The sequence below is a fragment of the Erythrolamprus reginae genome, chromosome 1 (genome assembly GCF_031021105.1).
Source record: "Erythrolamprus reginae isolate rEryReg1 chromosome 1, rEryReg1.hap1, whole genome shotgun sequence".
In the NCBI taxonomy this organism is placed as follows: Eukaryota; Metazoa; Chordata; class Lepidosauria; order Squamata; family Dipsadidae; genus Erythrolamprus; species Erythrolamprus reginae.
In genome coordinates, this window is record NC_091950.1 from 359,575,231 (window position 1) to 359,647,319 (window position 72,089).

Here is a 72,089-nt window from a genome sequence, read left to right on the forward strand (position 1 = left end):
ACAAACAAACAAACAAATAAATAAATAAATAAATAAATGTCTAGTCTAGTGAAAAGAAGACAAAAGGAGACATGATAGCAGTGTTCCAATATTTGAAGGGCTGTCACAAAGCACCTGAAGGCAAGACAATACGCAACAGATGGAAACTAATCAAAGAGAGACACAATCTCGAATTTAGAAATTTCCTAACAAAACAGTCAACCAGTGGAACAGCTTGTGTTCAGAAGTTGTGAGTGTTCCATCACTGGAGGCTTTTAATAAGAGACTGGACAGCCATCTGTCTGAAATGGTATATGGCAGTGATGGCGAACCTTTTTTTCCTTGATTGCTGAAAGAGCATGTGTGTGTGTGTTATTGCACATGCACAAGTGTCCACACCCAAAACTCAATGCCTGGGGAGGGCGAAAACAGCTTTCCCTGTCCCCTGGAGGCTCTCTGGAGGCCGAAAATGGTCTGTTTCCCAACTTCTGGTGGGCCCAATAGGCTCATGTTTTGCTCTCCCCAGGCTCAGTGTGCCATCTGTGGCATCCGTGCTATATGTTCGCCATCACTGGTATATGGTCTACTGCTTTCACAGGGGCTTTTACTAGAAGACTTCAAATGTCCCTTCCAACTGTGATATTTTATATTCTGTATTCTAACTGAGTGTCATCCTTGTTGCTTCCTGTTTGTAAACTATCATGCATGTAAGAGTATGGGTAAAAGCAGTGATGGGCTTCTACGGGAACGGTCAGGAACGCAGTGCCGGTAGCAAAATTTGGAGCTCCACCCCAGGGCACCCAATTTGCACTGAAAGATGTTGAAACAAAATGCATAAGCCACGCCCACAGTGTGGTAGTAAAAAGGTTAGTAGCCCGTCACTGGGTAAAGGCTTCTTTACCCTTGCAGACACGAGCATTGAGTTTATATTGTGGCTCTGTGTTCCCTGTGCTCTGTAGGGAATCCTGAAATCTACATCGACCGGGGGGGGGGGGTTAAATCTGGTTCCGTTGGAAGTGGACCAGAACCACCCTGGATCAGTGGGGAGGAAGTGGGACACCATCAGTTACCTGGGAGGGGTGGCAACCCTCACCCAGGAAGCCGACATAAAGCCCTTGACCTATGGCACTGGAAAATGGCTTCAAAAAGCTGTCCAAGCCGCGGCAGCCACAAGCAGTCTGTTTGACTTGTAAAAGAACATGTATACAATAGGTTGTGACTGACTGGTGACTACTTACATCAATGCAGAATAATGCAATTTCTGTAAATGTGCATTTAAGCACACCTGTAAGCCTGCCATTTTTTCTATGCATTAAAGCCTTCAAACAGCAGGTGATGGGCTTATTTGTTTTAACAGTTGTTTTGTCTTCTTACAGCCTCTTACAATCCCCCCCACACACATTGGCTTTTGCACAATGGATTTGAAAGCAACCAACAATCTATAGTAGAGGCCAAATTTCTAGATAATAAAAGCTAGATGCTTATTTCTTGTTCATGATATGCCCCAGATGTCAAAATAATTTAGCTTGGCCTTGGTTATTAGGTTACATGACTTGGAACAAGGAATTGCTTGGTTAATCTACATTTATCTTTTTCATAAACTTTGATGTTTTCAGGAGACTGTTGGCTTTTGGCAGGTGTTGCAAGTTTCACCTTAAATGAAGGCATTTTAGAGTGGGTTGTTCCCAATGACCAGAATTTCCAGAAGGACTATGCTGGGATATTTCATTTCAAGGTACCACTTCTGTTTTAAGCTATATACATCTGGTGATATTATTAATTTAAAAGGGGTGAAACGGAAAGTAGGAGAAAGTTTGAATAAATCTAATAACGTCACAGAAAAGGCAGAATACTGCCCATCAGATACCTCAAGAACCGCCTTCTACCGCATGAATCCCAGTGGCCAATAAGGTTCCACAGAGTTGGCCTTCTCCGGGTCACATCGACCAAACAATGTCCCTCCTTGTCTTTTGTAAATACTCAAGACCCACCTATATCGCCAGGCATGGGGGAACTGAGACACCTCCCCATGGCTTTTATATTTTATGTTTTTGGTATGTATGTGTTGCATGATCTTTTAATTGTTGGGTTTTATATATTGTTCTCTTTTAATATTAGATTTGTTGCAATGTTATATTGTCTTTGATTATTGTTGTGAGCCACCCCAAGTCTTCGGAGAGGAGCGGCATACAAATCTAATAAATTATTATTAATTATTATTATTACTATCTTTGTGTTGGTATAGTTTTTATTTTATCTCATTGACAAAAGTTGCCTTTTCTGTGGAAATATTATTGTATGCAAAAAGATGGTAAAATAATGAAATAGCTAGAGTAGAAGATTGGATTATAAGATTAATCTAATTTGAAGCATTGGCAAAGCCGACTGCTCTGTTGAAATACCCCCACCAACAGTTTTGAAAGTGTGGAAAACTTGTGTGGGTATTTTACTGAAAGAAAAAAAAAATCCGGATCTGGGAATTAAAATAAGTATTTGATAGAAAGGAGAGCTGAAGGGGATAACAGTTTTCCTTTTCTTTCCTCTGTTAATCCTATATTGCAACTCCTTCAGTGACTTCACATTGCAAATCTAGCAGGTATCTACACAGAAAGATAAAGTTAGGTAAAAAGATGGCTCATTAATTCCCATGAACTCTTCTTGAAGAGGTCTTGTCACTGTATGGATCTTTTTCTTCTCTTTGTGGCCAGTTTTGGCAGTATGGAGAATGGTTGGGTGTTATTGTTTATGACCTGCTTTCCACCAAAAATGAACAACTAGTCTTCTTGTACTCAAAAGAACGCAATGGGTTTTGGAGTGCTTTATTGGAGAAAGCCTAGGCCAAGTAAGTTGCAGCTAATTCTGAGACCATTCCTATTAATAGCTCTCGGGATTCAATTATTAATTATAGTTTGCTTGTGAATTGTATCTACTGCTACCAATGAATCCGCAGTAAGGATAATTCAATGTTTTCTGCACAGTGAACACTCTTGAGTGGCACTTTGAAGAATAATACATTTATTATGGCATATATTTTCAGGGAATACAGTCTAGATGAGGGGAAAATTAATTCAGTTCTTGTTGAGATAAGAATTACCAAATTAATATGCAAAGGGGTTATTCCACCTTCTCAGAAATTTCTGATGCAGCTCTCTGTGTACAGATATGCATGTGTTAAGGGAAGTACGCATAAAGTGAATTTATTAGTGGGAGGAATATAAAATAGCAATGTAGTAAGGGCTTTCACATTACTTTGGAGTTCACTAAAAAAAGGGAAATAGCTAATATCAAAACATTATTGTACTGAGCCCTTATATAATCTCCCCTAATAGTCTCACAGATATGAGTGCATATTTTGTTTCTTTCCTCAGACTGGATTGGACTAGTTTGAAATGGATTCAGAAAATTAAATTTTAATTTAAAATTAAGTTTATTAAATACAGTTACAACATTAATCATGCTATAGCATAGGATCCATACTTCCTACTGTAGAACCATTCTCAAAAATGCAAGTTTGAGACTGGCTGGCAGTTGTTTAGAATGGCAGTAACCAAAGGGGTTTTTAAAAATTGCAAATATGTCCTTGCCTATTTCTCTCACGCTCTTTCTCCCTTCTTTCCTTCCTCCCTCTCTTTCAATTTACAGTGAACACATAATTCATCCTGCCCTTCTTTAACTAATATGGATGTCCTTCCTACTAATTTTTTCACCTTCTTAAGGAGCATTGAAATGTTTGCTCTGTTTGCTGTCACAAAATAAACTCTAGAAAGGGAGTTGACATGTGTTGGCCAGGTCAGCCCAATTTTTCTTCTACCCGCACTCTAATTGTCAACTTTATTGTTCTTAGCTCCTGAGAAATGAAAAGGACCTGACCTGTACGTATTTAAGACAATCGCCCCAGCTAACTGGCTTATCTCTCAGTTTTCTAACTGTTTTCAAATGATTACCAACTCTAATTTTCATAATATTGAAGATTCCTTTAACTTAATCAGGAACAGAGATGTTATATACCGAGTTGGAAGGGATCTTGGAGGTCTCCTAGAGCAGTGATGGCTAATCTTTTTATCGTCGTGTGTCGAAAGCCTGTGCACGCCTGCGACCATAATGCAATGCATGTGTGACACCACCACCTCGCGCAAGGGGTGAATTCAAAATTTTCCCCTGGTTCTGGGTGGGCATGGCTTGGTGTTCATGTGAGCACAACTTGCAGCAGAGGCTTCCCTCCCCTTCCCTCTCTTCCTCTTGCGACCCACTGGCTGGCTATGGCAGGGCCGGGAGGGTGCGCACGAGAGGAGGGGGGGAAGCCTCCTCCACTCATTCCTCTGCCAGCCCAGATTTCCAAAAGGAAAAAAGAAAAATGGGTAATGAAAAACCCCAAAGAGAGCACAGAGGGCTGCAGGACTTTCTATACAAGTGAGAAGAGAAACAGAGACAAGGAGTGAGGGAGAGAGAGAGAGAGAAGGAGGGAGGAAGGAATGGAGGGAGACTGGCTTATGGGTGAGCATCTTGGCGAGGAATAAATTGAGCTGAATCTGTCTTCCTTCACTCTCTCTCTTGCTGTCTGACGGGCGGGAAACAGCAGGCAGCTACTTCTGGGTTTGCTTTCCAGAGAGAGAGAGAGACTGTGTGTGGGGAGTGCTGTCAGGAGCAAGTGGGGCAGGGAATGGACTCCAGGAGAAGGAGGGGATCCATTCTCCCCCATTGTGATGTGCGCTTTCACTGTGTTCTAATTGTCAGGAAATCTCTCCTTATTTATAGATTCGTTATCTCTTATTTTTTTGTCCAGGTGCTTGGGAGAAAAGGTTGGCCCTCTCTTCCTTGTGGCAGCCCCTTAGATGCTGGAAAACCCCTAGTCTTTTTCATTAAATTTGAAATTCCAGCAACTGTTCTGCATGTTTTTTTACCTCCATTCCTTTAATCATCTTTGTTGCTCTTCTCTGCACTCTTTCTAGAATCTCAACATCATTTTATATAGATGTGTATATGTATGTGTAAAATATGACTTCAGTAACTGAGTTGTCGAAGCGTGGAATTCATTACCGGACTCCATAGTGTCATCCCCAAACCCACAACACTTTACCCTTAGATTATCCATGGTTGACCTATCCAGATTCCTAAGAGGTCAGTAAGGGGCGAGTACAAGTGCACTAGAGTGCCTTCCGTCCCCTGTCCTATTGCTCTCCTATATCTCCTATACCTTTCTTCTATTCCTATATCTCTTCTTCTATTCTTTCATTGATATGTTCTATTACTATACCTTCTTTTCTATTCTTTCTTAGATATATTTTACTATGAGTATCTCCTCTATAACCTTCATCATGTATTTTACTATGTGTATATAGATATATATCCACTAAAACCCTCATTGTGTACTGGACAAAATAAATAAATAAAATATGTAGATACACACACACATACACACAATCCACAAAACTACTTTCTAATCTGATTTCTTTTAGATTCCAGTGTATTCATATAATTATAGAACCATGAAGTTTAAAGCAGCCATTTAGGCTACAGACTACAAATTTGTTGCTCAGTTCAGGATTGCAAAGTATGTTTGTTAGAAGCATTCATACTCACAGATACCTTCCATTCTGATTTACTAATTTGTACTCATGAGGTGAAATAAGAATTTATGTAGCTCTGTTATTGGCATGAAACTATGACATCCTGAGCTGCACTAAATGAAGATACGTTGGTGTGAATGTTAACATCCTCCCAAAGGACAAATCGACAGAAGCTTTGAGAAAATTTCTAGTAGGTTAAAAAACAGAATGGTTAAATAGCAGAAATAGTAAAAATCTCCATCCTGTTTCTGCACCCTTTCTCTTTGATAGTTGTAGACAGTAATCTATTAAAATATTAAATGAATATAATTACACACACACATACATACACACATACACATAACTATTACTACTTTATAATCTGATATGCTCCACTTGAATATTGGAGCATACTGGACAGGATTTCTCAATAAAAGATGGATCATAAATGATCATGCAATTCTACTTATCAACCAATTTGTCTGAGTTTATTATAGAATTGGAAACAGTAATTTTTGGAAAAATGTTAAATCATTGGTTTTACTAAAGGGATTTAATTGTTCATATACTGTACTTGTTTAATTTATATTGTTGTTCCTTTTTTCTTATTTCTTCAGTGTAGATTGAATGGTTCTTATGAGGCTTTGATTGGTGGAACTTTGACAGAAACCTTTGAGGATTATACTGATGGGATATGTGAATTGTCTAATCTTAATTCACTTCCCCATAAATTGTATCAAATAATCCAAAACGTTTTGCAAGCTGGTTCTTTGATGGGCTGCTTCATTGTAAGATGGTTACTTTTCTTTTCTTTTTATGTCCTTGTTTGTGTTCGTGTTAAGACAGCTTTATGCAGTCCATTACAGCTTGATTTTGAGAATGTAATGAGTAAATTGATTTGATGTCCAGTATCCTACTTGATGTCAAAGCAGTGCAAAAAATGTGACTTCTGTGCTGTTGTGCCACGAATTTCACCTTATAATTGGTGATACTATTAACAAAATATGTGCTTTCTCCACAGTGCGGCAGGATGCTGGTAGTTGCAATTAGATGAAACATTAATATAGCAAGTATTTATGCCAGATAAATTAGAGAGTTTATATGGACTTGAGTGAACTTTGGATCAGATTAATAGGAATACAATTGTTCTCTGTAAGAGGAAACCACGTGCACCTCCACAGATGAAAAAAATTGCTATTTTGAACCATATTGATTCCTCAGTAGCTATTTATTGTAGTCTGGCATTGCTGTCCTTTGTTTACTCACTGTAGACAATTCGGAAGACGTTGCCATCTTGTGGGAGTCATTTATTGAGTGTGTGACCTAATGCAGATATTTTAAATCTGACAAGTTTACTGTATTTTCACAAACATACTTTGAAAACCTGGGGAAATTGATACATGCGTAGGAGTTTCAATACACAAAGCGCATTTCCCCTGATGTTTTCTGGCATAAATTGCTGCTTTTGGAAATGCTTTCTTTTATAAGAAATTGCTAGCTATGTGTAACTGTGTATGTGTCTGTATAACAAAAAAAATAAGAGGAAGTTACCTCTGTTACTATTTATTTTAGTCCTGCTCTAAAACATCACTGTGTGATGGAATCCTTTGGAGCAGAGTTTGAATAATACAAGAACATGAAAGGCAGGGAACATTCTCCCTTTTCCACCAGTACAGGAAGAGAGTCCAACTCCTTGCTGTGATGTTAGAGTTTTAGCTGAAGATTCTGGCTGGTGGATTGCTTGAATCTACATTTTCTGCTAATACTGTATTATGAAACTGTTTAAAATAACAAAAACATAAGTTACGACTACCAGCAACATTACAGCAAATCCACCTTTTACAATCATCTAGGCAATTCATGCATTTTTCGCCTTGTGAAACTAAACTCTTTCCAAATCCAAATGTCTTCCCTCTTCAATATAAGTTGTTGTGCTACTTTTTAGATATGCCCCATTTTAGTTCAAGGAATCACATCCTTTAGAAGTAGTCTTTGGTTTACATCTATTAGTTGAGCGATCATTTAAATTTATGTCTGGAGGACAGAAGGAAAAGGGGGGACATGATCGAAACATTTAAATACGTTAAAGGGTTAAATAAGGTTCAGGAGGGAAGTGTTTTTAATAGGAAAGTGAACACAAGAACAAGGGGACACAATCTGAAGTTAGTTGGGGGAAAGATCAAAGGCAACATGAGAAAATATTATTTTACTGAAAGATTAGTAGATCCTTGGAACAAACTTCCAGCAGACGTGGTTGGTAAATCCACAGTAACTGAATTTAAACATGCCTGGGATAAACATATATCCATTGTAAGATAAAATACAGGAAATAGTATAAGGGCAGACTAGATAGACCATGAGGTCTTTTTCTGCCGTCAGTCTTCTATGTTTCTATGTTTCTATGATGGCATTAAAAAAAATGGCCTAACAAAAGGTCTTCAATGTTGCAGCCATCATTTATTTATTTATTTAATTGATTGATTGATTGATTAATTAATTAATTACTTAATTAATTTGTATGCCGCCCCTCTCCGTAGACTCATAGAACATCATAGTGTTCCCATAGTCAAAATTTGGAAACTTAGTGATTGGCCCACATTTACAACAGTTCAGGGAAGGAGTTTTCCAGAGAGTGGGTTACCACAGAGTCCAGAGATACCAATCCCCGAATCACAGACTGATATCAGTTAGGAACCGGATTGCACTGCTGGGGAACAACAGGTGAGTGAGTGAAGTTTCATCTGTATTTTCATTTGCTCCCCAGTGTTAGCATCATTACCTCTGCTCTATCTCAGGACATTGGGCATCAGATTCTCATAGGCGCATAAGCCCTCCTATAATATGCATGCAAAACATCTAGGTCAGTGATGGTGAACCTATGGCACGGGTCCCACAGGTGGCACACGGAGCCATATCTGCTGGCATATGAGCCATTGCCCTAGCTCAGCTCCAGCGTGCATGTGCGTGCTGGCCAGATGATTTTTGGTTCACACAGAGGCTCTGGGAGGGCGTTTTGGCTTCCAGAGAGCCTCTGGGGGATGAGGGAGGGCGTATTTACCCTCTCCCAGCTCCAGGGAAACGTTTGGAGCCTGGGGAGAGTGAAACACGAGTCTACTGGGCCCATCAGAAGTTGGGAAACAGGCCATTTTTGGCCTCCAGAGGGCCTCCAGGGGATGGGGCTGTTTTTATCCTCCCCAGGCATTGAATTATGGGTGTGGGCACTTGCGCATATGTGATAGCACATGCACATGTTCTTTTGGCACCACTGATCTAGGTTGTGCACTACTTTTTTATTAATGCTTGTCATTCTGTACAAAATATTACAAAATCATGTATTTATTATTATTATTATTATTATTATTATTATTACTATAGATAGACTTCTCATTAGTTCTCATGCGTCTTCATACTTGGGATACCATATGAATCTTACAATTGACTTGTGCTAGAGGTTAAATTGATATATAAAATGTGCATTGACCAAGAAAGGATTTAAATGTATGCTTCTCTACTTCAGTTCTGTATCAACTATGGTTACACACTGCACTAACATAATGTGAGTTCTTTAGTTTTGGGCATACTTGCAAATTGTACGTAGACCATTATTTTAAGAAACAGAGTGCTATGTGAATACAACAAATTATTGTGTAAATTCAGTCATTAAGCTACTCAGCTGTCAGATACAAAGGTAAACAAAGCTATGCATCTTCCTGTAGGGAAGATATTAATGTAATTTTGTGGAACGTTGTGCTGAAAGTAAGGGCAAAAATAATACAGTATACTATGTATCTGGTATTCTTTCTGGCCTTTTCCTATAACTGCTCAAAAATTATATTTGAACAGTCAATCAAGTGACATCCAATAAAGAAAAATGTTGTATTAGTAAATGAGCAGGACTATTTATTAACTATTTATTATACGAGGCATCTCGTACTATATCTAATAATAGCAAGAAACTCATTGCTAGAAGCAGAGACAGATGATAAAACAAATCTTTTAAAGAAGATTTTTCTCAAGCTCAAATAAACACAGGGCCAAATTAGACATGACATTAAGGATATATTTGCATTTAATATGCTTGCAAAAAAATCAAATTAGCAGCTGCTGGGATAATTACTGGAATTACATCAGGCAGGCAGGGAGAGCTTAACCCTTTCTTTCATGTGGCTGCTTTGACAAAAGTTGCTAATCTAAAACTTTTTTGTGTTCAAGAAATCAGTCAAGTTTGCCTTTTTAAAGATTTGTAACACACTAAATGTAAAAGGGTTGGTTCACAGTATAAAGACTGGCTTACAGACCATAGAAATACTTCTTACTCAGTAGAGGGACAGAATGATGGGTATTCCTGGTTGGTGACTATTTTTAGGGCACTGTTATTTTTCCAAGGACTATATTTTCTTGTATTATTATATTTCTGTTTTTAATCCTGATTTTCTTACACGGTGTCAGAGTTTTTTCAGTGATTGAGGCAGCTAAAAATAAATACATGAATAAACAAACAAACATGTGGAGATTGAGTTTCAGAACTATGTGAGTGGCTGTCTATGCAATCAGTTCTATGGAATAAAAGAAGTATTTCCAATAAGCCAAATCTGATTGATGGATTTTTCACTGTATGTGATTGGGCGATTGCATCCTGCTAAATAAATAGAACCTGAATACAAAGTTGTAGTAGGTATATTAAGATATGTGATTCTCCAGAAATAAGCACAGAGAATGAACCCCAATTTGAAGTGGGAATTTTCCTTATAAAATAAGATGTTTTTCCTTATTAAAACAAAAGATGTTGAGACTCTAGCAAGAACGTAGAGGCTAAAACATGACAAACAGTTATAGGAACTGGGTATGTAGAGGGGTGACATGAAACAGTCTTCCTATATTTGAGGGGCTATCACGGAGAAGAGGGAGTAGACCTTGTTCTGCCGGCATGTTTCAACCACCTGTAATTACAGGGTAATTAGTCCAGGAGGACACACAGCACATGATAAAAGGAAAACCCAAACGTTTTTATAAACAGAAAAACAGAAACAGCTCCCTTTGTAAATGTCAAAGGGATTTTCTGGTACACACAAGGCACAGGTTAAATGCAGTCCAATTGCTCACCCAATAACTGGGAAATTGAGTCCAATTCTAAAGTCCAGAGAGTCCACACACAATCTTGAACAGCACAAAAACCACGATCTTGACGAAACAATGAATCAGATAAACTGCCATGAGGCTAAAACACCAGGTTGCAGTTTTATCTGTAGCACTAATTACAGCAGCCCCACCCAACCACAGGTAGTCTCATTTTCTCTTGTAATAATCCTTCAGTTGTTGTCTCCTCTGCATCACTCTACGCATGCGTGGATGTGTCATTAATTCTTGTTCAGAATCCAAGGATGAGACAGATGATTGATCTCCTCCTGGTCTGTCTGCCAAACTCCCCTCTTCCCTGTCACTCACACTTCCTTGGTCAGAGGAGGCTTCGTCGGCAGATTCCATCAGGAGCAAAACAGGCCTGCGGCATGTGGATGTTTCCCCCACATCCACCTCCACATTCCTTGGGGCAGGAGATGGACTAGAGCTAACCGCAACAAGACCTGTTCTCCAAAATATGTGAAAAGGCAGGACAAGAAGTAATGGATGGAAACCTATCAAACAGAGATCCAATCCAAATCTAAGAAGTAATATTTTGATAGTGAGAATAATTAATCAATGGAACAGCTCGCCTCCAGAAGTTGTGTGGGGTCCAACACTGGGGGTTTTAAAGATGAAATTGGGCCATTGGGCTGAACTTGTATATGGTTTCCTGCTTGAGCAAGGGTCCCCTCCGACTCTGTTATTCTGTTATTGTGGTATAAATGAACAGTGAGGGTTAGAAAATGATCAGTGGCCAATTTATTATTTAGATTTGAATAGCTTTTTGTATACAATGCTATTTGAATTTTGTATTTTATGATAGATTCACTTTCAATTTTTCTTCCACAAAATGCTTGTCCCTTTAAGTCCGGCCAAACCCCAAAATGTTTATTTATCCAAAGATGAACTAGCATCCTTCATTCCACCCAGATTTTCTTTGTGATTTCATGGTGACAAACACAGCTATATAGTTCTAGAAGGAAACTCTAGGAAGTAAACTTTAATAACTTAAAACTAAGGTGGAGGCCTTAGTTTTCTCCTTATTGTTGGAAGAGGATTGACAAGGAATAATAAAAGCATTCTTACAGTAAGTGAATAGAGGAGGGATGAAATAATTATGCTTATAAAAGGAATTTCATTTTTACAATTACTAGCGACATTTTTTGGATGAGAAGTGCTATAAGGAGATGGGCTATGCTTCAGAAAGACTGGAAGAATGCGGCCGCGAGAGCCATCGTGGGGCTTCCTAGATTCGCCCACGTTTCTGCAGCACTCTGCGGCCTGCACTGGCTGCCGATCGGTTTCCAGTCACAATTCAAAGTGTTGGTAATGACCTTTAAATCCCTACATGGCATTGGGCGAGAATACATCCGGAACCGCCTTCTACCGCACGAATCCCAGCGGCCGATAAGGTCCCACAGAGTTGGCCTTCTCCGGGTCTCGTCGACCAAACAATGTCGTTTGGCGGGCCTCAGGGGAAAAGCCTTTTCTGTGGCAGCCCAGGCCCTCTGGAATCAACTCCCCCCAGAGATTAGAACGGCCCCCACCCTCCTTGTCTTTCGCAAATTACTCAAGACCCACCTTTGTCGCCAGGCATGGGGGAGTTAGGATATTCCTTCCCCTAGGCCATTACAAGTTATGTATGGTATGTTTGTGTGTATGTTTGGTTTTTATAATAAGGGTTTTTAGTTGTTTTATTAAATTGGATTGTTACATGTTGTTTTTTATCATTGTTGTTAGCCGGCCCGAGTCTGCAGAGAGGGGCGGCATACAAATCCAATAAGTAAGTAAGTAAGTAAGTAAGTAAGTAAGTAAGTAAGTAAGTAAGTAAGTAAGTAAGTAAGTAAGTAAGTAAATAAATAAGATTAAGTTCTCTGTTGAAGCTGGAAGTGGGGGAAATATTTTGGACTCAGGAAGATTGTGTGAACCATTTGGAAGGGTGCTTTACAAAATAATGGAAGAGTCTCCCCCAACTCTCTGAAGCCTAGGATTAGTCTTAGCAATGATACATCTGAAAAGGCTGTAATTGAGATCACAATTGTGTGTATGTTGAATATGAATCAGTAATATGAAGCTGCCAAAAAGACAAAAGTAATTTAAAATGGCATTAGCCAAAGAACAGTTTTTAAATCATGACAATTAAAAGTTCTACTCTACTCTGCAGATTAATCCCACTTCAATAAATGTAGTCAGTTTGGATTACCATATTTTTTTTAAAAAAGGATTGAGATAAAATATGAATTTACAAAAAGGCAATAAAAATAATAAAGGCATATTTTAGACGAGGCTCAGGAATCGTGCAGAAGATTTCACTTGATATCCTAAATGGCTGCTTCCAATCATGGATTATTGGTCTCTCTTCAAAGCATTTGCAAAAAGAAGACTACATTTCCTGAAAAGAAAAATATGTTAAATATGTTCACATTTTTAACCCGATAGACAAGCCTAGGAACAAGAAAATAGTGATTAATTATTTTAGCATTCTCATATCAGTCAGCAACATCAGACATGCGAAATGAAAAGGAAAGGAAAGGCCCTTCTGCATTCTACCAGATGTGTGATTGATCTCTGATTCATGAGGTTATCACAAAGAATTAAATATCATCATGCTTTTAATTAAATATCTCTGTTCTGATCACATATGCTTTCCTCATCATTCCTTTCACCCATTTCCTCCCTTGATGACTGTATGACTGTAACTTGTTGCTTATATCCTAAGATTTTTATTAATATTGCTTCTTCATTGCTTATTTGACCCCTATGACAATCATTAAGTGTTGTACCACATGATTCTTGACAAATGTATATTTTATTTTATGTACGCTGAGAGCATATGCACCAAGACAAATTCCTTGTGTGTCCAATCACACTTGGCCAATAAAAATTCTATTCTATTCTATTCTATTATGAGTGTTTCTGGGCCACTTGAACATATCCAGAAAAACATAACATTCTAAATACCTTATTTGTATATTCAATGTTGCTAGGTTGACTTTCTGCCCATTAGAACTAATCTCTATTAAGAAAGGATTACTTTAGGGGATGTGCTTTAAAGCACTAATACACATCCCCAATTCATATCTTACTATGTGCTCTCCTTGTTTCATTACAGTGCCCTGGAATGGAAGTACAGTATATTAATCCTAAGCAAAGGAATACTCTGCATAGGCAAGCAAATGACGGAGAATTTTGGTGAGAAATACCTGTTTTTAGCAGTCAATAGATGAGCATGCTTTAAAATATATGTAATGATGAGAAGAAATGGAACTAAAATGGTGTTAAATATTCCATCTACATTGGCATCTTCCATTTTAAAATTGCTATTACAGTAATAAACATGGGAAAGCCTGATAGTTATCAAGCCTACAGTGAAAGGAAGATACAATTCTTTTCTGCCACACTACATTGCTGATTAAAGTCATACTCCATGTAATGGCTTTTATTAGCTTCAGGAGAAAATGCACAATGATATCAAGAGATATATCAAGTTAATAACTGTCCTAGTAGTGGAATATGGGAAAAAATTAACAGTCTCCCTCATGTATCACTATCCAGACAAAAAAAGGGAGCTCTCCACTCATGCTTGGTAGTGAACAACTTTAAAATGAAACATCCTGTTCTTCTTGTTGAGAGCCCCCAATTAAATCCAAAAAGAGAAATTCAAACATATACATTTGTAAAGGAACTAAAGTTGTTTTATCGAAAGGAAAATACTTCCAAACACACTGTTAGTCAGTTAAAGTGCTCTCCCACAAGTCAACAGCCTTGAACACTGTGAGGAACACAAAACAAAAACAGAGCAGAGAAAAGTCAGCTGTGAAGATGTCACAGCTACCCCCCTTTCAGAGTCCTTGAGTCAAAACTTAACTGAGTTCGTCCAAGAGTCCGGGAAAAACTTTGAAACAGGTCAAAAGAGTCCTTGTGAAATCCTGATGTAAAACGCAGTTCTCACTATCATCAAACGGATAAACTTCCACGCCCAGAGGCAGCAACCCTGGCTATTTAACAGCAGCCCCATTAGCCTAATTACCCTGGCCAAAGGTGATCTCCCTTATTTCCTGTAATATTTACGCAGTTGTTCTTTCCTTGACATCACCCTGCATCTGCGCACATCTATGAATGTCCTACCTTCAGAATCTAATGATGATAACTAAGATGATTCACTAACGGGGCAATTATCTAATGGGCTGCCTGTCCTCACCTCCTCCGTCGACCCCACTTCACTTTCAGAATCCTCCCTAGAGGCTTCACTGTCAGAAGCAGCCGGCAGCAAAAAGGGCTTCTGACAATGGGAGGATTTGCTCACATCAACCCCCACAGTCCTTGGAGCAGGAACTGGCCCAGAGCCAACCACAACACATCCAATAATGAGTAGTACCTTTTGGAACACATTAAATTATAGGTGTTTCCAAGTTTCGACAGGCAGCAGAGCAATGAGAAAGTTCTGTGCCAGTTACTTTTCATAGCTGGCAGGCTGCTTTCACCAGAGCAGGCCATAAATTCTACGGGCCTGCCAGTCAGTGTAATATACACCATTTCAGCTCCATTCAGTTATGCTTCTTGATTACTGCTTCACTGTGGCGAATAGTTAGTCCATGTGCTCTTTAGCAATACTATGAAGAGAAAGGTGGATTTGAACAATCCATGCTCAGAGAAGCCCAACAATTTGGAGTCTAAAAAATCACATGGGAAGCAGATTCCAGTTGTGGAAGCTGATATATGTTGGTGAAGAGGCTGATATACTGTATATTGGTGCTAAGGATAGTCAGATGACCAGATTTATGCAGAGGGATAATTGGGAATCCATGTGGTGAGCATGATGCCTACAGGTTTCCAAGCTTTATTTCTCTTCTATCTGCTGTTTATGTATAGTCATAAGAATTGTCAGAGTAGCAATATTTTAGACCAGCAACTTCCAGAGCCTCGATGTCTTGCAGTACTGCAAGTTACTTCTGCTGATGCTTGGCTGCCAACAGTTGGCAAATCAAATCTCAATAGGCTCAAGGTTGACTCAGCCTTTCATCCTTCCAAGGTCGGTAAAATGACCCAGATTGTTGGGAGCAATATGCTTATTCTCTGTAAACCACTTAGAGAGGGCTGTAAAGCACTTTGAAGCGGTATATAAGTCTAAATGCTATTGCTACTATTGCTATATCTTAAATCCCATCAATCACTGTATTAAATAACATATGACTCACTACAACAGAAAGAAAAGTCCATATGTTCTGGGAAAAATGCATACGTTATTATATTTATTATTTACAGGAAGACTTATTAAAACTTAACATTTCAGTAACTTTCCTGTGTTATCTAGACCAAGGTCCCCAAACTGCTAGTCCATGATTTGGTATCGGGCTGCAGCCGAGTTGGAACTAGATTAGTTTAGATTAGATTAGATTTATTGGATTTATATGCCGCCCTTCTCCGTAGACTCGGGGCGGCTCACAACAATGGTAAAAAACAATACATAGTAACAAATCTAATATTTAGCAATCTAAATTACAGTTTTAGGTTAAAAAATCCAAAAGAAACCCCAATATATAAAAAACAAGCACACAGTCGAATCACACATAGAAACTACATGGGCAAGGGGGAGATGTTTCAATTCCCCCATGCCTGATGGCAGAGGTGGGTTTTAAGGAGTTTCCGAAAGGCAAGGAGGGTGGGGGCAGTCCTAATCTCTGGGGGGAGCTGGTGGTGCTTGTGCCAGCTACTTACAGAGAACCATTCCCCCTCCACCACCACTCAGCCACCTCCACTGTCAGTGGGGACCCCTGATCTCACTACTTCTGAATCCCAATTTGGTATATAAATCACCAGTTGAGGACCGCAGTTTTAAAGTCACAATGCCTTCTCTTATGCTTTTCTCGTGGCAGGAAGTATTTCTCAGATTATAAAAAGCAGTTTACACCTCTTGAGATCTGCAACTTGTCTCCGGATCCTCTAATCTGCAATCAAGCATGTAAATAGGGCATGAAAGTATTCCATGAACCTGGCAAAGTGGTTCTACAGCTGGTGGCTCCCCACATTATCCAGGTATACAATAACCAATTTTGTATTACAGAAATCAATGTGGATTGTATTGTGATCTCTGTAGGGAGATCACTATGGTAATTTAAATGAATGAGGTTTTGCTTTGATAGATGTACCATAGTACAAGGGATAAGAACATTGGTTTCAAGGAAAGCTAATTCTCTACTTTTGCCTTGGAAAATCCCCATCCATAAATAGCTATTACAGAGTTACTGCTTTCCTGAAATGAATGCAAGTTGTTTTTATTCCAGGGGGAAATTGTTGGTTTTTCTGACCCAGCTTTATAACTTTGCCAAGTTATAATTCTTTGTGGTCCAGTTAAGAGCAGATAGTTTGACATGCAAAGGGGAAGAGGCAGACAATATGGTTGCTGAGGTTCGCAAGAAATAGGGTTACAAATAGAAACATAGAAACATAGAAGACTGACGGCAGAAAAAGACCTCATGGTCCATCTAGTCTGCCCTTATACTATTTCCTGTATTTTATCTTACAATGGATATATGTTTATCCCAGGCATGTTTAAATTCAGTTACTGTGGATTTACCAACCACGTCTGCTGGAAGTTTGTTCCAAGGATCTACTACTCTTTCAGTAAAATAATATTTTCTCATGTTGCCTTTGATCTTTCCCCCAACCAACTTCAGATTGTGTCCCCTTGTTCTTGTGTTCACTTTCCTATTAAAAACACTTCCCTCCTGAACCTTATTTAACCCTTTAACATATTTAAATGTTTCGATCATGTCCCCCCTTTTCCTTCTGTCCTCCAGACTATACAGATTGAGTTCATTAAGTCTTTCCTGATACATTTTATGCTTAAGACCTTCCACCATTCTTGTAGCCCGTCTTTGGACCAGTGCAATTTTGTCAATATCTTTTTGTAGGTGAGGTCTCCAGAACTGAACACAGTACTCCAAATGTGGTCTCACCAGCGCTCTATATAAGGGGATCACAATCTCCCTCTTCCTGCTTGTTATACCTCTAGCTATGCAGCCAAGCATCCTACTTGCTTTTCCTACCGCCCGACCACACTGCTCACCCATTTTGAGACTGTCAGAAATCACTACCCCTAAATCCTTCTCTTCTGAAGTTTTTGCTAACACAGAACTGCCAATGCAATACTCAGATTGAGGATTCCTTTTCCCCAAGTGCATTATTTTACATTTGGAAACATTAAACTGCAGTTTCCATTACTTTGACCATTTATCTAATAAAGCTAAATCATTTACCATATTACAGACCCCTCCAGGAATATCAACCCTATTGCACACTTTAGAGTCATCGGCAAATAGGCAAACCTTCCCTACCAAACCTTCCCCTATGTCACTCATAAACATATTAAAAAGAATAGGACCCAGAACAGACCCTTGGGCACACCGCTTGTAACCTGTCTCTGCTCAGAATACTTGCCATTAACAATAACTCTCTGATGTCTATGCTTCAGCCAGCTTGAAATCCACTGAACTATCCAGGGATTAAGTCCAATCTTCACTAATTTATCTATCAGCTCTTTATGTGGAACTGTGTCAAAGGCTTTGCTGAAGTCCAGATAGGCAATATCCATGGCACCACCTTGATCCAACACCTTTGTGACGTAGTCAAAGAAATCAATGAGATTAGTCTGACATGATTTGCCTTCAGTAAAGCCATGCTGATTTGGGTCCAATAAGTTACTGTTTTTTAGGTGCTGATTTATCCTCTTTTTGAGTAGAGTCTCCATCATTTTAACTATAACTGATGTCAAGCTAACTGGCCTGTAGTTACTAGCTTCTTCTCTACTGCCCTTCTTGTGGATAGGCACAACACTGGCCATTCTCCAATCCTCAGAAACATCTCCTGTTAACAGGGATTGGTTAAACAAATCAGTCAGGGGGGTAGCAATGACAGATCTGAGTTCTTTAAGAACTCTGGGGTGGATGCCATCTGGACCCATTGCCTTATTTATCTTTAATCATTCAAGTTCTTCTAAGACATCGGCTTCTAAGATCACTAGAGCTGAATCCATACAGCTGGAAGCAATGCTATATCCCCCTATAGTATTATTTAAATAGACTGATGACTCTATTTTCTTTGAGTCCCACAAGCAAGGGGGAGAGTGTGAATTGTTGCTAAGCAAATAAGGGTCTTCAACATCTCTGAAATTTACTGGATTTGGCTGAGCTGATGAGCTGCCCAACGTTCTCTGATCATTATGAGAATAAAGGAGTGTGCAAAGGTTAAGTCAGTAATTCCTTTAACTTGGAACTACATGTGGTGACACAGAGAATAATGTACTGAATCCTGCTGCCTAAATCTTTAGAAGGTTTATATATCTGCCCAGTACTTTATTGGCTTGAAAAAAACAGCCTGCAGTCATGGTTCATGCAGCTTTTGTGTCATTGAAAAGAAAAATCTTTGGGGCGGTATGGTAATAAACAATGGTAGCAATAGCACTTATTTATTTATTTATTTAATTTGACTTCTATGCCACCCAATCCCAAAGGACTCAAGGCTGCTCACAACTTAGGCTTATATACCGCTTTATAGTGCTTTACAGCCCTCTCTAAGCTGTTTACAGAGTCAGCATATTGCTCCCAATAATTTGGCTCCTCATTTTACCCACCTTGGAAGGATGGAAGCAGTAATGGGCTCCTACGGGAACGGTCAGGAACGCAAAATTTGGAGCTCCACCCCAGAACACCCAATTTGCACTGAAAGATGTTGAAACAAAATGCATAAGCCACACCCATAGTGTGGTAGTAAATTTTTTGGTAGCCCATCACTGGATGGAAGGCTGAGTCAATCTGAGCTTGGTGGAATTTGAAGTGCCAAATTGCAGGCAGCCGGCAGTCAGCAGAAATAACCTGCGGTATTCCACTCTAACCATTACACCACTGAGCCTCATGATGTACAATAACTACCAAGAGCTCATATTGCAACCTAAATTTTGGCAGTGATTATTAGCTAATATAAAAGATTCACAAAATATATGTATCCTGACTCACTCTTGATTACGCAGGGATTTTATCCAGCCCGGCTTTTAGGAACCTCCATACGGTTCGTGTGTACTATTTTTATTGCTTTCCATATTTGTTCTCATCTAGCAAAGTGTTTTAAGTTTTATTTTTATGCCAGGCATTCAGTTTTTGATATAATTATAATTGCAGTCAAAAATTACCAATCCATAATATGTAACATCATAGCTGCATATTTCAACCATCTAGCAAAACAGTTTCATTTTTATTTATCTAATGCTAAATTAATCTCTAAATCATTTGCTGTTTGGGACTCTAGCTCAAATATATAATTAAAATGAATTGCAACATGGTGTGTTAATTAAACATTTAAAATGATTTAAAATGGATTATAAAAATATGATGTCAGTTGTAAAGAACCAATCCTTGGTTAAGTCTGCTACTATAAATAAATAATTTTAGAAAGCTTTATGGCTTTCATCATGGTATAATGATCAAATCTTTCAACCTCAAATATTTGTATATTTGCTAGAGTTTGTAAACTATTCAATGTAATTTTATTTATTTTATTTATTCATTTTGTCAACCATGTATTAGATAATATATATAAGCAGGGGTGGGCAGCAGGCAGGACGGAGTGGAACGCAGTTCCACCAATGAAAATGAAGATGTGTGCGCAGCTCCAGCTGATCGGCAGTTGTCACTTCCTGGATTACTGGTCTCAGCTCACCTCATATTTTTTTCTCTGCTGCTGCTTCTGCATCAGCGCTCCTTGCTTTTTCCCTCTTTCCTCCTTCCTGGCCTCGGCCAAGCTTCCCCCTCTCCTGCCCGACTCCCCTCCAGCCTCCCGCAGCCCCCTCCCACCTGAGGTGGAAGCGGAGCTGGCAGCATTTATGCTTCTGGCAACACCCATTCGCCTAGCTGCCCAGTTTGAGGCGGGGGGGGGCGACCCAGGAAGGAGAGGATGGGAAACGCAAAGCAAATTTTCACCCCCAGCGAGCGACACTGGAAAGGTTGTGAGTCGAGGACTTAACAGCTCACTTGAATGATGATGATTGTTCAAGCCACTCCCACCTGGTCACATGGCCGGCAAGCCACTCCTACCCAGTCATATGACCATTAAGCCACACCCACAAAATAAGCCACACCCAAAGTGTGGCAGTAGAAATTTTGGCTGCCCATTACTGTATAAACATAATTGGAATACATGAAATGAATAAAAATAAAAGCGAACATTAGGACAAGGACAGTAGGCATGCTAATGTGCTTATGCATGCCCCTTTACAGACACTTTGTGGTATGTTATTAATTAAGACATTAAGACACAATACATTAAGACATTATGGCATTTGGAAAAGAGAAATCAATGGTAGAAAAACATGTCCAAAAATTTAATAATGATGTTTCCATCTACAGGCAATAATTTTTTTTGACACATTGGCTGTGTTTATATAATATATTGGGCTGACATGGAGTTATCTAATTTATGGTTTGTTAAGTGAACCAGCTGGCATGATTATGGTCCATTGTGTAGTGCAAACCCAGATAACTGGATTAATTTATTAAGCCATGTTTGTATACGGTCACTTAGATACAACAGCAAGTCAGAGGCTTTGCTAAAGCCCAAAGTAACTTTCTCACTGCATTATTGAGAGAATGAGCCAGCACTGGCCCTAGCTTCTAGGCAACAAATTGGGGGGTTAGATGTTTTGCCTTCTCCTTCAACCTTCCACCATCCACCAAGTCCTAGATGATTTCCTTTTTGATTGGATCCAGTAAAGAAGGCATCAGCGGCAATGGGTGGCCAGGCATATCATTTTCACTGGGATGTGTTGTGGTTCCGTCTGAGGCCCCTCCGGGAACGGCTGACCTTCTGTCGGTTTCCAGCTCAGAGGGAGAGGCTGAGGAACAGGAGGTGCAGACAGACGAGGAGGAATCCCAGGCTGAAGAAGAGGGAGGACAGCCAGAGTCCCACCAGGGGGAGCTCTCCTCAGCAAGCAGCCTGGATTCCTTAGAGGAAAGTGCACAAGCCATAATTGATCTGCGACAACGGAGAGCTAATCAGAGACGGAGTCAATTGGCTAAATACTTTCAGCATTAAAGTGGCAGCAGCTGGGTTTGGGTGTGGTGCTCTTGGGAAAGGCTAAAAGGCAGACCCACCCTTCCTGGCTTGTGGAGTTTTATCTTTGAGAGTCGTGGGACCTGACTGTGAACTTTGGCGTCTTGGAATCCTGGTTTGTGCCTTTGCCTATTGAAACCTTGGAGGGGTGTGCCAGCAAGAAGCTTGCTGTATTGTCTGGACATCAGGACCCTGCTGTACTGTATTATATCCTGTCTGTTGGGAAGAACAGGTTTTCCTCTGTGCTTATTTTTTCCAGTTATAAACTACTTTTGGCTTTTACCAGAGTGTCTGGCTGTTTTTTCCAGTTGGTGTTGAGGTCTGGGGGAACCCAGACAGAACAGTATAAAACTCCACCAACCACCAGACACCTTGTGCTCATTTTGGAGGGGTGGTTTGGTTGTTTTTTTTCTTGCCCTCTGCTGCTGGTTCCTTGTTGGACATCTTTTGCTTGTTGGCTTCCTGTTTTTGCCTGCCACCATGGATGTTTCTGCAGCTGACATGCAGGCTGTCTTTGCAGAGTTGCGAGGGGACATTGCTCAGTTGACCCAGACAGTCCTGTTATTACAACGCCAAGTGGAGGTTTTGTCCCAGGCGGCCCCACCCCAGGCGGCACCTGTGGTACCTCCTTCAGCACCTTTGCCCAGAAGGAAATGTTTTGTGGCGATGCCGGAAAAGTTCTGGGGGGACCGGCGGCTGTTTTCTGCGTTCCAGAGCCAGGTGCAGCATTTTATCAACGCTCAGATGATGCACTTCCCAGGGGATGACCACAAGGTGGCGTTTCTGTGTAGTTTGTTGGCTGGCCCTGCAGCGTCGTGGGTGGCACCTTACCTGGCCCGGGATGACCCACTACTCCAGAACTACAACGCTTTCTGTGACCTGCTGCGTCACCAATTTGCGGACCCGGTGCAGGAGCAGACGGCCACGCGGGCGCTGAAGCAATTACGCCAGGGTTCGCGCCCCCTGGCAGACTATATGGCTGACTTTCGGTCTCTGGCCGGGCAAGTCCAGTGGAATGAGGCTGCCCTGATCGAGGCCTTTCAGGATGGACTATCAGACACGATGTTGGACGAACTGGTGCATGAGGTGATGCCCGGCACGTTGGACGCTTTGGAGCGGCATTGCTTGGCAATAGAGGCCAGGCTGTTGGCCAGGGAAGTCCGTCGAGCGGGACGGTCCAACCCCCGTGCGTCAGGCGTCCTGCCGACACCTGTTCCGCGGCGGGGGTTGTCGACCGTAAGCACCCCGGCTCCGGTCCCTGCGCCCCGACGTTTTTCACCAGCGCTGCCTCCACGCCTGATGGATCGTGTTGCTGCCGGGGAGCCGATGGACGTGAGTTACGCCCGACCCCGACAGACCCCGGAGGAACGAGGGCGTCGGCGGGCAGCTGGGTTGTGCTTCTATTGTGGGGCCCCGGGACATTTTGCTGTCGTTTGTCCCCACAAGAGGCGGAGCACGGTGGCTGCCGTCGTTCCCGTACCCTACAGTTCTCCCGTGCTTCCCATGGCGTCCCCTGTGCAGTTACAGGAGACAACCCCTTGTGTCCCCGTCCCTGCCTTGAACTCTCCGATGGCGGGGCCTTCGTCTGGATGTCCTCCGTCGCCGGAACGATCGGGAAACGAGGGGGGCCCGGCTTGGTGGCAACACTAGGTCGGGCGGGGATCCCACTTTCTTCTGACTCCACGACTCCCGAATTCGGACCGTTTCGACACCTGACGCTTGCGGTGACTCTGCATATCGCGCAACGGACTCGGACTTATCCCGCGTTGGCCCTCGTGGATTCGGGGGCGACAACGAACTTCTTGGACGAAGCCTTTGCCCAACGTCATTCCTTGCCCCTTTGTCCTGTTACCCCGCCATTAACTGTGGAGACTATCGATGGGCGGGTTTTGCTGGCTGGTCCCATCCGTTTCCAGACCCTGCCGGTGCGGATGTGCATCGGAACTCATGAGGAGGCCCTACAGTTTTATGTTACCAAGGGGCTTCATTTTCCCCTCGTGTTGGGGTTGTCATGGCTGCGTGCACATGACCCGCATGTGGTGTGGTCCCAAAACCTGGTCACATTCTCCAGTTTGCAGTGCGTGGACCATCACCGACATGTGTGCGCAGCCCACGGCCCAGTAGTTCCCGCGATCCAATTACCCCGTTGCCTCGAGGAATTCGCCGATGTGTTCAACGAGAAGGAGGCGGATCGGCTACCACCGCATCGGACGTATGACTGTGCCATCGACCTGCTCCCTGACGCCAAGCTCCCGGCTGGTCGTTTGTACTCCATGTCCGAGCCGGAGCTTGTGGCCCTCAAGGAGTTTGTGGAGAAGAATTTGGCCAAGGGATTTATTCGGCCATCCAAGTCCCCTTTGTCTGCCCCTGTTTTGTTCGTGAAAAAGAAAACGGGCGATCTTCGCCTCTGCTGGGACTATCGCCGCCTTAACGCCATCACGGTGCGGAATAGGTACCCCTTGCCCTTGATCCCTGAACTCATGGACCGGTTGCGGACGGCAACGGTATTCACCAAAATCGATTTGCGCAGTGCATACAATTTGGTCCGGATGCGGGCCGGGGATGAGTGGAAGACAGCGTTTGGCACGCGTTACGGCCACTTTGAATATACAGTGATGCCATTTGGCCTCACCAACGCCCCGGCCGTGTTTCAACATCTGATGAACGACGTGTTCCGGGACATGTTGGACCATTTTGTGGTGATTTACCTTGATGACATTTTAGTGTATTCCCCGAACCATGCCTTGCATTTGAACCATTTGCGCCGGGTCCTGCTCCGGTTGCGGGAGCAGCATTTGTATGCCAAGCTGGAGAAGTGCCAATTCTTCCAGACTACCGTCGAATTCCTTGGGCACATTTTGTCTCCAGGTGGCATTTCCATGGACCCGGGCAAAGTGGCCGCACTTCAGTCTTGGCAACCTCCACGACGGGTGAAAGACGTACAACGTCTTTTGGGGTTTGCGAACTACTATCGGGCTTTTGTTCCGGGGTATGCCACGTTAACCACGCCCTTGACTCGGTTGTTACAAAAACAAGTCCCGTTTGGTTGGGGGGAGGCGGAACAGCGGGCTTTTGATGCCCTGAAAGCGGCGTTCATGGCGGAACCGCTTCTGCGCCATCCTGATCCCGCTCGGCCGTTTGTGTTAGAAACAGACGCTTCAGATGTAGCGGTTGGCGCAGTGCTCCTCCAAGCCCATCGTCCCGGTGACATGTTGTTTCCGTGTGCCTACTTCTCCCGGAAATTGTCTCCCTCGGAAAGGAATTATACTATTTGGGAGAAGGAACTCTTAGCGGTGAAGGCTGCCTTTGAGCATTGGCGGCATTACCTGGAGGGGGCCCGTCATCAAATCGAGGTACGGACGGATCACCGGAACCTTGAGTATTTGCAGACGGCTCGGAAGTTAAACCAGAGACAGATCCGCTGGTCCTTCTTTTTCGCGCGGTTCAATTTCCGCATCAGGTACACTCCCAGTGCCCAGAACCCTCGAGCAGATGCCTTGTCGCGCAAGCCGGAATACACGCACCCGAGGGAGCCGGCTCCTCTGCAGACAGTTTTACCCCCTGCAGCTTTGGCTGCCACTCAGGACCCAGTGGACTTGCGTCGCCGTTTACGGGAGGCGCAGCGGGAGGATGGGTTTGTAGCGCAGAGAGTGCGGGAGTTAACACCCAATTCCCCCTGGACGTTTCAAGACGGTCTGCTTCGGTACTGGGGGCAGCTGTATGTTCCCGCCGGGCCAGTGAGAGGGTTGATTATGACCCAGTGTCATGACTGTCCAGTGGCGGGGCATTTTGGCCTGTTCAAAACATTGGAGCTGGTCTCTCGGACATTCTGGTGGCCACGCATCCAAGATGATGTGCGTTCCTATGTGGCCACCTGTGTCCGGTGTCGTACGGCCAAGGGGGTGACTGGAGCCCCACCGGGATTACTGCAACCTTTGCCCACGCCTGAGAGACCCTGGGGTGCCGTGTCCATTGACTTTGTAACTCATTTGCCTTCCTCTGCTCGCTTCACGGTAGTCATGGTGGTGATGGACATGCTCACCAAGATGGTCCATTTTGTACCTTGCACTAGGGTGCCCACTGCCCAACTCACGGCTCAAATGTTTATCAGCCACGTGTTTAGGTTACATGGGCTCCCGGATCGAGTGGTCTCTGATAGGGGAACACAATTCACAGCCCGGTTTTGGCGGGAATTGATGTCGGCCCTGAATGTGTCCGTGTGCCTCGCATCGACGCAGCACCCCCAGACCGATGGAAGCACAGAAAAAGTTATAGGGATACTGGAGCAATACCTGAGGTGTGTCGTGGCGGATCGCCAGACTGATTGGTCCCGGTTCCTCCCTGTAGCGGAGTTCGCTTTTAACAACTCCCGCCACTCATCGACCCGGCTCACGCCCTTTTTCGCAAATTATGGTTTCCACCCTCGCTTCTTTCCCTTGACCCTCCTAGATTCCCCGGTGCCTGCTGCTGAGGACTTTCTCTCGGAGCTGCAGGCGGTCCATGAAATGGTGAAGAGGTACCTGAATAAAGCCAAGGAGGACTACAAGAGGGTGACTGATCGCTCCAGACGGGATGTGCCCCCCTTGGTGGTGGGGGATCAGGTGTGGCTGTCCACGAAATACGTAGCCTCTGAATTACCCCGACACAAATTAGATCCCCGGTTCCTGGGTCCTTTTCCCGTTGAGCGGGTGATCAATCCGGTGGCCTATCGGCTCACCCTGCCGGCCAACTTGCGGGTTCACCCTGTGTTTCACCGTTCACTGTTAGTCCCTGTTCCTCCCGATTGTCCGCTCCGTCCCAATGTTCCCGTGTTTCCTGCCCCGTGTGTTCGTGACCACCTCCCTGAAGCTATGGTACATGACATTGTGGATTCCCGTTGGGTGGACGGTTGCTTCCAGTACAAGGTGCAATGGGTGGAGGGGGACCCTGATGATTGCTCCTGGGTGGAAGCGGCGTTGTTGGACGCTCCCGACCTTATTCGGGATTTTCACGCCCAGTTCCCTCAGAGACCGCGTCCTCTCCGCTGGCAGGTGGGGAGGGGCCTTCCGCGGGGGGATGGTGTTGTGGTTCCGTCTGAGGCCCCTCCGGGAACGGCTGACCTTCTGTCGGTTTCCAGCTCAGAGGGAGAGGCTGAGGAACAGGAGGTGCAGACAGACGAGGAGGAATCCCAGGTTGAAGAAGAGGGAGGACAGCCAGAGTCCCACCAGGGGGAGCTCTCCTCAGCAAGCAGCCTGGATTCCTTAGAGGAAAGTGCACAAGCCATAATTGATCTGCGACAACGGAGAGCTAATCAGAGACGGAGTCAATTGGCTAAATACTTTCAGCATTAAAGTGGCAGCAGCTGGGTTTGGGTGTGGTGCTCTTGGGAAAGGCTAAAAGGCAGACCCACCCTTCCTGGCTTGTGGAGTTTTATCTTTGAGAGTCGTGGGACCTGACTGTGAACTTTGGCGTCTTGGAATCCTGGTTTGTGCCTTTGCCTATTGAAACCTTGGGGGTGTGTGCCAGCAAGAAGCTTGCTGTATTGTCTGGACATCAGGACCCTGCTGTACTGTATTATATCCTGTCTGTTGGGAAGAACAGGTTTTCCTCTGTGCTTATTTTTTCCAGTTATAAACTACTTTTGGCTTTTACCAGAGTGTCTGGCTGTTTTTTCCAGTTGGTGTTGAGGTCTGGGGGAACCCAGACAGAACAGGATGTGGCTGTGGGTTCTTGAGGAAAGGCCACTGTTGTGTATGTAAATATGAAATGAATATGTAAATAGGAAAGGTTGAACAACGTTTAACATTTGCATAATGGGCTTTGATTGGCTGCGTTGAAAAAGAGGGGGCAAATAAACGGCTGTTAAAGCCGCGCCTCCACCAAGGAAAGAAAGTATAAATAGAGCAGTCGACGCTCGCCGTTCACTTTGTTCGCGCTCAGTAGTTTTTGACAGTTGCAGATAGAGACGTTACAACCCAGCCTTAAATAAAGCAGTCTTTTGGTTGCAACGAACCTGTCTCCGAGTGAATACTTAACAGCCACATGCAGAGATGTCTCCCCAAATCTTTTCTAAAGTTTCATCGATACTGCCAACTTTTTGCCTTGGTGAAATGGGTAGCATAGAAAATTAATAAATAAAATAAAAGCTCTTTGATGATTTTACAAATGAATTTCATAAAGACCCTGATAGAATCATGTGCGATTTCAAGCATGACTTGGGGCAGGCAGATATCTAAGCAGAATCTTTATTTACAAATCTAGTTCTCTATATTTCATCCAACTCTGTCAAGTTCTTCATATTCTTGGACAGAAGTGGGCAAACACAGACAAGATCATTTGTTCAAAATCACGCTGACAGGACAAATGCAGCCATTATCATTACCTCTTTCAAAGGGTGAAAGTGCAAAATGGCAGCATTTTACCTGGAGACATTGATGCAATACAATCAGACTTCAGATATAGGTAGGATAATACTCAATCTGACCTCATGAAATAAATAAATGTGTCATGCATACAGCAACCACTGGAGCCCTATCACCATAGAGAAACCTTCTCTGCATATACAGTATGTGTCATCTCTTACAATATTGGACACTTTGCTAATATCTGGGTATCAAATGATAACAATATTCTAGATCCCTGATTAATCTTGTGCATTTCTATTTAATGTGGAGCCACAACAACATATGGGCCTGGACTTAACTTCCATTTCATCTATTTCTCTATATATTCTATATATATTCCAGCCACATCTGAGCATTAGGCCCTCCAGAGTTTGCCAATAATAGTCTTTTGTGGATAACTAACTGGCTGAGGTTAATAACCATAGCTGTTTTCAGTTGCTTATTGCTCCCTTAGGAAATATCTCTCTGTAGTTCAATTGGGTTTTGCTTATTGCAATAAATAAATAGCAGAGGATGTGGCAGAGGTGGGAGAAAGAAACATTAACTGTATAAATATGATGGTAAGGCCAAGCTGGAAATCACAATTAGGTTCACACCTAAAAGCTATTCCTGGAATTCTTAGCACTAGATAAATTCCTTCTTTTCATTTCCCAAATCTGACAATTTTATTTGTATTTATATTTTGGTCTCTTTAGCAGCAACCCACAGTTTAAAATCAATTGGAGGAGCCAGATGATGACCAGGAACCAAGGGCATGTGAGCCTTGTTGCAAGATGATAGTGATTTTGATACAGTGATGGGCTATGCAGTAATCCAGCTGTGGAGGAATCCTGAGATGCCATAGGATTTGAGTTTTAGGAGTAGTTTGTTGTGGGCCACTGAGTCGAAGGCTTTGCAAAAGTCAATATAAATTGCATCAATGGATTTTCCTTGATCTAGGTGGGTAGTCCAAATGTTTTTCAGTGAAGTAGTTGTATGTTGCAGGATAATTTCTTTCTGAATCCAAATTGTTTGTTAGAGAGTAGGTTATTAGATTCTAAGTAAAGGGTGATTGATTGATTGATTTATAATTGATTCCACGATTTTACATGAGACGCATGGTTCGCCATCACTGTTCTAGGATATGGGTACTTTTGTCCACAGAGCAATACTGTACAGGATTCTGGCCAACATGCCAATTAGAGTGGCTTGGGAAGGCAATAGTACTAGGTCTAGACTGCTGGTGTGTAGACTAGAACATTCTTGCTCATTTTCACAAAGGAAAGTTTTCCCCCACTATCATTCAAAATAGAATTTAAAAAAAAAGTTTGGGGGGAAAAGGAGGTACAGGATTCAATTTCTCAGATACTCAAAATTGTCCCCTAGATGTATTGATTTTCAGTTCTGATAGTCCATGTTACGGTATGCTTTGGGAGATTATAGAAATTGAAATCCAACAGGAGGGGTAACACCATTTTTGGAAATCTGAATCCTGAAAAACAGCTACTCCTTGCCAGAAGTGAATATTTTAATCATCTTCTTAAATGTTGATGCTTCTAGACTGACAATTGACTGAGTAATATATGAGTAATATATGAGGACAAGTCATATTTCTTGGGAAAATATGAAATATGGTAAGGCTGTTCAGGTGCATATCCAACAGTGCAGAAAGTACAATATAAAGTTTGGCAGGCAACTATTTCCCTAACTTTTCTCTCTTAAGCATATTTATTTTAGATTAAGCGGTGGAGATGAAAAAAAGAAACTTATATGCTCTAGAAGCAAAAATCAAAACTTTGCTTTATACCAATTGTGCACTTGCTCTGTATACTGAAACATGCCACAAAATCATGGTAGCCATATTCTGTATTATGATTGTGGCAAAAAAAATGCAATGCATAAATTAGCATTTAATGTTATCTTTAATTTATTAATTCAGTACTATCTTCAGGAATGGAAGAACGGACAGCAAAATGATAAAAGTACCTTACACTTAACCCAAAATCATCCTAGCAGTAGATAATAGAAAATACCTTGTTTTTAAACAAATTTCATCTGGTTTGCTTGGCTTATGAGTCGTTCTTTAGAAAACAAGCTTACATAGTAACTTTTAAACATTGTTTTCATTATTTTATTCAATGTGAGGAAACTATTTTGTTTTATAATTCATGCATATTGTTGGAATAGACTTATATTATGAGTTAGACAAAAACTCATAATCCATAAAGTCAGAGATTGGGTGAGTATTTAAGTCAAGGGAAAGTCTCAGAAAAATCAACTTTGAAAAAGGCCTTTTTTGACACTTTCACAAGAGAAAGTATTTATGCAGTCTGAAAATCATCTCACGTTATTTATAAATTTGCAGTTTGTTCCCATTCATCATTCTTTAAGAAGAAAATGATTGGATGATTGTAAAGAAAATGGTATTGAAACAAGCATTGCAGAATATTACTATATGCTGTTACAGCTGGCCAAAACAACACAGCCAAATACCAAACTATATATATTTGATTTTGGTATTGTTACTACTACTACTACTAGTAGTAGTAGTAGTAGTAATAGTAGTATTAATTATAATCGTTTTCTTTTCTAAAATGAGCACAGAATGAGCAAGATAATAGATGTATAGAACTAGGATATAACAACCAAAAGCCTGAGAGAAAAACACATATACCAACCAATAACACTTTCGACTGAAAGAAAAATAGCACTCAAAATCCTAAGTAGACATATACAGTATGTAGATATGTTTTTATTTGTAGCCTAAATCTTGTAAATATGGTAGTTATCTTAGCATTACTAAAATCTCGATAACTGCTAGATGGCTTCAGTCAGACACAGAAAGCATATCAATACTCCAGTGTTTATACGCTGTAGATTTCAATGGCTCAGGTTTAGTCCTCCTACCATCTAGACTTTTTCCAAGAAGTTTTCTATTAGATTTATTTATTTTATTTATTTATTTATTTCGTCCAATACACAATGAAGCTTTTAGTGGCTGTATATCTATATACCCATAGTAAAATACATGATGAAGGTTATAGAGGAGATACTCATAGTAAAATATATCTAAGAAAGAATAGAAAAGAAGATAAAGTAATAGAACATATCAATGAAAGAATAGAAGAGATATAGGAATAGAAGGAAGGTATAGGAGATATAGGAGAGCAATAGGACAGGGGACGGAAGGCACTCTAGTGCACTTGTACTCGCCCCTTACTGACCTCTTAGGAATCTGGATAGGTCAACCATAGATAATCTAAGGGTAAAGTGTTGGGGGTTTGGGGATGACACTATGGAGTCCGGTAATGAATTCCATGCTTCGACAACTCGGTTACTGAAGTTATATTTTTTACAGTCAAGTTTGGAGCGGTTAATATTAAGTTTAAATCTGTTGTGTGCTCTTGTGTTGTTGTGGTTGAAGCTGAAGTAGTCGCCGACAGGCAGGACGTTGCAGCATATGATCTTGTGGGCAATACTTAGATCTTGTTTAAGGCGTCTTAGTTCTAGGCTTTCTAGGCCCAGGATTGAAAGTCTAGTCTCATAGGGTATTCTATTTCGAGTGGAGGAGTGAAGGGCTCTTCTGGTAAAGTATCTTTGGACATTTTCAAGGGTGATGTTAGCTATAGATTATGATTAGATTTAAATTACATGTTGAATTCAGTTTTCCAACCAAAAGGAAAAGGCATCATCAACCTGCAGCCATATTCAATTTTAGTCAATCATTGTCAGAAATCCAGAAAGATAAACATAGAAGAAGAAGCTCAAGGGCTGCCTAGTGTGCCAGTATAGTTAAGTAGGACAAGTTATATAATTAAATCCTAACATGATCACTTATGTATCTGCTTGAAAGGAATATTTTTCCTGCTCTCCATTTTGATTGTTGTACACAATTAATGTTTTCACTCTTACTGTTCTGTTTAGTTGGAAAATCAAGCTAATGCTAATCTAAGCAGAGAGTTCTTCTCAACAAATAAACCTGTAGTTCAATTTGTCCAAACTGACTTGTGTGAAGTATCAAGACACTTCCACCTGCCACGGGGAGAATATCCTGTTGTGCCATACACCTCTAAACCTTTCCAAGATGGACAGTTCTACCTTAGGATCTTCTCTGTGAAACAGATTAAAGCTCAGTATGTATCTTCTACCACCACACATCAAAAAGTGTCATGCCATTTCGCATGGAAGTTGTTTGATATACAGTATGTGCATTTGAACGGAATGCTTAATCTGTTGTCCCCCAGATATAACTGAATTCTATTTCCCATGAAGTCTAGCAAGTATGGCCAGCAGTCTGACTAGTGGGGTTTGTCATGTGAGTTATCTAGAAGAAGACCACAGGGTACCAATTCTATTAATATATGAATGTAAAAGGAATTTACAGGGAACTTAATGTTACTAAAGCATCCCTTTCTATCAGTCTTCATTATCTTTTCCCCATCTCTTCTATAAAGAATGGAGAAATGTGTCTTCACAGCTAGAACAGTTTGGGGTAGAGAAATGGTAAAAGAAACAGAATGAATCGCAAGGCAACCGGAGAGCAAGAACAAAAAGGCTGAGAACCAGAAGAGGAAATAGCAAAGGCACTCTGATCCATAAGAAAGGAGATGTAAATTGAATTGGAGAAGAAAAGCAAGGGTGGGGAGCTCTAAAGAGCACTTTGCCCTTTCTCCCTTGAATCAAGATAATGGTTTTAGTTTCCAACTTATTTAAAAATTAAGAAAAATATCACAATTCCCTTTATCTGAACTTATTCAGACTCTTCATTCTGACTATGAAAAAATATACAATTACTTGAGAAAAGTTATTTTTTAGGCTAGATAAGTCTACATTTGGTTGGAAATTATAGATAGCAAGTTAAGTTAAGTCTACATTTAGTTGGGTATTATTATTATTATTATTATTATTATTATTATTATTATTATTTATTAGACTTGTATGCTGCCCTTCTCCGAAGACTTGGGGCGGCAAGGAAGGCAAACAATGGCAGTGGAGCACACTAGTATTATTTATTTATTATTTATTTATTTTGTCAAACAAGTATAGTATTATAGTACATATTAACATAACATAACATAAGTAGAAGGTAGTAATAGAAAGGATAATAAGACAGTAGGACAGGGACAGTAGGCACAAAAGTGCACTTATGCACCCCCTTTACAGACCTCTTAGTAAAGAGGAGAGGTCGATTGTAGATAATGTAAGGTTGAAGATTTTGGGGTTGGGGGAAGCAACAACAGTCAGGTAATGAGTTCCAGGCGGTTCCTTAGACCTTCCCCCCAACTGATGAATGTTTAGTTTGACTGCTGAATGAATGATATTTATAGTTTTTAATTAGAATTTTAAGATTGTTTTTTTAAGGTATAATTGGATTGTTATTATTGTTTCCTGTTTTTTCTGTACATGCTGTGAGCCGCCCCAAGTCCTCGGAGAGGGGCGGCATATAAATCCAATAAAATCTAAAATCTAAATCTATTGCTAAAATCATATTTTCTGCAGTCTAGCTTGGAGCAATTTACATTCAGTTTGTATCTATTACGTGCTCTTGTGTTGTTGTTAAAGGTGAAGTAGTCACTGACAGGGAATACATTATGATGTATGATTTTATGAACAACAGTTAAATCAGTTCGGAGACGACGTAGTTGTAAATTTTCTAGACGTAGTATTTGAAGTCTGGAGGAGTAGGGTAATTTGTTACGTAAGTAGGAGTGAAGGACTCTTCTTGTGAAGTATTTCTGGACTCCTTCAATTGTATTAATCTCTGATATGCAGTGTGGATTCCATACAGGTGAGCTATATTGTAGAAGAATAGGTCTGACGAATGTTTTGTATGGTCTGGTTAATAAATCAGAGTTTCTAGAGAAGAAGCTACGTAAGATTAGGTTTACAATTCTTAATGCTTTTTTGGCAATGCTGTTACAGTGGGCTCTAGCACTCAGGTCACTGGAAATGAGTACTCCAAGGTCTTTGACTGAGTGAGGGTCCTCTGTGAATTCAGTTTTACCAGTTAGTATATATTTAGTATTTGGATTCTTTTTACCAATGTGTAGGACAGAGCATTTGTTGGTAGAGATTTGAAGTTGCCAGTTGTTAGACCATTCAGCTACATGGTCAAGGTCCTTTTGAAGGGTAGAAGTATTGTCATATTAAATAGTTTAACATCATCAGCAAAGATTTGGATTTGTTATTATGTATTGTTTTTACTTTATTGTGAGCCGCCCCGAGTTTGCGGAGAGGGGCGGCATATAAATCCAATAAATCTAATCTAATCTAATCTAATCTAAAGAGAACACAATTGCTTGTAATATTGTCACAGAGATCGTTTATGTAGAATATAAAGAGAGTAGGTCCTAAAACACTGCCTTGTGGGATGCCACTGATAACTGGAGCAGGAATAGATATGGCATTACCTATTTTGACCACTTGTTGTCTGTTGGTCAGGAATGCTGAAATCCAGTCATGCAGAGGTCCAGAGATGCCATGGGATTTTAGTTTCAGAAGAAGTTTGTCATGAACTACTGAGTCAAAGGCTTTGCAAAAGTCTATATAGATTGCATCTATTGATCTACCCGGATCAAGTTGGGTAGTCCATATATTTTTACAGTGTAAGAGTTGCAGATTACAGGATAATTTTTTCCTGAAAGCAAATTGTTTGTTGGAAAGTAGGTTATTGTTTTCAAGATGAAGTGTAATGGGTTGGTTTATGATGGATTTGCAAGTGACACAAGTCAGGGAGATTGGTCTGTAGTTTTTAACATTGCTTGGATTACCTTTTTTGAAGATAGGGATGACTGTGGCTAGAGACCAGAGTTTAGATAGGGAGCTAGTTGTAGAAGATATTTTGAAAATTATGCTTAGAATTGAGGAGAGCTTTTAAGTAGGAATGTTGCAATTCGATAATGGCTGTTATTTTTATTTTGTTCAAGATATTTATATCTATAGTTTTCAGGATGACTCACAAAAATAAAATGAACAAAATACAACAGCAAAAAATTAATTAAAACAATTGTAGCTTTGAAGAAAAATCCAATAGAGACTTTAAACCAAATAGACACTGTAATAAATATACACATTGCTAACAATTCACTTCACAAGATCGCAAACAAAATGAGAGTTAGGTTACTAAAACAACCTGTAGGAAATGCTAGATAATTCTTGCTTAGAAGGCTTAACCTCAATTATGTTGTGATCGCTGAGAAAATCCTTTCTTTGAAAGCCTCATGAAGGGCATCAGAAACGTAACTTCACTTGAGGCAAATACAGTATATAGAAGAGAGGAGAACATTGCAAGAATCTTTGGCAGTCTTCCTTATCCTGCTACCTTTTCAGAAAGGGATGGAGTGCTTTCAGATCTTATTTCTTTCTCATACAGCTTTGAAGTCAGGCAACAGTCAAGGTAGCACATCAGATCTAGAATATTTTCAGGGCTCTCTGATGCATTTTAGATGGTGACTTTAGATTACTTGCATGCTATTTGCTTGCTTGCTTAGCTAGATTTATATGCTAGTTGTATGACACTCGTATAAAATAAGAACTGGAAATGCCAATACTTTCAAACGTTTAGACCAGTGTTTCTCAGCCTTAGCAACATGAAGATATGTGGATTTGCTAAATTTCTTAGGTTGAGAAATACTCAACCTAATCACAATACTCAACGCAACCAAATACTCAACGCAATCACAATCAATATAAACATTCACCTTCTAGAAAGGAAATAAATATATCCTTATTCAATTGAACAAGAAGGTCTTACATGCTTTCTGAAATGCTAACCTTATCTGATATCATAATTATGTTCCAGAAAAGGAGGTAATATGGAAAAGACCCTTTTGTGGGCTGCTTGTATATGACATTCCCTGAGGGCCAGGATAGAAAGGGCCACTCTTAGAGATCATAACTGATGGGCAGAGATCTCTAAGAGAAGGCGATTCCATAGATGCCAAGGTCCTGAAATGAAGGGCTTTAAAAATACCAACAACCTTTTGAATTAAACCAAGAAATAAACTAGCAACTAATGCAGTTCTCAGTCAGTACAGAGGTTCATAGGCCAAATCAGATTCCCTGAACTACTGCATTCTGGACTCTCTAAAGCAGCCCTATGAAGTGCATGCTGTAATAATCCTAATGGGAAGTGACCAAGCCATGCATACTGTAAGCAATGCCAACCCAGGAGAAGTCCCTCTTAGTCTTAGCTAAAGCTGTCACCTGCTCTTCAAGCAAGAGCTGTGAATCCAGGAGCGACCCCAGATTACAGACCAACTCTGCTTGGGGAATCCCATCAAGAGCCAAAGATGGAATATTTTAATAGTCATACTTCCATATCATTCTAATGTTCTTTTAAGTTGGCTTTGAAGTTCATGGATTATATTTCAAGTTTGTAGCTTCTTTTTATTTAATTTTATTGCCTTTTGAAACTATAATAAGTCAGTAAGTGTTGTATTGCCCCTGTACAAATCGATGGTGAGACCACACTTGGAGTACTGTGTACAGTTCTGGTCACCCCACCTCAAGAAGGATATAATGGAACTGGAAAAGGTGCAAAAAAGGGCAAGTATGATCAAAGAAATGGAGCACCTCCCTTATGAAACCAGGTTGCAACGCCTTGGTCTCTTCAGCCTTGAAAGACGGCGTTTAAAATCATACATGGCATAGAAAAGGTGGATAGAGAAAAATTCTTTTCTTTATCACACAATACTAGGACGAGGGTACACTCCCTAAAGCTCATAGGTAAGAAAGCGAAGACAAATCAAGGGAAATATTTCTTCACCCAGAGGGTTGTTGGTTTATGGAATTCACTTCCAGAAGAGGTCGTGACAGCTGTCAGCCTTGATAGCTTCAAGGCAGGATTAGACAGATTCATGGATGCCAAGTGTATCGGTGGTTATTGAAACGGATGTCCATGTGCCGCCTCTATGTTGGTTAAGGCAGGATTCCCTTGAGTACCATTTGTTGGGGGTCAGGAGAAAGAGAGGGTCTTGCCTTCTCTTTCTGCTCAAGATCCCCATGTACAATTGGTGGACCACTATGTGACACAGAATGCTGGACTCGATGGGTTTTGGCCTGATTCAGCATGGCTCTTCTTATGTTCTTAATGTAAGTCACCATAATTGCAACATGTTTCTTTAATTACAGAGAAATTGGGGCCACTGCCACTGCTAATCTATATGAGGTAAATAAATTAAGCAGACTCAAATTAACATATTTACTTTGAAATCCATATAAAAGCAATCAGTTTATCAGGCTAGCTGAAAGTTTAAAAAATAGTGTATATTCTTCACACATCTAAGAACTCTTTATTAGGAAAGGAAACTGGAAGATTAAAAGGCTGGCATAAAAACACGCCTTCCCTAGTTTTGCTTTTAATGGAGTATGAGAGATATCTGCACACTTGCATTTCTCGAAGGTAAAGAAATTGCAACAAGTGCTATTTTAAAAAACTTTCTGCTGCATTTGGGTGGATGGGATGAACAAATTCAAGGGAGGACTCTCGTTGCATTTCTTGGTGTCCATAAGTGAGGAAAGGCAGGTGGGTAGAGACTGCAGTGTCTGACTCATGGGAATATAGAAACCAGTAGTTATGCATGTATGGGGCTGTGTTCTGTCGAGCTGTCTGGTAGAATCCTCCCAAAAATGCCCAGATACAATTTCAGACACACACACACGTTTGAAAATTCAAAGCAATATTCTTTATACCGAAAAATGCAAATAAACGAAGCACTCTTTTTGTATAGCAAAGAGCACTTGTCTCCAAACAAACTGATAATTTGTACAAGTCCCTTATCAGTTCTGTGATACTAAGCTTGCGGCTGTGAGGCGATTCACAGTCCTTATTCTTTCACAAAGTGAAACACACTTTGCTCTGGTTTAGTTTCAAAGCGGGGGAAAATCAGCACACAAAGATCAAAGTCAGCAAAGCAGGCATGAAACACAACGACCAGATAATCCTCCACAATGGGCAAACCCACAGGCTGCTATTTATAGCAGCCTTACTAATTACCACAGCCCCCCCAACCACAGGTGGCCTCATTTTCTTTGATAATAATCTCTCAGTTGTTGTTGCCTATGCATCGCTCTCCGCATGCATGGCTGTATCATTAACTCTTGTTCTGAATCCAAGGAGGAGCTAGATAATTGATCTTCTGAGCTGTCTGCCACACTCTCCTCCTCCCTGTCACTCATGTCTTCTTGGTCAGAGGAGCCTTCATCATCAGATTCCATCTGTGGCAAAACAGGCCTGCAGCATGTGGATGTCTCCCCCACATCCACAGTCCTTGGGCAGGAGCTGGCCAGAGCTAACCACAACAGGGCTGATAAGGAAGAGGGAGTCTGGTGTGAGCGGAGGTTCTCCAGAGTCAGGAACAGAGAATAATGCCAAGTGTACCACTTTGGGAAGCCACTGATAAAAATAGTGTACTTGTTTGGATGCTGCCATCAATATTTATGTAGGTCAATTTTCACAAAAATTAAATTGATACCACAATTTTGAGATACCCTGCTTTATGGGATTTCACAGCAAAAAAATTTTGGAATTATAATTCACTTTTCTCAATCAAACTTGTTTTCCTCCTTGCCAAAATATCCCAATGGATGAAGTATGAAGCTAAGTATATGTTACCATGAACAATATGAAATACGTAGTCAAAATAAAATTGCGCTGTTTTAACTAGTATTGTTATGGCTTATACTCTCTGAGAATGTTTCCTGCAAGCTACCCATATATACCTACTTGGTCAAAATGCCGCAGGGTTTTTAGCTGGAACCGTCACCTTCCTTAGTAAAAGTATTCTATTTACAATCTCTTCAGTTTTTTAGCCTCAAGTTACAGGCAAGGATATAAACAACAAATTCAAAAGTCAGTTCCAAAAGCTTTCTGGGGAGGTAAGAGACAGATATAAATGTATATTCACAATTAGATAAACAGCACATTTAAAAACAATTAGATAAACAGCACATTTAAATTAACAGGTCTGTGTCACAAATTTATATCAACCAGTTATTATGTTGGTATCATACAATTGTCCTTCATTTGTTTTGCTTAACAGGGTGACACAGTACTTTGGTTGTGAAATCAAACATAACTTTGGGGTATATGGCAGGGGGGAGGAGTCCTATAGCAACTTTCTGACATTCCTTTAAAGTCATAGCATTCTTTTCTGGGGTGCCCATTGCAGCTGCAGCACAATCCTGGGAAAACATGTGGTCAAGGAGATGCAGGCAACCTTCAACAGAGTTCTTCAAACTTGGCAACTTTGGCTGGAGAATTCTGGGAGTTGAGGTCCACAAGTCTTAAAGTTGCCAAGTTTGGGGACCACTGCTCTGCACTCTGAGGCACATCCAAAGGGCTATGTGGTGAGAACATTTATTTAATTGATAAGATGTTCCAACTGCTCCCAGAAGCTCTAGATCAGTGTTTCCCAACCTTGGCAACTTGAAGATATTTGGACTTTAACTCCCAGAATTCCCCAGCCAGCAAATGCTGGCTAGGGAATTCTGGGAGTTGAAGTCCAGATATCTTCAAGTTGCCAAGGTTGGGAAACACTGCTCTAGATAACATGCAGATAACAGGGTCAAAATGCAATGCAAATAATCACAATAAAATACAAAAGAAACCACAAAACAGGGTTACCAATGATGCAATTCCTGTTTCAGCTGCTCATCTCCAAATCTTCTTTGCTTGGGGCCAGTCTTTCTTTGGAGGATAAGTTGTTCCAAAGGAGGCGAACAATAACTGAGAACACTTTCTCTCTTGTCATGCCCCACTGTTTGGAGAAGACCTTTAGTAAGCTTCCTCTATCAGGTTAGAATTTATTTAGGGATATAGGACAACTATGCCTTGAACATTGGTCACATTGAAAAGCAGCAGCCTGAATTGCATTTGGAAATAAATGATAGGCAATACACTTTCTCTATAGGATGCTACCCCAGAGGACTATATCCATGTCTCTAATCCCAATAGTCATCCACTAGGGTCTTCCCCACAGCCATCTTCTAGTGGTAGTCCTTTATCAACCTGCCTGGGCAGAATTAGTAGTTAGGTTAATACATGACATATAATTTAACTGACATATATTCAATACATGACATATTAGCCTAACTACTATAATTTTTAGCGAGAGAATTAACTTCAGAGGAGAGCAAATGGACCCGGGAAATTATGGTTAAGAGGGATTGATTAACCTTTTCTCTGAAGAGGATTTCTTAAGTCCAGTTTCTTCTGTGATTATTATTTCTGTTTGAATCAATATTTGCACTGCTCCTGCTTTTTTCCCTTTGTTTTCTTTCAAACTTTCAGTTAGGAAAGGAGGTAAGGGTAAAGGAGAAGTTTGTAGAAAAAATATTCTGAGAGATATCACATGTTATGTGGCATGTTGATGGATGCATGTATGATTGCACGCATGTTGTGTGGAACATGGAAAGGAAGCAGCTTCGTTTGAGGTTCATTTCAGAAAACTGCTTGCCTGGACTGAATCCTGTGTATGTATCTGTTGGACTGGACAGAAAAAAAGCCTATTATGGTGTCCAGTACCAGTAAGCCAAGGCTGTTGAAGCAGCCTTATCTTGCAAATACTGTACAAATACATACACATTGGCGGATATGAATATAGAACTGTTCTCATAAGTAACTTGAGTGTGACATCTTTATTTATTTATTTTATTTATTTATTTATTGGATTTGTATGCTGCCCCTCTCCGTGGACTCGGGGCAGCTAACAACAGTAATAAAAATAGCATGTAACAATCCAATACTAAAACAACTAAACAACACTTATTTATAAAACCAAACATACATACAAACATACCATGCATAAATTGTAGAGGCCTAGGGGGAAAGAATATCTCAGTTCCCCCATGTCTGATGGCAGAGGTGGGTTTTAAGGAGCTTATGAAAGGCGAGGAGGGTGGGGGCAATTCTAATCTCTGGGGGAAGTTGGTTCCAGAGGGCCGGGGCCGCCACAGAGAAGGCTCTTCCCCTGGGTCCCGCCAAACGACATTGTTTAGTCGATGGGACCCGGAGAAAGCCAACTCTGTGGGACCTAACTGGTTGCTGGGATTCTTGCAGCAGAAGGCGGTCCCGAAGATAATCTGGTCCGGTGCCATGAAGGGCTTTATAGGTCATAACCTTTGTGGCAAAAGGACTGCATACATTCATTTAACCTACATTAATAGAGCATTCCTTGGTTTCTGAAATCTCCAGCTATTCTTACTAGGAGGATCCACCAATATAGGTGCTAAACTCATTTAATTAATGGATCCTAGCTGCAAAGAAATGGATTTGGAAGTGCTAAATGAAACTTGTTTCTGTCTGACTACAGAATCTTCCTAGTGGCGTTGTTTCAGATTGAAATTTAAACAATGGATAAGGGTGTGGTGTGTTGCTTTTTATTGTGTGTATGTCTCCTGGATCTCTATTTTTCCTCTTTAATGCAGGATTGTGAACTTTGACTGCTGATGAACTTCAGACCATTTTGAATAGAGTCATAACAAAAAGTAAGTTGCTTGCAGGTGATTTCAGGAGATAATGCAGAATTCCTTGATCCCACAAGCATCCCTTTTGACTTTAAGGACTCTAAAATGACTTTGACCTATTAAAACATGATATAGGCTTTTAAAATAACCCTTTGAACAAATTATAGTATAACATCGTATTAGTTGCTGCAGGCAATTATTACATTAGCTTGTTTCTTGGCTATAAAGTTTCTCTTTTTATATGTAATATTTCTCTTTTATTTGTAAGTTGCCGAGAATCAAGGAGACAGGCAGCTTGAAATTGGACATATTAGTCTTCACCATCTAATACAAATCCCCAGTTGCCAACTTCCTTCAAAAAACATCTGTTCTATTTCACCTTTCCTGGACTTCTTATTTTCTGGGATTCCAGTGAGTTATTTCTGAGAGTACTGTGGCCCTAGAACTATTTTCCAGATTTAGCATACAACTTCTGTTTCTCTTTAATGAATCAGTTGTCTATGCATATGACAAAAAGTCATATCTCAGCCATTGGGATGCATATTCCTAATCTATTCCCTAGGAATGTCTGAGCTCTGTCTCTCCCTCCCTCCCACCCTCTCCATCTGTAAAAATTTTCTAGGTCATCTTTTCAAATTCCTTTTGTTTTTGTTAAAATTACCAAAGACACAATGTTTAAACTTTTTGTAATGAAATGGAAAATTGCTAGGTAACTGTCTTGACACCAGTATTCATGTGATCTTTCTTCTAAAAGGTATTTTTCTTCAAAATGAGCTAGTAAAAATAAATGGGTTTTTTTGCTTCAACTGGAGATATCAACATGCCTGAAGATCTTGTGTTACCATGGGATGCATAAAAATATTTGAATAACACTTTTTGTCTCTTTTATTATATAGGAATAGACATTAAAAGTGATGGATTCAACATAAACACCTGCAGGGAGATGATCAGTCTCTTAGATGTATCTTTTAAATGTTACCTTTCTTCACTGGATTTCCCTTGTGAACTTTTGTCTAGATAAGCCAAAATTTACATATCTCATTTCTGGTGCATCTGTCTTCATTTGCTATTGGCATAAACTATGGAGTAGACTACTGATTTAAACCTTCTGGTAGCAAGGATAGTAAAACCTTATTTTCAACTGGTTGTTTTCTTGCTGATTAATATTCATGCTCTGCCTGAATTCTGCAATAATCTCTTGTTCACTAACTGCAGTTACCCATGTTGTGCATAATCTAAATGTAATTGTAGTAAATTCATGGCACGTACACACCCTTTCTGGGGTGTACATAATAAAAATATACAGAGAGATCTGAAAAAATCATAAACAGTTCTAATAATTCACTTTTCATAGAAACACAGAAGACTGATGGCAGAAAAGGATTTCATGGTCCATCTAGTCTGCCCTTATACTATTTCCTGTGTTTTATCTTACAATGGATATATGTTTATCCCAGGCATGTTTAAATTCAGTTACTGTGGATTTACCGACCATGTCTGCTGGAAGTTTGTTCCAAGCATCTACTACTCTTTCAGTAAAATAATATCCTTCCTAATATGATGTTGTCTTAAACTGAATACTCCCCTGAGCAGTAAAGCCCTAATTTGAGATAAGTATGTAATTCTGAGATATGAATTTTATTCATGCTATGAATAAAATCTTATTAGTTTTGTTTCCAGATCCCATAGAATTGTCTTACATCTGGCACTCAATTCAGCAAGGGAGGGTAGGAAATTATCTGTGTTGCTAATTTTGCAGATAAGTTTGAAAATGAAACTTTGTCAGGACAAGTAATCACATATCATCTGTAATGATGCCAGTGATTTAATATACCAATGAAAAATAACCTACTAAACTAATAGAATAGCTTTTAAATGTATACTTGGATAAGAAACCTTTTGAGCTGGGGAAAAAGAGTTGTCTATTGTTCCTTTCAAGTATTTCTCTCAGTTCCGCATCACAGTCTTTGGCAGAAAAGGGGGTTATTTCTCAAAGGCCACTTCATCATCTGACTTATAAGCAACTGGAATTATGGGAATCACTTCCCAGGACATACAGCTTGTCATGAGGGAATTGAATCCTCATTCCACCATTCAGTGTTAACAGAAACAACTATCTCTCATACCTGTTGAGACCAGCCATTAATATCTTAGCTAACCTGATATATCTACGGTTAGCTTGAAAAAGCTTTTTTATTTCTCTCTCTCATTATGTATTAAAAAATAGATACGAACTATTCTGGAACCATAGATGCCCATGAAATGAGAAATGCTCTCAAGGAAGCAGGTATGTTTGTGAACAGTCAGTTCCCCTCTCCCCTTTTCTCTCCAGGAAATGTTTTGTCATTGATTCATCTAGAAAAGGTGGCTATAAATCTGCAGCAGAATCCAACTGGCTTTCAAAAAACTATGGGATGCAATTTATTAGCGACTGCAGATCGTAACAATCTAGCCTACCATCATCATCATTCAAGATTATCCCTCTACCCTATAGGTCCTCGGGAAAGATTTGATGGGTGGATAAAAATGCCAAATCAGTCTAAATATCTAGGTCAGTGTTTTTCAACCAGGGTTCTGCGGAACCCAAGGGTTACGCAAGGGCCAACCAGGGGTTCCGCGACTTAATGAGGAAAAAAACCCCCAACCAGGAGCAGCAGCAGCCCTCGCCGCCCCCTCTGCCTTACTCAACTTTTGCCTCCTCCTCCTCCCAGAATGCCATTTCTCCCCGCCCGACAGCTGCAACTGGCAACCAAGCTATCAGGTGGAGAGAAACCCCCGTGGATCAGAGCCCCACGCCGCCCGGCTGCTCCGGCTCTCTGGACCATGCCCACCCCTACCCACCCTCCTTTCTCTGTTTCTTTTTGGCGAGGGCAAGAGAGAATGAGAGAGGGAAACAAATGAGAGAGAGAAGGGGGAGAAAGAAAAAGGGAGAGGAAGAGGAAAGAGAGAAAAGCAGAAATCAAAGTGAGAGAAATGAGAGCAAAAAGAGAGGAGAAACAAATGAGAGAGAGAAGGGGGGAGGGAGAGGTACACAGAAACGAGAGGGACCTGAAGGGAGAGAATGAGAGAGAGGGAAAAGAGGGAGAGAGAAGTAAAGAGAAAGAAAGAAAAGGGAAAGAGAGGGAGGGAGAGAAGTGGGGAGGAAGGAAGGAGGAAGGGAAGGAAGGAAGGAAGGAAGGAAAGGAAAGGAAGGAGAAATGGAGGGGACAAGAAAGAAAGGAAGGAGAAATGGAGGGAACAAGGGAGGAAGGGAGGAGAAATGGAGGGAACAAGGAAGGAAGGAAGAAGAATGAAATGAATGGAGGGACAAAGGAAGGAACGACTCTTTTGGGGGTATGGTAAAAAAAAATTCTTTTCCTCTCAATATACATTCAAACAATACAGTGTGCCATCTAATTTTCCATAAATAAAATGCGGTATTTTGTTAGTAATTAATATCAATCATCAAAAAAGTTGCAAAAGTTTTTTTTTTGTCATCTAGTTACATACATTTTCTTTTAATTAAATTCCCTCCTTAATGTTCAAGACTCACCTTTAAGGGACATAAACAGTACCGGTACACGGTACAGATTCCGCCAGAAATCTGACGACACCAAAGGGTTCCCCTGAAGAAAAAGGTTGAAAAACACTGATCTAGGTGATTATGCGACCAACCACAATAATGCGATGTATAAAGAAGTTAAGCTAAATTAAAACCAACAGTACAATTTAGAATATGCACATCTTTAAGAAAGGGCATCTTGACTGCTAATGAAGAACACAATATCCATGAAAAGATAATTCATTCATTCTGCATCTGATTCTTTAATTTTGCCTGTCATCAGTGGGTTTTTTCCTGATGTAATTATAGATAGGACAGTAGGGGACACACTTAGACCAAGAATATTTCCCCTAGACTTCCCCTTAAAGCTGAACTTCTTCTGTTGTTCTCCAGCTGCTGTCCTCTTTGACAAATGTGCTATTTTTAATCTGTGCATTTATGCATCTAGGAAGATACAATCTACACTTGCATAGAACTGTGTTTATGAAACTCCAAATCAGGGTCCTTCATATACAAAGGAGCTCCATGCAGTTATCAAAATGTATGGCTAATCGTTTCACACACACATTTTATTGCCTGCCTCCCTCTGCAGAAACCCTCCTTATGAGTACAGAACACGCAATTGTCATTCATCAGCCTCGCTCCGAAGTTCACCATAAGAAAGTTTAATAATTAGGAGCTTTTTAAGAAGAGCTCCTAATTATTAAATTTATCAAATACTTTGTTAAACATTTTATTGCACCCAGTTTTCATATGTGCCAGTATATCATGCATTCAAAAAAAATTCCCTGGGTTTCAGTGAAATAAACTTCTAGTATGACATGTGACAAATGTTCTAAGCCAGTGATGGCGAACCTATGGCACAGGCGCCATAGGTGGCATGCGGAGCCATATCTGCTGGCACATGAGCTGTTACCCTAGCTCAGCTCCAACATCCATGTGTGTGCTGGCCAGCTGTTTTTTGGCTCACACAGAGGCTCTGGAAGGCATTTTTGGCTTTCAGAGATCCTCCGGGGGAATGGGGGAGGGTGTTTTTACCCTCCCCCACCTCCAGGCAAGCCTTTGGAGCCTGGGAAGGGCGAAAAACAAGTCTACTGGGCCCAGCAGAAGTTGGGAAACAGTGGGGTGGGGGAAGCTGTTTTCGCCCTCCCGGGGCATGGAATTATGGGTGTGGGCACTTACGCACGCACGATAGCATGCACACATGTTCTTTCGGCACCCAAGGAAAAAAAGGTTGGCCATCACTGTTCTAAGCAATGACCATGGATTGGGTCTGCAAGCAAGATGTTTGCTTACTTTTCTTGTGCCCTTTCTTCTGCATGATGGCAAGAAACCTCCACATCATATTCATATTCAATGCAGCAAATCAGTGTACGTTGGGATGCAAGGCCAGGCTGAATGGCCCTGTTCCACTTATCCTTGAATTAATGCCTGGAACAGAGTGGCAGATTGGAAATATGTTGTAATTTTATATATCATAATCATTGGATCAATCAGAAGAAGTATATATTTCTGCCAACTAAGAAGAATAATTCATGCATTGGATTCCAGCTAGGCCCTAACAGCTAATGGTATTTTATCTTCAAAGTGACTCAGAACTCTTTGTACAGGGGAAAACGTATCCATTTGGGGGGGGGGGGAGATTTTCCAGAGGGAAAATGCTGACTTTCCGTAAATGCATCTATCCATCTAGACCCGCAAATGATAGTTGCAGCTGGCACTTAAATTAAGCTTCAAACACTGGAAAAAGTGCATTTTGTATGAAACTGACTCCCTGCAACCAGAGGTCCCATTTCACCGGACTGAATGTATGAAAGCTCCTCTAATTAGGTACTTATCTTTCAAACAGAAGAGCCGGGAAACTCCTGTGAAGTAGCTTATGATGCTTTGCTCTTCAACACTTGATGAGGGAGTTTAAGGTCCATGACTGGTTCAGAAGAAAAGATGTGAGATAAAAGAGCAAATATTATATTATAGAGCAAACTTCCTGACACTTCCTCAGCCTAGCCCTCTTCAGATGGGTTGTGATTAGAATTCCTAAATGCTCAGCTTTATATAGGAAGTGCACGAGGCATACCAGTTGATAAATGCTCTGAAAATCTTCACCACCATTATTCTTCTAGGATTCTGAATCCCCAAATTTTCTATCTGCAGCTGATAGAAAATGCTAACAGGTGTGCTTTCTCCCCTTATTGTAGTACTGGGGTGAAAAAAATGATTCCATTATTACAATTTGCAAAATTATCCTTTCTCTACAACATCAGCTTGGCTCTGCAGTATCCTAAATTCAAGTTGACAATACAATTTGAATTTCTACATACATTCTTTCTACATAATAAATCGCACTATGAATTAAAGTGATAATTAGCTCATAGACCATACAATGATGGGAGCTTTCCATAACATGTTGTCAAACTGAATTTTTGTCTGCTCAAGTTTAATATAAAATGATATGATGGGTGTGCAAGCGAGACTAAGGGCTCATCCACACAGCCCTCTGTACTTCCCACATTTGATCAGTCAGGAAGAAAGTATTTTGCTGGGAAATCTGATGCCCCATGAGCCCTAAACTTAGTTCTACCTAACTGCCCAAGGAGCTGCTGATACAGTTCTACAGAGGAATCATTGAGTCTGTCATCTGCACCTCTATAACTGTCTGGTTTGGTGCTGCAACCCAATAGGAGGACACAGACTTCAGAGGACAATCAGAACTGCAGAAAAAGCAATTGCTGCCAACCTGCCTTCCATTGAGGACCTGTATACTGCACGAGTCAAAAAGAGGGCGGGGAAAATATTTACTGACCCCTCACATCCTGGACACAAACTGTTTCAACTCCTACCCTCAAAACATCACTACAGAGCATTGCACACCAAGACAACTAGACACAAGAACAGTTTTTTTCCGAACGCCATCACTCTACTAAACAAATAATTCCCTCAACACTGTCAGACTTTCTACTAAATCTGCACTTCTATTCTACTAGTTTTTCTCATCATTCCTATCACCCATTTCCTCCCATGTTGACTGTATGACTGTAACTTGTTGCTTGTATACTAAGATTTTTATTAATATTGTTTCTTCATTGCTTATTTGACTCCTATGACAATCATTAAGTGTCGTACCACATGATTCTTGACAAATGTATATTTTATAGAAACATAGAAACATAGAAGACTGACGGCAGAAAAAGACCTCATGGTCCATCTAGTCTGCCCTTATACTATTTCCTGTATTTTATCTTACAATGGACATATGTTTATCCCAGGCATGTTTAAATTCGGTTACTGTGGATTTACCAACCACGTCTGCTGGAAGTTTGTTCCAAGGATCTACTACTCTTTCATTAAAATAATATTTTCTCATGTTGCCTTTGATCTTTCCCCCAACTAACTTCAGATTGTGTCCCCTTGTTCTTGTGTTCACTTTCCTGTTAAAAACACTTCCCTCCTGAACCCTATTTAACCCTTTAACATATTTAAATTTTTCGATCATGTCCCCCCTTTTTCTTCTGTCTTCCAGACTATACAGATTGAGTTCATTAAGTCTTTCCTGATACATTTTATACTTAAGACCTTCCACCATTCTTGTAGCCCGTCTTTGGACCCGTTCAATTTTGTCAATATCTTTTTGTAGGTGAGGTCTCCAGAACTGAACACAGTACTCCAAATGTGGTCTCACCAGCGCTCTATATAAGGGGATCACAATCTCCCTCTTCCTGCTTGTTATACCTCTAGCTATGCAGCCAAGCATCCTACTTGCCTTTCCTACCGCCCGACCACACTGCTCACCCATTTTGAGACTGTCAGAAATCACTACCCCTAAATCCTTCTCTTCTGAAGTTTTTGCTAACACAGAACTGCCAATGCAATACTCAGATTGAGGATTCCTTTTCCCCAAGTGCATTATTTTACATTTGGAAACATTAAACTGCAGTTTCCATTGCTTTGACCATTTATCTAGTAAAGCTAAATCATTTACCATATTACAGACTCCTCCGGGAATATCAACCCTATTGCACACTTTAGAGTCATCAGCAAATAGGCAAACCTTCCCTACCAGACCTTCCCCTATGTCACTCACAAACATATTAAAAATAATAGGACCCAGAACAGACCCTTGTGGCACACCGCTTGTAACCTGTCTCTGCTCAGAATACTCACCATTAACAATAACTCTCTGATGTCTATGCTTCAGCCAGCTTGAAATCCACTGAACTATCCAGGGATTAAGTCCAATCTTCACTAATTTATCTATCAGCTCTTTATGTGGAACCGTATCAAAGGCTTTGCTGAAGTCCAGATAGGCAATATCCACGGCACCACCTTGATCCAACACCTTTGTGACATAGTCAAAGAAATCAATGAGATTAGTCTAACATGATTTGCCTTCAGTAAAGCCATGCTGATTTGGGTCCAATAAGTTATTGTTTTTTAGGTGCTGATTTATCCTCTTTTTGAGTAGAGTCTCCATCATTTTAACTACAACTGATGTCAAGCTAACTGGCCTATAGTTACCAGCTTCTTCTCTACTGCCCTTCTTGTGGATAGGCACAACACTGGCCATTCTCCAATCCTCAGGAACATCTCCTGTTAACAGGGATTGGTTAAACAAATCATTCAGGGGGGCAGCAATGACAGATCTGAGTTCTTTAAGAACTCTGGGATGGATGCCATCTGGACCCATTGCCTTATTTATCTTTAATCTTTCAAGTTCTTCTAAGACATCGGCTTCTAAGATCACTGGAGCTGAATCTGTACAGCTGGAAGCAATGCTATATCCCTCTATAGTATTATTTTGTAAGGTGTCCTTTGAGAAAACTGAACAGAAGTAGCTATTGAAATGGTCAGCGATCTCCTTATTCCCTTCAATGCATGTATTATTCCCGGTACTAAGCTTTGTGATGCTGCAGTTTTTCTTCTTCCTATCACTAATATATCTGAAGAAGGTTTTATCCCCCTTCTTTACAGATTTTGCAATTTCTTCCTCTTTTGAGGCTTTAGCAGCATATATTATCTGTTTCGCCTCCTTCTGTCTCATTTTATACACCTCTCTATCAGCTATACTTCCAGACTCTTTATACCTCCTATAGGCAGCCTTTTTTTCATTGACTATAGCCCTTACATCATTGCTAAACCATAGCAGTTTCTTCTTCCTTTTACCTTTAGTTATTTGCTTTACATAAAGTCTTGTGGCTTTTAAGATGGCCTTTTTTAATACAGTCCACTGGGTGCTCGCTCCTGCCATTTTATCCCTCCCCTTTAATTCATTATTTAAATATTCCCCCATTGCATTAAAATTTGTTTTTCTGAAATCCAATACTTTGGTTGCAGTATAGGATTGCTCACAATCAGTTTTTACATCAAACCACAAACATAGATGGTCACTGCAACCTAAATTTTCTCCCACCTTGACCTCTGAAACCCAATTCCCATTTGTAAAAACTAAATCTAGAATATTCTCCCCTCTAGTTGGTGTCTTAACTAGCTGTGCCAGAGCTGCTCCTGTTAAGGCCTCTACTATATTCTTACTTTTGCATGTAAGGGCATTGGGGATATTCCAGTCAACATCAGGCATGTTGAAATCACCCATAACCACAATATCTCCCTTTACTGCCATTAGGGTAATTTCATCCACCATCTTGTTGTCATGTTCCTCAGATTGCCCTGGAGGCCTATAGATCACCCCAATTCTAATGACAGAACTGTCTTTATTTTGCATGCAAATCCAGAGGGTCTCCAGATCTTTACATGTATTTTGGATTAGTATTGTTTTTAGACTTTCTTTAACATAAATGGCTACTCCACCTCCCCTTCTCTCTATTCTATCCTTCCTATACAGTGTATATCCTGGTATGGATATTTCCCATTCATTAGAATCCTTAAACCATGTCTCAGTTATGGCAACCAGATCCAAATTATCTCTAGATATTATGGCCATTAACTCACAGAGCTTGTTGCTCAAGCTTCGAGCATTCGTGCACATTACCCGAAGAACATTATTTTCATTATTAGTTTGCCCCTTATCATCAACAACTACATCTATTTTATTTACAGCTCCCTTTTCATAAGCTTCCAGAAACTGATTTATCCTCATTGGTTGGGGACAGAAATCATCCACAGCTGGTACATCTCTGTCCCCTTTACCTAGTTTAAATGCCTGTCCAAAACAGTTCTGAATTCCTCACCGAGCACCTGGGTACCACTGTATGATGGATGCAAACCATCCCTCTTAAACAACTCCCTATTAGACCACCTACTGACATCATGACTTACATAGCCAAAACCTTCAGCTTTACACCACTGTCTTAACCACACATTAAACTCTCTGATAGAAGTTGTTTTATCCTCCTGGCCACAAACTGGTAACACCTCTGAGAAAGTCACTGAATCAGTTATTTTACCCAGCTCCACACTTAGACATTGAAAATCTCTTTTTACTACATTAACATTTCTCTGGGACAAATCATTTGTGCCAAGATGCACCACCACATCAACGTTATTACCTTTACTCACAGCCTTGACAATGTTTGTTATCCGCCTCCTGTCCCTGCGGGCAGTGGCTCCTGGAAGACACCTCATCACCTTCACCACATCCTTCCTCTGTCCCAAATCAACACCTCTGACAATCGAGTCACCCACAAGAACATGTGTCCTCTTTTTATTTCTACTAACTGGACTTGGTTTGGTGACACTATGCACCTCATTTACAACAACTTCTCCTTTTAACATCCCCTCATTCTCTGCCTGAGGGGCCTTGCTAATACCTACAACATCCTTATTATTTAAATCTGCAAGAACATTATAGGAATTGGATACAGAGAGACCAAAATTGCTATGTTTTTGCTCAACTACACGTAATCTTCCTGAACCAACAGTTGTCCACACAGCCCTCCTCCTCGGGGGGCGCTGTGGGAGTGGAGGCTGCACCCATGGCTGCATTACAGCACGTGGCTGGGACAATCTTTCCACTTCTGCCTGCAAGCTACAAACTAAGGACTGCAATCTAGAGATCACGCCATATAAACTAGATGTCCTTATGCAAAGAGGGCAGTGCCCCAAGTTCCACAAGGTACTACGGAACACAACAGCCAAACAAGTGTTACGCTGCACCAAGCCAATCATCTTAACAATGTATTGAAATACAGGTACTTAGCAAGAAAATCAACCCCTATTGCTACCAAACTTTGCTGATTTTGGTTTATAGTTATATAATTCGCGCGCTGCCAGGCGCGCGGGCCACTAGTTTTCTCTCCTCTTCCTCTGTGTTCTGAAAGTGCAGTTTAAAATGGTTTTTCTCACTCTTTTATACTTCCCAGTCTAGTCCCCTCCTCCCTGAATTCAAAAACACAATCAGCCAATGAAATTTCCCCTTACAGCCAGCTATATACCCTCCTTGAATTCAAGAATACAAACTGTAAAAGAGCACTAGTTTTCTCTCCTCTTCCTCTGTGTTCTGAAAGTGCAGTTTAAAATGGTTTTTCTCACCCTTTTATACTTCCCGGTCTAGTCCCCTCCTCCCTGAATTCAAAAACACAATCAGCCAATGAAATTTCCCCTTACAGCCAGCTATATACTTTATTTTATGTACGCTGAGAGCATATGCACCAAGACAAATTCCTTGTGTGTCCAATCACACTTGGCCAATAAAATTCTATTCTATTCTTTTCTTGAAATATGCAACCCCAGGTATAATAGCAGGTATAATAAATAGCAGGTATAATCTCCATCTAACTTTTCATATTCTGCCAGTGTAGACCAATGTCTAGACATCTGCTTTTGTAGATAGGGTGTAGACTGGATTCAAGAAACTGGCCAATTGAACCAGCAACTAAACATAATCTATTCAAAGTTTGTTTCAATATTTAAAACAAATGAATTGAGTGATATTTGTCAATCAATAAAATAAATAAATAAATGAATGAATGAATGAATGAATGAATGAATGAATGAATAAATAAATAAATAAATAAATAAGAATACTGAAAGTTGTGCCATGGCAACTTTCTGGTGTAAGATGTTTCACTGCTCCACTAAGAAGCTTCATGAGTCAGAGAATGTTAGGGAGTTCATTGTCATACTGCCATGCACTTTGGGGAGGAATCCCCTGAGTCGAGGTTCACATATCTTAAAATGGTCAACTTTGAAAAACATTGTTCTAATCAGTACTGAACTAGCAGAATTAAATTATGGAGCATCAGCACAATCACATGCCCATGTTTTAATTACAGACTTTCCTTCTCCATAGGTTTCAATCTCAGTAACAAAATCCAGCAAAGTATAATTGTTCGTTATGCCTACAGCAAGCTGGCCATTAACTTTGATTCCTTTGTGGCCTGTATAATTCATCTAGAATGCTTGTTCAGTAAGTATTCCTAAAAGAGGGGGTGAGGTGGGGAAATCTACTACTGTTTTACATCCCCCAGCAATAATTGGGGATGTAAGGCATCTCATGCAAAAGATTTTTGACCTGAGTACAAAATACCTCTGTCAGTGATTGAAAACTATTGCAAAATGTTTCTATTTTATTAGATATATTAGATAAACACGGTGAGATCCCAAACACATTCTGTCTGACAAAGCAGATACAGATACATATTTAAGACATATTATTCTTTTACAAAGTTCCAATGAGCCAATAACAGCTGACTAAGATACTGATTGCAATATTTTATTCTGAGATTAGTGTTATAATTTAAAGTTTTGAAAGTCCAACATATTTGCAATTGAAGAGCAATTTGTTGTAATATATGGGAAAACTTTTGGATATTTAAAAAGGGAAAACAGAATTTATATAATACATGCACAGAATCCCATGTATACACAATGACATCCAAGTTAAAACTTTTCCACTTGAACAAATCAGTGAGTCAATTTGATTAAAGCCCAAGGTCTGCATGATCTCCACATTTGAAGTTAGGAGCAATATCTTCCTCAGGGTCTTTTAGTTTTGGTTATTGGATGAAATCATTCTTGTTCTCTTGATTAGTTTGTCTGACCCAATTTATTTTAAAGACATAACTTCAGTGCAGTTAACCCTGCATTGAAAGGAAGATCTTTAGAAGTTTTAGGTAATACTACTCTTTGATTTAAAAAAGTCAAATGAAGTTCACATTGCCGTCTTAATTCTAAAAGTTACATAAGGACTAATGAGTTTTGTGCACATTGTGAAAGATACTTTCCAGTTTGCTTTTCCCCATATACAACTATCATATAAAACCTTATCTAGAAGTAGTTAAATTTAAGATTCTGAAGGTCAGGTTTTAACTACATCCATTCATCCTTATAAATATTCATTCATTCATTCATTCATTCTTCAAAGAAAGAAAGAAAGAAAGAAAGAAAGAAGGAAGGAAAGGAAGAAAGAGAAAGAAAGAAAGAAAAGAAAAGAAAAGAAAAGAAAATAGTTAGTTATTCATGTTTGGCTTATCATTAACTTTTGGCTTATAACACATTAAATCTAACATCTGCTTTTCTTTCCCTACTCAGAAATGTTTCAAATACTAGATAAGGCTAAGGATGGAACAGTTCAGTTTTCTTTGACAGAGGTAAGTTTGCTTTAGTAAACTCTTTGTATGGCTACAACATTACAGAGTGATAATGTGACATTAATATCAAATCACCGTAACTGCAAAGTTATTCCAATAACAAGGCTTACCAGTCCGCCACTCACGCAAATGGACATGTATACATACGCTCGCCTTCTGCTCTTGTGTGGGGATGCTCATGCACACACTGTCAACCCTGAAGCGAACCTGGCTGAGGCCATCATTGAGGCTTCAGGGTTTCCACAAGGAAGAAGAAGTGACAGGTAGTGGGGAGATAGATAGCTGGGGGTTTATAGTAAAAACAAAAGAAATTCCTGTGGGAACCAAGGACATTCCAACAGGTGGCTGGGAAGAGGAGGAATGGAGTAACCAAGCAACCGTCCAGCGCCTCTATTGGACAATGTGACTGATGACTTGGGAGAAGGGGGAATTTTTTACTTTTTTAATCTGGTGAAAACCGCTGGAACTTTCAGAATCGGTTTTCACCAGTTTTACCAATATGATATAGCCAATAAATTGTTCTTTGAGGAATCTACCGTACCTACCTCGTAATTCTGTAACTCTTATTAAGAGAATCTACTAAAATCAACACAGCAAATCAAATCTTTGTAATGATAAAAAGCAGCATAAGGAGAGTGGGGCACAGTCAGTTAAAAAGCATATAAAATATATCTGCATCTTAAATAATGTTATTAATTATGCATAAAATCACAATAAAAATTGAGGGTTTCAGAAGTTACTCAATGATGTTGGAATTGATTCAGCTTACCTTATTATAGGGGAATTTTGATTTGAATGAACATTTACCAATCATGTGAAATAAAATATAATATCCTTCTCATTGCTCCTGTCTTCATTGTACTCCATCAGTGTTTGAGAAAGTATTTAAAAAAGTATATGGCTCCAAAAGGTTGGAAATTAGGAAAGGAATTTAGCAGAAATCCAGATATGGACTAGAGTTTAGTTGGGTTAAGAACATAAGAAGAGCCATGTTGAATCAGGCCAAAGCCCAGCATTTTGTATCGCACAGTGGCCCACCAATTGTCCATGGGGATCTTGAACAGAAAGAGAAGGCAAGACTCTCCCTTTCACTTGACCCCAACAAATGGTACTCTCTATCTACCTTTTCTACCCCATGCATTGAGCCATTTTGCTCTAGGCCAAGGGTTTCAAACTCAAGGCTGTGGGTTGCTTAGATCTGGCCTGTAGAGCCACCTTGCACACAGTGAAGGACTGGCGTGCGGTGCCTCTGCCAGTGAAAATGGAGCTCAGGGAAGATGTGCAGGGCCTGCTTGGGCTCCATTTTCGGCCACCCGGACTCTGTTCGGGGGCCCCCTGAGCTTCCATTTTCATTGGTAGAGGGATGCAGGAGGCCATTTCAGTTGAAAAATGGAATCTGGGAGGGCTGCACAGGGCCTCCCAAGCACAATTTTCACTGGCACAGGGCTGCAGGAGGACATTGGCAGAAAATAGAGCCTCAACAAGTGACACCTACCTTGGCCATGCCCACCCCAGCCACACCTAACCCCAGCCGCCTGAGGACAAACACAACCCAAATGCAGCTCTCAATGAAATTGAGTTAGACATCTCTTCTCTAGGCTGTTGAAAAATTCATTCAAATCTTTAATTAATTAATTAATTAATTAATTAATTAATTAATTAATTAATTCATTCATTCATTCATTCATTCATTATAATTTTATCTTACATTTCTTTTCCCAGAGAGTTGGCCTTCTCCGGGTCCCGTCGACTAAACAGTGTCATCTGGCGGGCCCCAGGGGAAGAGCCTTCTCTGTGGTGGCCCCGGCCCTCTGGAATCAACTCCCCCCGGAGATTAGAACTGCTCCCACCTTCCTTGTCTTCCGTAAACTACTTAAGACCCATCTATACCGCCAGGCATGGGGGATTTGAGACACCTTTCCCCCAGGCTTATTATAATTTATGTTTGGTATGTATGTGCTGTTTGTTTTTTAAATTGATAGGGTTTTTAGTTTTTTCTTAATATTAGATTTGTGCCTGTACAATATTGTTTTATCGCTTGTTGTGAGCCGCCCCGAGTCTTCGGAGAGGGGCGGCATACAAATCTAATAAATTATTATTATTATTATTATTATTATTATTATTATTATTATTATTATTATTTTAGGAGATCCTGGTGATGGACTCTCTCCGTTACTCTACATTTTCCTACAGTAATTCCTTGAAATAAGTTTACGCTGAGAGACTGTCCCAAAGTTAACACAAATAGGGCTCGCACAGCAAGAGCAATTTTGTTCTTTTTCAAATGTTCTATTCTAGAATAATCTCTGGACTATTTTATTCCAGAAGTAAAAATTGGAATGTTTAAGCTGCACTGTATGCTACTGCTAGCATAACAAAATATTATTGATTTTCAGGACGTGCAATAAGACTTTGAGAAGGAGTCAAGCCAGGCACAAAAGTGCACAATCCATTCCTAACAGCACTGTGTTAAACCTAGATTAGAACACTTCCCATAATTCAAAGATATGATTGAGTAGGTGGTGGAGGTTGCCCGTAATTCCTCCATTAAGCACTGCCTAGCCTGGATTGGGAGTATAGATAACAGCATTGTTCAGAACCAAAGGATCTCTTTCTCCCATTTCCTTGTCCAGTTTTGCAACACAAGAAACAGTCTTAAATTAATCTTCTGCTCCCACATCTAAAGACCCTTTGGCAGATAAGACTGGAATCAAACATAAAAAATAGAAGTTCTTTCTTCTTGCTTCTCAGCCTCCTTAGGTAGCTTGTCTTAATTGCATGTCTCTAGGCTCCTTCATGCCCACCTGGATGATGAGCAGATTTGAGTGCATCACTCCATTCTGCCTTATCTTTGGAAGGCAGGAAGTGCTGCTCCTTCAGTGGAGTTTGATCACTGGTGTCAACAACTGCTGAAAACCAAATACTTTTCACTGCACTTCTTTTTCCTTTCCTCCTGAGGCTGCATCCAGGAGAAACTGATTGAGTTTGCACGTGTCTTTCCATCAAAGACAAGACAAACCCAACTGCTTATCTCTCTCTCTCTCTTCTGCCTCAACTTTTAAAAGGTGCTTCTCCCAAAATGCATACAAGTTGCTTCAGGTGCACAGCAGCAGAATGGAGTGAGCTGAAGGGTAGGCACAGCAACTTCCAAATATTATCTATTAGGATTAGAATAGATAATTGGAAACTAAATTCTATACCTTCCCCTACTTCTCAACATGTCTTATTATATATAGGAACACAATGACGGAACAGTTTTCCAATGGACAGGCTATGAACCTATTGTGATTGGTCCATATCTGGCTCAGCTGGTCATGGATTTCAAGGACCAGAGTGGTATTGAAGGCCAGTGTTCTTGCCATCTGAGTCTGAGAGTGAGAGTGAAGGGGAATTGGAGATTGCGGAACCACCAGAGACTGTAGAACCCCCAGTTAGGTTATTGTCTAACCCTATAGGATGATGGGGACTTTGAGAACCCTCTCTTAGATGCAAGAGTCAGAAGAATGAGAGCCAGGCATGAATATCTCTCCAGCAGGGGTTCTATACATTGAGTAGATCTATGGGATATTTAGCCACACCCTGTCAATATACGGTGGTACCTCTACTTGTGAACTTAATTCATTCCACAGGGAGGGTGGAGACTCTGTTTCCTCCCAGGAGATTCCTAGAGAGGCCCCACAGAGACTTCTCCCTGTCTTTTCTGGCCCTGTTTCCTCCCAGGAGATTCCTAGAGAGGCCCCACAGAGGCTTCTCCCTGCCTTTTCCGGCCCTGTTTCCTCCCAGGAGATTCCTAGAGAAGCCCCAAAGAGGCTTCCCCCTACCTTTTCCGGTTACAGTTTTGAAGGCTCAGGTTTGTAAGTGGAAAATGGTTCTTGAGAAGAGGCAAAACAATCTTGAACACCCGGTTCTTATCTAGAAAAAATTGTAAGTAGAGGCATTTGTAGGTAGAGGTACCACTGTATATAGGACAGGCTGATGGGAGAAGAGGTGTGGCAAGCAAGGTTCATCATAAAGATGGTGCTTCAAAAGACTGTTCCATATTCCCTTGATTTTGGGTCCTGTTTTTGCAGAAATTGGTTAAATTCTGAACAGTGAGTGAAGTGAGAAATATCAGATATACTTCATTGGTGAAGATTTATGACTGTAGCTGGCATGCATCCCGGAGTATTATCTATACAGTACTCCATAGACAGAAACGCTGTCAGCCTGAAATGCCTTAGAATTTACTTATTCCTTGCTGGACTTTGTGTAAATAATAATCCTTTTGCTTTGATCGAATGTTTCCAGCGTGTGTGTGGATTTGCTTTCTAATTAATTGATCAGGCCAGGCAGAACAGAACCAAAGAAAGAAAATAGATTCTGGTCAGTTCGAAAGAACTTCCTAATGGTGTGAGGAGCAGACTGTCTTGAGAAAATGTAATGACCTCTCAAGCAGAGGCTGTATAAGCTACTTATTGAATTTCTTCTGGATTTTCTGCATTAGAAAATTAGAATTGATTCTGAACTACATGCCTAGATTTTGAGGTCTAGGACTCTCCACACCCTTTAAAGAAGCTTTGAATCTTTAATTACAAAAAAAATTATATTTTTGCTAACTTTATTTGATTTCTTTAATTAATATGAACGAAATACACTTTTGTTCTTGCCTTGGAACGTCCCCCTTTGCACATTCTTCATGTTTAAGTATATTCCACAAATCAAGCATTGTTCCACACCAATGCATTAAGATATAGACAGAAACTATTTAATTTACTCTTTCTTAGTATCAAAAGCTAAGACTTTGGCAGATTTCTCCTTTAATGATACTCAACTCTTTTTTATTTTTTTTACTGTGCTCAGACTTGGACAGGGATACTACCCTGTTTCCCCAATAGTAAGACACCCCAGATTGTAAGACGTATCGGGGGTTTCAGGGGGGTCGGCTAATATAAGCCGTACCCCGAAAGTAAGACATATGTCTTACTTTCGGAGAAACACGGGGGTATTGCCGGGGGGGAGCCCGATGACGTCGCTTCCAAGCTCCCAGTGCGCCCCTCGCCTTCGCCTCGCTGCGGCGCCACCGCCTCTTCCCCGGCTTGGCAAAGCGAAGGACGCCGCTGGTCCAAAGCGAGCCAAGCGGGCAGCGGCTTGCAGCGAAGGTGCTCGTCCCAGCAACCGAGTCCTGCCGAGGCTCAGCTGCAAGCGGCCAGTGAGGCCGACCAGCTCCGAGGCGAGCGGCCGGAGCTGCGCCCTCCTTCGCCCGCCTCCTTTCCGGCAGGCAGGTGGGGCTGCCCAACTGCGCAGAGCGGCTCCTCCCCTCCAGACACATGCTTCCCTGACACGCGTCTGTGGCTCCACGCGTGCACGCCGCTTGGAGCCCTGAGGTTGAACTTGGAAAAGGGCTCACGAGGCTCCTGTCCCACGGCTGCCCTTCTGGAGTCTGGGGAGATGCCTTCGGGAACGCGACCCTTTCAATTTTTTCCCAATGTAAGACATACCCCGAAAGTAAGACGTAGTGGGGCTTTTGGGGGTAAAAAGAAAGTAAGACACTGTCTTACTTTCGGGGAAACACGGTAATACTGAACGCTGAGGTTGCAGTTTTCACCGATGCTATCCACAGCTTAATATCTGTACAAATAACTTATAAGGGAACAGATCAATAGATTTTCTAGGTTCTTTACTCCCTTCTCAGTGGCAGCTCCTTCCTTCTGATTTGTGAGTCAGACTATGTAGATTGTGTTCACATATGATCCTATCCATTGTTATCAGTAAATTTTGATTTATGGCCCAGTATTGCAGCTTATTCCACAAACAAACCACTGCATAGCACAACATGATCTAATCACTGAATCATCAGATATTGCATTGTTTGTCTGGTGTCACATCCTGGGTGCTCAGAGAGAAATTAAGTGCCAGTGCAAATGGAGGAGAGTGATGGAAAAACATGGCTTTCAGAAATAATATGGACAAGAATAAATTAAGCCAAGGAAATGAGATGAATTTAAGAAATTATCAGGCATTAATTTTCACTTTAATGTATAAATAGAACTAATAAAAGAATCTTACAGCAGACAGCCCAGGAATCTGTCCTTAAGGAGCAGAACAAGTGCATAACATTAAAATTATTAGCAAAAAGAAAGAAGTTCTGAATAGCTAATTTTAAATTAATAATTTCTTGCCTAAAAAGTAAGTGCTACACAATAGCTTTTAAATGCACATTTCATTCATAATTATGAATTTCCCTTGAGGCATGGGTAAATTGTTTTTATTCATTTTTGTTTTCTTTACTTATTTATTGGAGCCAACTGAGTACGTATTCACAATAACATACTTCAGAATGATATCATAAAATAAATCAGATTAAACAAAATCTAGTTTTATCCATATCTGCAGCATGTTCCTGAGCACATGAAGTTCAGACAAAATGGTTGAACCTTTATAGCTAGGTTCTCAATAAGGTATAAATTAATTTTTACACTAAAATTACAGCAACATACTGCCTTTGCATTCTATGGCACATTTGTTTTGAATACAATTCTCAGGTTGAAATATGCACTGTGGCTCTAAAGTAATGCAGAAATATACTTTGCCCATTAAAGCCAATATAATTTATTACCCAATAAATGGCTTCAGCTTGCAGTCATAATTGCCATGTGCAATATGTTTGCTTGAGAATTAATCTAATTAATTACCATAATTATTTCTGAATAAAAACAAAAATAAGAGTGTGCTGTTAAATCTATTAGCAAAGGTTACTGCTTAATGACTATTACCACCAAGTCCTATTGGTCCCTATACAGCCTAAATGAGACCTAAACCTTCCCTCTATAGCTATATTGATCTGACCTTTCTATTCATCCCTCTTCTTACAGTAATCTCCCCATTCCACTAGTAATGGACATATTTTAAGACTAGAGATCTGTCTCAGGTATGGTTCACAAATAACTCTTTAAACATGTTGAGAAATCCCTAACAGCCCATGTGAGCCATAAAGAACGGGCTCATTGATCAAAAAGCAAACAGACTTCATAATGGTTTAATGTTCTACATGAATCCAGCTTCTGTTTTACAGATGAACAAGTAATTATGGTTTCTGTGGCCATTTCTTAATTTATGTTATTTCCCATTATTGCTATTCATCTCTTAAAACCCTTAAACTTTTGGGGAGATGTCTTGGAATTAAAAAACAAACAAACCAGGAATAAGCATGGGAAGCACAAATAAATATTTTATTCTAATGTGCATATTCCCTAAATGCAGATGCAAAAAACAATCTTGAATAAAACACCATAAGTGGAATAAATGGGCAAAAGTCAAACTTCAGAAACAATGGGACTATTTTTTTTATTAAAAGGAGGGAAACATACCGTTCTCCTTAAGACATTCTCCATGTGGTAATACTTGAAAAAAGTCAGATTGTAAAACAATAGAGCTGAAATTCATTCAAAGATTCAACACCATTTCTCACATATTAAAAATAGTTCAAGGCTTTTTATCACACTACATAAATTAACTATCTGAAGCAGAAATATCAGTGTCACAGTAAGTGCTACCTCATGTTGGTCACTAAGGCAGTTCATTTCTCCACCTTCTGTTGTCCCATATTTCTCTTCTCTCAGAACATTAATGTCTTGTGATAATAGATTTATTGGTCAGGGAAGCCATAGCACACTTTGTTATTTGGACTGCAAAAAGATGAAACAGTCCTCTTTAAGAAGTTATTTATGATCATTATTTAAAACAATTCTGTCCCTCTGATGTCTTCATTTACCATTCCCCCTTCCCTTTCTCTTCATCAACACTGACAGACAATCCCAATTTTAGCCCCATTCTTAAACCTCTGCCTTAATTGTCTGTCCTCCGGCCATGATTTAAATAGCTGTTAAATGTTAAATAGCTCTTTTCTATACCCTCTCAAAATTATTCAAGACACAGAAGAGAATGAAGAGACTCAAGAATATGTTAAGACTTAAATAGCAAAATAGCAAAAAAGCAATTGTATCACTATATTTATAAAAAGCTCTGCAAACAAACAAACAAACAAACAAAAAACAGAACTTGTTTATGGGCATTAAGGTCAGCTTGAATGATACTTTCTTACTTACTTTCCAAATGTAAAATAATGCACTTGGGGAAAAGGAATCCTCAGTCTGAGTATTGCATTGGCAGTTCTGTGTTAGCAAAAAGTTCAGAAGAGAAGGATTTAGGGGTAGTGATTTCTGACAGTCTCAAAATGGGTGAGCAGTGTGGTCAGGCGGTAGGAAAGGCAAGTAGGATGCTTGGCTGCATAGCTAGAGGTATAACAAGCAGGAAGAGGGAGATTGTGATCCCCTTATATAGAGCGCTGGTGAGACCACATTTGGAGTACTGTGTTCAGTTCTGGAGACCTCATCTACAAAAAGATATTGACAAAATTGAACGGGTCCAAAGACGGGCTACAAGAATGGTGGAAGGTCTTAAGCATAAAATGTATCAGGAAAGACTTAATGAACTCAATCTGTATAGTCTGGAGGACAGAAGGAAAAGGGGGGACATGATCGAAACATTTAAATATGTTAAAGGGTTAAATAAAGTTCAGGAGGGAAGTGTTTTTAATAGGAAAGCGAACACAAGAACAAGGGGACACAATCTGAAGTTAGCTGGGGAAAAGATCAAAAGCAACATGAGAAAATGTTATTTTACTGAAAGAGTAGTAGATCCTTGGAACAAACTTCCAGCAGACGTGGTTGGTAAATCCACAGTAACTGAATTTAAACATGCCTGGGATAAACATATATCCATTGTAAGATAAAATACAGGAAATAGTATAAGGGAAGACTAGATGGACCATGAGGTCTTTTTCTGCCGTCAGTCTTCTATGTTTCTATGTTTCTAGAAATGTTTCAGGTTATCTTCTCCTTCATAATATCCATTGTGCTTCATGTTCTCCTATGCCACCTGTTTTTTGGCCAATAACAGCACTTATACTGGAAGGAAGGTGAGTTGATTTAATCATTTCATCTTTTCATTTCCTCAAACACAATTTTAGTTAGGTTTGGCAGCATAAATCATTCTTGCTTCTTACCACCCCCACCACCCCCAAATTTATTCATTTCAATGCTTAAATTTAAGTTATGGATTGTATTATTACTGTTCTTCAGCTATACTCCTATTGATTTGATGAAAATTATGTATGGGGTAAGGAGTGTGTGGATATCACAAAAATAGTAGGCAACAGATTTCAATTCTCCATTAAATCATCTGCAGATTCTTCATCATCAGATAATCTCTTGAAGATAAAGCAAAATAGTGCTATATCTATACTGTATCTTCAGTCCCAAATCATATTGATGATATCATGTCATTACTAATATTTCAGTTCCTACTGCAAATAGGCTATTACCTCCCTTTTTAGGCCATTGAAAACCAGATCACTTTTAAGTGGCACTTTGACCAGCCTTAGAATACTAACCATTTTATTTTACTTTATAAAAAATGGTGTTGGACTTCCGGCGGTCACGTCCTGACAAGCAGAGATGGGCGAGTGAAGTTCTGCTCCCCAAATTTGATCTTTTCTATATGAGGGCCCTTTCAGGGCACATTGACCCAGGAGGGGTCAATGGATTAGTGAAGAAATTTGAGGAGCATTGAGGCAGAAGGCTTTGCCCAATGCAATGAAGAAGAACTCCACAAACTCGACACGAAAAGAGCACTGTCATTGGCATGATGGCGGACAACCAGACCAAGTAGAGGAAGGAAAAATACGGAATTATAGACTGAAATATCAACAAGTTGAAGAAACCCTGTGCCATAAAAGGAAAGTATCCGCAGAAAAAAGATAATCTGAAGAAATCTAAGGTGGAAAAAGTGAGAGGAGAGAAGGCGAAATCCCTGATGATAGCAGCAACCTGGCAGTGAGACCATGATTAAAAAGGGAAAGAGGCCACCATAGAAAGTGAATGGAGGATCAGAGGACCAGGGGAAGGGGAAGAAGATTGGGGTCAGTAATAGAATTGTGGAAGGTAAAGGAGGAATAACGGGAGGAAAAAAAGAGAAGTAGTTTTGAATGGACTTTGTAGGTTGGATATAAACTTTTGATTCTGGATTTAGAATAGTGATGTGGGACAGACTCAGCGGGGCGAAAATCTGTACATGGAACTAATCAAAGAAGGGAAAGGACATCGTTAAAATATGGCAAAGAGTAAGAGAAAATAGAGATTGATGCTTTGAAGATTAGAAAGATTAGAAACCGACTCTTGTGGCTGATATGGAGAGAGTGGTAGATGGTAACCATTATAATGAGCAGTAATTGTTATGAACATAATTATAGTAAACATCAAGAACTGTGAGAACTCTGCAAACATAAATATTGGAAATTGACTGCTTAAATGAAATATAATAATTAGGACAGTGATAATGAATTGAATTGAAATATGACAAAGCGTACGTAGAGCTTGGCTTCACTCTGACTACAGTGGGAGACAAAGAAAGACCAGTATGCTTACTGGGTCTAAAAATGTTGGCAGTGGATGGGATGAAGCCAAATAAATTAAGGTCTCACTTAAATGCTGTTCTGTCGGGCTCTCTGGTACACTCCTCCCAAAAATTCACAGGTACAAATTTCAGACACACACACACGTTTGAAAATTCAAAACAATGTTCTTTATAATGAAAATTCACTTAAACCAAGCCCTCTTTTGGTATAGCAAAGAGCACTCATCTCCAAACAAACTGGTAATTTATACAAGTCCCTTATCAGTTCTGTGATACTTAGCTTGCAGCTGTGAGGCAATTCACAGTCCTTCTTTTTTCACAAAGTGGAACACACTTTGCCCTGGTTTAGTTTCAAAGCAGGGGGAAAATCAGCACACAAAAGGTCAAAGTCAGGAAAGCAGTCATGAAACACAAGGATCAGATAATCCTCCACAATGGCCAAACCTACAGGCTGCTATTTATAGTAGCCTCACTAATTACCACAGCCCCACCCAACCACAGGTGGCCTCATTTTCTTTGATAATAATCTCTCAGTTGTTGTTGCCTATGCATCACTCTCCGCATGCATGGCTGTATCATTAACTCTTGTTCTGAATCCAAGGAGGAGCTAGATAATTGATCTCCTTCTGAGCTGTCTGCCACACTCTCCTCCTCCCTGTCACTCATGTCTTCTTGGTTAGAGGAGCCTTCATCAGCAGATTCCACCGGGGGCAAAGCAGGCCTGCAGCATGTGGATGTCTCCCCCACATCCACAGTCCTTGGGGCAGGAGCTGGGCCAGAGCTAACCACAACAAATGCATTTCATCACGCTGATAAGCCACTTGAGTTTTTTCACTGAAAACATACTGAATATTGCAAACAATCATCCCAGCGGAGAGTTGGGGGTCACATGAAATATTTGCTTCTTCCCAGAGGGGAGGGGGGACATAACAGAAAATAGTTGAGAAACACTGCAATAGACTATTGCAGAAAACTAAACAAGATTTGGAACAAGGGGGGAAGTTACAATTATCACTAGTGGGGAAAATCGCATATATTAAAATGAACATACTTCCAAGGTGGCTATATCTATTTCAAATGATTCCCATAAAATTAGACCAATTTTTTTTTGGTGAATTAAAATTAATCACTAAATTTGGGAAAAGAATACTATATGCTATGGGGAAAATGGTATTATTGGTTAGAAAATAGAAATAATAAGTAGGTGTGTATTATATGTTTGTAAACAATATATGGGAAATGTAATTGTAAATATGAGTATCATATATAATGTTAATGAAATGGAATTATGCATGAAGACAACTAAATAGATGTCGATGTTTTAGGATTGAGAAAAATGGTTATGTAACATTTTTAATGTCAAAAAGTTTAATAAACAACTTTTTAAAAAAACGGTGTCAATTATAGAGAAAACTATGGTATAAAAGTTTACTGAAATCCTAGGCTCAACATTTCCTATTAAAATTTGCAGGAACAATGAGATCAACTTGATTAATCCACCAGATACAATCAAATTGTCCTTCCCACTTAAAAATAAAATAATTGGAATATACAGCTGTTACATTTAACTCCCTCTGTCTCCTTTTCTAATCCTAGGAGGCTTTGGGGTGGTTGTTCTTTGTACTAATAATACTGCTCACTTCCCAGGCAATTTGTACTCTGTTGTGTGGAATATGACGTTATGTTATGTGGCATGCATGGCTTGATAACAAGAGAAGGACAAACTCTGTTTACTCTTTGTATTAAACAGTGGCTGATGAAATTAAATCCTGATTAAAGCTGCACCCAGTTAGGAATAAATCATTATGTGTTGACCTTTCATCACCAAATATGTTTCTCTCTGTGTGTCTGTGGGTGGTGGGTGTTTGTGTGTGTGTGAGAGAGAGAAAGAGACTGTTTTTATTGCTTTATTTTTGTTCTTGAAACCAAGTAAGCTCAAAAGCTGGCTATAGAATGTGAGGATACAATTAATACATTACCCATGGAGTACACCGGGCTGCAATTTAACTACAGCCTTTTCTGAATCTCCCCCTCAGGCAGTGTAAAATTAATGGACCTGTCGTCAAGTAAGATAACACAACCCTGATCATTTACAATTCCATTAAGTAAGCCATTTTCAAATTAATTATAAAAGTTACTAGTAAGATTAGGTAAGGTTGATTTTTTAAAAAAATGCATCATCATGTCAGGTAGGACAACAGGGGGTGTTTTATTTACTGTTTTTGTTTGTCTAATTTTTTTTTTTGCCTGGTTTATGTTGTGATTCCGTCTGAGGCTCCTCAGGGAACGGCTGATCCTCTCCCGGCTTCCTGCTCAGAGGGGGAGGATGAGGAACAGGAGGTTCAGGCAGACGGGGAGGAGGAATCTCAGGCTGAGGGAGAGGGAGGACAGCCAGAGGCCCCCGAGAGGGAGCTCTCCCCAGCAAGCAGCCTGGATTCCTTAGATGAAAATGCACAAGCAATAATCAATCTCTGGCAGAGAAGAGCAACACAACGAAGGGGACAATTAGCCAGGTACTTTCAGCACTAAAGAGGCAACAGCTGGGTTTGGGTGTGGTGCTCTCTGGAAAGGCTGAAAAGGCAGACCCACCCTTCCTGGCTTGTGGAGTATTATCTTTGGGAGTCCTGGGACCTGGCTGTGATCTTTGGCGTCTTGGAATTCTGGTTTGTGACTTTGAATACTGAAACCTTGGGGGGGAAAGGTGTGGGTCTTATTCTCTACAGTGGTGGGTGTGCCAGCAAGAAGTCTGCTGTATTGTCTGGCCATCAGGACTCTGCTGTGAAGTCTCATAGCCTGCCTGTTGGGAAGAACAGGTTTTTCTCTGTGTTTATTTTTCAAACTATAAAGTGCTTTTGCTTTTACCAGCGTGTCTGGCTGCTTTTTCCAGTTGGTGTTGAAGTCTGGGGGCACCCAGACAGAACAGTTTATATCCCTTCCAATTGGCAGGCAATAAAAATAATCTTGCAGTAACATTTCTGTATATGTTTACATCTGGTTAAAACACTTGCTCTTAATCTCCAATTTATCTAACCAAATACTTGACTAAATATCTACTAAGTCTGCGGAGAGGGGCAGCATACAAATCTAATAAATAATAATAATAAATACCTAAATACCTACAAGACTGCCTTCTGCTGCATGAATCCCAGCGGCCGATTAGGTCCCACAGAGTTGGCCTTCTCCGGGTCCACTCAACTAAACAATGTCGGCTGGCATGGCCCAGGGGAAGAGCCTTCTCTGTGGCGGCCCCGGCCCTCTGGAATCAACTCCCTCCAGAGATTCGAACACCCCCCCCACCCTTCTCGCCTTCCGTAAAATGCTGAAGACTCACCTTTGTCACCAGGCGTGGGGATGATTACCTCCCCCCTTCGTTGTTTTTCTGACCTCTGTAGTATGATTAATTGGGTTGAGTGTGTACGAGTGCGTAGTTGTGATGTTATGATATTGATTATGTTATATTAATGTTTTTCAATTGACTTTTTAAATTTTAATATTAGATTTGTAATGTATTGTACTATTGCTATGTTGAGAGCTGCCCTGAGTCTTCGGAGAGGGGCGGCATACAAATATACAAATCTAATAAATTATTATTATTATTATTATTATTATTATTATTATTATTATTATTATTAAATAAGATCAATTTTGAGCCATGATCATAAGTTGTTTATGCATAAAACAAAACAAAAACAAAACAAATGCTTTTGTAAACCTAAGTGAGTCAATCTGAAATTTAAAGTTAAGGGTCTCAGCAAGTGTCTCAGATAAGCTTGGGTTGTTTCCTATTGACTGTGCAATCAAAGTCCCATACCTTTTTCAAGTGTAGCATATACATAACACACACTCAAAAAAATGAGGCTTCAATCACATCATAGGAGCTACCATCTTCTATTTTTGACACCCCCATGCCCCTGCTGCTTCCTTCGTCATAATGGAAGCCAACACTTATGAGAACAAACTAAGATGCGTATTCAGAACAACTGAGATTGATTTTGAATTTTGAAATGGTCTCCTACTCCCTATGAGAGTAGCCCTAATCCTAGTCAAGGTTTCAGAGGTGAAAACTGGGGTCTGGATTTATTTATTTATTTGTTTGTTTGTTTGTTTGCTTGCTTGTTTGTTTGTTTGTTTGTTTATTTATTGGATTTGTATGCCGCCCCTCTCCATAGACTCTGGGTGGCTAACAACAATAATAAAAACAGCATGTAAATCCAATACTACAACAACTAAAAAAACCTTATTTTAAAACCAATCATACCTACAAACAAACATACCATGCATAAATTGTAAAGGCCTAGGGGGAAAGAGTATCTCAGTTCCCCCATGCCTGACGGCAGAGGTGGGTTTTAAGGAGCTTACGAAAGGCGAGGAGGGTGGGGGCAATTCTAATTTCCGGGGGGAGTTGGTTCTAGAGGGCCGGGGCTGCCACAGAGAAGGCTCTTCCCCTGGGCCCTGCCAAACGACATTGTTTAGTTGACGGGACCCGGAGAAGGTCCACTCTGTGGGACCTAACTGGTCGCTGGGATTCGTGCAGCAGAAGGCGGTCCCTGAGATAATCTGGTCCGGTGCCATGGAGGGCTTTATAGGTCATAACCAACACTTTGAATTGTGACCGGAAACTGATCGGCAACCAATGCAGACTGCGGAGTGTTGGTGTTATATGGGCATTTTTGGGAAAGCCCATGATTGCTCTCGCAGCTGCATTCTGCACGATCTGAAGTTTCCGAACACTTTTCAAACGTAGCCCCATGTAGAGAGTGTTACAGTAGTCGAGCCTCGAGGTGATGAGGGCATGAGTGATGCTCATATCATCGCAGCTACGGCACAGGCTTGTAAAATTCTTTCCTTATCCCAAAATAAATAAATAAACTGACTGAAGTGTCTTTCTCTCATAAGAGTCATTATAGTATTTTACATCTGCAGAGAAGGAGGCTTGAACAACATCAGCTGCTACTTCACTGACTTTGCTGTGCTCTGCTATTGCATTCTAAGGAAAGGAATCTTTTCCCCTGGAAATCTGTATTGAATTTAAATCTGCTTTATAAGAAGCAAGGCTAACAGGGAAATTACATTCAATTTCTTCATGGTAATGCTGCCAGATGAAAGGGATGTCTGATGCAGGCCTCTGGCTGGGAAAGCTGGATTTAGAACAGAAATGGGGCCTTGGGCAGTTCAATGTTAAAGAGATGAAGGGAGAGAAGCACATGGCAATCCAAATCAAGAAGTCAAGTTCCAAAGTAGCAGCTACATACAGGTAAAACTCGAAAAATTAGAATATCATGTAGTAATGCAACTTATTTTAGTAATGCAACTTAAAAGTTTATAGTTTAGCATGCTATGGAAATCTGGCCAACTATTTGTGGATTTTGCATCTTCTAGAAATGACTAGCATTCCAGTTAATAATAATAATAATAATTTATTAGATTTGTATGCCACCCCTCTCCGAAGACTCGGGGCGGCTCACAACAGTAATAAAAACAGTATACAATGGAACAAATCTAATAATAAAAATTATATTAAAAACCCCAACTGTTAAAAACCATACAACACATACATACCAAACATAAAATATAAGAAAGCCTGGGGGAGATGTCTTAGTTCCCCCATGCCTGGCGATATAGGTGGGTCTTGAGTAACTTGCGAAAGACAAGGAGGGTGGGGGCTGTTCTAATCTCCGGGGCAAGTTGATTCCAGAGGGCCGGGGCCGCCACAGAGAAGGCTCTTCCCCTGGGTCCCGCCAGATGATATTGTTTAGTCGACGGGACCTCGGAGAAAGCCAACTCTGTGGGACCTTATCGGCCGCTGGGATTCGTGCGGTAGAAGGCAGTTCCGGAGATATTCTGGTCCAATGCCATGAAGGGCTTTAAAGATCATTACCAACACTTTGAATTGTGACCGGAAATCAATCAGCAGCCAGTGCAGGCCACGGAGTTTTGTAGAAATGTGGGCGAATCTAAGAAGCACCACGATAGCTCTCGCGGCCGCATTCTGCACAATCTAAAGTTTCCAAACACTTTTCAAAGGTAGCCCCATGTAGAGAGCGTTGCAGTAATCGAACCTCGAGGTGATAAGGGCATGAGCGACTGTGAGCAATGACTCCCTGTCCAAATAGGGCCGCAACTGATGCACCAGGCGAACCTGGGCAAATGCCCTCCTCGCCACAGCCGAAAAATGGTGTTCCAATGTGAGCTGTGGATCGAGGAGGATGCCCAAGTTAGGTATTATATTCCCCTAAACTAGTTCAAAAATTTCTTGGTGCCAAAGAAACATTTTGGGGTGAAATCCCTGCACCAAGGGAATTGTACCCTGAATGAGCAGCTAAATTTGTTCAGTAAATAGCTTTAACTTGCCTTACGTTGCTCGATCCCTTATATAACTTGGAGACTTCAACACTGTTCCTTCCTTCCAGGCACAATGTCTCCCTTCTATCACTTGAGTCCTTTATTTTAAGCTCAAGCCTGTGAGGTACACAAAATAAGCCTGCCTGAAACTGAGTATCCAGCTGTGGAATCCAGATTTTTCATTATGCAGCAATAAAGACTTTAGTTCCCACTAGGGCAAACTCTTTTGGACTTGTTTTTAATGTCATGAACTAATGTGCTAGATCTATAATACCAGATGCTGATAAAACACTGAAGTGTGAAGTAGTGTTTCTCATTTTTATGAGACGATGGCTCTGTAAGAAAAGAGAAGGCTAATTATCTTGTCCTATTTCTCAGGTTTCTGAAGATATTGCTGGGCTTTATTCAAGAAAGCTGGTTCAGAAGACTTTTGATCTTGCCCAGCAAGCCTGTTCTTTTCCACGGCATTATTTCTCAGTTGCTGTTAGCTGTAACATTTTCCCCCATAATCTGAAGCTCTATACATTCTGGCATTAAAGGCTGAAATAGGAATAACCACTTTTTCATCCCATTTCTAAGCATTTGCAGACATTGGACTAATGGAATATGCTGCTGAATTAGATAAGAGATA

General features: G+C 40.5%; 1 pseudogene; it reads left to right on the forward strand.

The window, feature by feature from the left end:
• The first annotated feature begins 680 nt into the window (after window positions 1-680).
• LOC139153902 (calpain-8-like) lies at window positions 681-58,086 on the forward strand (annotated as a pseudogene).
• Window positions 58,087-72,089: the final 14,003 nt, after the last annotated feature.